The sequence below is a fragment of the Schistocerca serialis genome, chromosome 8 (genome assembly GCF_023864345.2).
Source record: "Schistocerca serialis cubense isolate TAMUIC-IGC-003099 chromosome 8, iqSchSeri2.2, whole genome shotgun sequence".
Classification (NCBI taxonomy): Eukaryota; Metazoa; Arthropoda; class Insecta; order Orthoptera; family Acrididae; genus Schistocerca; species Schistocerca serialis.
This window is the reverse complement of record NC_064645.1, coordinates 285,284,738-285,356,826: the sequence shown is the minus strand read 5'-3', so window position 1 is coordinate 285,356,826 and position 72,089 is coordinate 285,284,738. Positions and strand designations below refer to the sequence as shown.

The following is a 72,089-nucleotide window of genomic DNA, read 5'->3' as shown; positions in this document are numbered from 1 at the left end:
TGGGGGTTCCGTAGGGTGACCTCTATCAAACATATATCTTCAAGGCACCCAAAATTCCCATCATAGCCTCGTAAAGTTTTGCCAAATTTATTGGTAAAATGCAGACTGGAAATCATTGCAAACATGGTACACACCAACATTAAATTCGTTGGTCTCTTCTACTATTTGCCGGAGAGTAAAAATCAATTTTACAGTTGATTTGGTGGTGGCTCCAAAATAATGTGGTCTGTTTCTATGTGGTACGGACTGGATCCTCTGGTCCAGCTGAACAGATTACTGAACACGTTCGTCTACATGGAAACCATTTGAAGCCATTCACGAACTTTATTTTTGCGGATAACGATGCGCCATGTCACTGAGCCACAATTTTTCTCGCCTTTGAACATTCATTTTCTGTAACTTCAAGGAGAGCTGATCTCATTTATTCATATAGAAAACCGATTTCGGCATTTCTCCGTTGGCATCTTCGGATCTGCAAAAGATGGGACCGAAAATTCTAGGCTACAGCAACTAACATAGTAGCACACATAATTATGTGCAAAAATTTGCAACACATGGGATACCAACATTACTACATTTGCATCATTACATAATATCGTCCCTCAATATAATAAGAGGTGCTATGCAATGTATATCCATGACAGAATCATGAGCTATACTAGAAGTTAGTATGTCAGTTTTGAAACAACACTTATGTGGACTCATATCATTACGCCTATTACAAACGCTCCATTCGTCACCACTTTACAGTTGACAGATCTCAGCGTAAACATTCTTAGTAATATGCAAGTACATTAGATGACGCAATGGTAGCACAAACCGATACCATCATCTCTCATTTCATTAAGTCATAGATCTACTGTACGACATAATTACATATGCGTAAATTATTATAATACATAAGTAAATTCGGTATTCTACATTAGTGAAAAACTGTCAGTGTTCACAATACTACAGATCTCCCCCACCCTAACGATGTCAGAAGTGTATATTTCCGTGATTTCTTTGAAGAATATTGTGGAAAATTCGAGGGAAAAACCGAGGAACTTGGCATGAAGATCGCCCGACGTGAATCCCATCAAACATAAACCGGACATAATCGAGAGGTCAGTTCGTACACAGACAGCACAACATTCCGCATTGTCAACAATTCAGAAATTATGGACTGTTATACAGGCCGCATGTCTCAATGTTTATGCAAGGAACTTCCTGCGCCTTCTGGAGGCCATAACACGTCGAATTTCTGCACTATGCCGATACAGAAGAGCGTCCGACACGATATTTGGAGGTATCCCATGACTTTTGTCACCTCGGTGTACATACGAAATAAGTGAAGGATGAGATGAAACCGGCAACGGTGTGAAGTCCTTATATTCTAACAATGATCTTGTATAATGATCGTATCTCATTAAAGTTTAAGTTGTTTTATGGCTTAAAAGATATCTCTGCTACAAAAATTGCTGTAAGAAATATGAAGGAACTGAAGCATTAGTGAGTGAAACTCTTTACCTTTCTAGACAGCTTGTAGGAAACCATTGTCTCGTTTTCTAGAGCACTGGATAGTAGGTCAAGAAGCAGAGGCATGTATATATACTAAAGCCTATCGCTACCCGTTTATTGAGGTCACCGCTCGAGGTAAGGACACAGCAGGTGGCAACACTGATAACGACTCCCGAGGAAAATACTCTGTTTACTGTTAACGACTAATAGTGATGATTACCACATTTGAAAATTTATCAGTTTGTCGTTCCTACTTGCTTCAAAATTGTCTCTATAGCTGAATTTTCATTTGAAGTTTTCCAAGTGAAAAAGAGCAGTAACTTGCAAAAATGTTGTGGCCTCTTGTTTCTCATTTACTTAATTTTCTTTATACTGAGTAAATGTACCATAACTGATAATTCCACGCTGCAAAATTTTAACACAGAGGTAATATTCCAGTATCAAAGATGAAAATGTGAAACTAGACCGCTAACTGCATAATGTACACAATATGTTTAGTGAGGATCCCAATAAATAATTTTATTAGCAGCTAAAATTACGTTCAGACAAAAAACAGTATTCACGTTTTCGATTATCGCACGAGTTCTTCAAATAGTGGTAGGTTTAGCCATCGGAAACTAAATAGTCCGAAGTGGATGACAAAGATTATGCTCGTATACGCCAGTCTCGTGTTGGTTATTCACTGGCCTTTTACGAACAAGACTTTGGAAACAGATTTAGACCTTAAGACATTTCCAGAAGCAGCTGAGGCCTCTGGCCATAATTTAATGCCTGTGAACCAAAGATTAAAACTAATTATATTACAAAAGACAGGAAATTAAGCAGAGGGGATCTGAATAATTTGAAAGAACCGAAATTTGTTGGAAGTTGCAAAGAGAGCATGAGGCAACTATTGATCGAAACAGTGGAAAGGAATAGAGCAGAAGACAAATGACTAGCACTGAGAGATGGAATAATGAAAGGAGGAGAGTTAGGTATGTAGACAAAGCCTTCTCAAAATCCTTGCACATCACTTAAGACATTGAATTTAATTGACGAATGAGGAAAATACAACTATGCAGCAAATAAAGCAGGTGAAAGGGAATGCAGACATCTAAGAAATGACATCGACAGAATGTGCAAAATGGCTAAGCAGGAGTGGCTAAAAAAGAAATTCAAGGCTATGAAAGCACGTATAACTAGGGAAAACATTGATAACACTTTTAGGATAATTAAAAACACCTTTAGAGGAAAGAGAGGCAACTGTATGAATACCAACATTTCTGGTAGGAAACTACCACAAATAAAAGAAGAGACATTTCAAAAGTAGAAGGAATATATAGAGGGCGTTTGAAAAACAAATCAGCCTGAAAGCAGTATTATAGGAAGTAAGAGAAAGTTGATGAAGATGGGATAGGAGGTATGATATTGCACGAATAACTTTATAGAGTGTTAAATGATTCGAATCGAAACGAGGCCCCTGGATTAGGTAACATTCCTTCAGAACAGTTGACATCCTTGGAAGAGCCATTTATGACTAAGCTGTTCCTACTAGTGTGCAAAATGTATGTGACAGGCTAAATACCCTCACATTTCAGGAAGAATGTAAGGATTCCCAGTCTCCGAATGGTATGCATGTTAGTGAACCATCAGTTTAGAAAATCATGCTCGCAAGTTGTTGACATGAATCAGTTTCGAATAATGGAAAAGCTGGTAGAAGCCGATCACGGGGAAGATCAGCTTTGGTACCGCAGAATGCAGGAAAACGAGTGGCAATAGACTTTACAATTTAGCTTACAAGACTGATTAAAGAAACCCAAAACTTACGATTACAGCAGTTTTAGATTTAGAGAAAGTTTCGACAGTATTGACTGAAGCACACTCTGAAATTTTGAAGATACCGACGATAATATACAGCGAGCTAAAAGTCGTAGTATTTTGAACATGTACAAAAACCAGAAGCCAGTGATAATGCTGGAAGGGCTTGAAAAGGAAGCAGTGACTAAGAAGGGAGAGAGAAAAGCGTTTTTTAAGAAGCAGAATTTGTTAACATTGAATATAAACTCAAGTCTTAGGAAGGTATTTGTGTGGAATATAACCTTGGCTCGTACAGATGTGAAAAGTGGTCGAAAAGCAGTTCAGACGACAAGAGTACAGTGTCTTGGAATGTGGTGCTACAAACAGGTGATGAGAAGATCACGTGATGAGTAATGAGGTACTGAATGGAACTGTGTAGAAAAGAAATTTGTGGCACCACCTGACTAAAAGACTGGTCGATTTATATGAAATCTTATGAGGAGTCAATGTAACAGCAGTTTAGTTCTGAAGGGAAGTGTGGGGTAAATATTGTAAAAGACAAATTGGTGAGTACAGTAAGCAGCTCTAAATGGATGTAGGTTGCAGCAGCTATTCGGAGGTACAGACGCTTGCACACAGTAGAGTAGCAGTAGTGAATTGCATCAAACCAGTCTTAGGTCTGAAGACCACAGCGACCAAATACCAGTAATTAATATGATCAAGTGATAAGGACAGCCGGCCGGTGTGGCCGAGCGGTTCTAGGCACTTCAGTCTGGAACCGCGTGACCACTACGGTCGCAGGTTCGAATCCTGCCTCGGGTATGGATTTGCGTGATGTCCTTAGGTTGGTTAGGTTTAAGTAGTTCTAAGTTCTAGGGTACTGATGACCACAGATGTTAAGTCCCATAGTGCTCAGAGCCATTTGGTAAGCACAGCACGGAATGTAAGAAATGATGATACCAACGATAGGTACGTATCTGGGTGAGAGTATAGTACAACTTGCTTCGTTTCTACAATGCGTAATATCGAAATGGATGGGGAAGCCTAGCTTCGGGCTTGAAATCAGTAGTTACATAATATGCGATACCTTCTTACATCTTGCTCCAAATGTATAATTAAAAATACGTATCAGATGCATCATTCGTGTATGTTCTTTTAATAGTGCATTCTCTCTCTCTCTTTCTCTCTCTCTTTCTACGTGTGTGTGTGTGTGTGTGTGTGTGTGTGTGTGTGTGTGTGTGTGTGTGTGTGTGTTTATGGAATTACAGATATATATTGAAATTGCTTTAAAAGGGGAAAAAAGTAGCACAAATGTAACAAGCTTTGTTAAGCCAGAATTATTCCCAAATCTTCTGATAGTTTATATGATGTCGTTAAAATTGTTCTGCTTCATGATGCCTCTTGTCCGTCACAGAAAGTATCCAAAGCTGTAAGATTCTCTTGATAGTCAATTACTATGGTTGTGCATGACAAATAATTTATAAGATAGTAAAATTTTTAATGTGACCTAGGAGTTGTCTCTCACTTCGGAAGTGTAGGAGCTGAAGAAGCGTGTATTGTGAAATCCAGGCACATCTTAATGATATGTAAGCTCGTTGTTTCAAGATTTCTGGATGATGAAATACTTAATTCTTACAATGCGATTCGCTTACGTATTCGATAGCAGTAATGCACATGCGCACACACAGTCTATGTTCTGAAAGATTTCCAAAAAGATACGTGTCCTCGGCGTATAAAAGGACTTTGTTGGATAATTATTTGATACATACATACTGAGTGGGTTTTCTACTTAATTTTATTTCATTACTTCTAAGCTCTCCGTATTTTAACATTCTTCCCTATACATCTCGTGTACATTAGGTAAAGCTTATTAACAATAACTCTTCTACTGAAAACCGATTTATTGGACATCTTTGGCACTGCGAAACTCCCAGAAACCGCATAATGGACCTCAGAACATCTCAAAAAGTATTAACTTACTGCATAAAAAGCACACATCTTTTCCACATCATGGAATATATTAATTATCTTTAAATAGGACACAATAATTTAATTTCTAGGTAGTTCCCTGGTGCTCGAAATTCTTTTAGAGGAAGTAGGAAGCGTCGAGTGAAATTTGACAAATTCATGTGCGTTGACGGTTAGCGGACATAATTAGCGAAGCTTAACGAAGAATGACTTTTCCTCTGGAATCATTATCGACGTAGCCACCCGCTGTGACCAGGACTCTAGTGGTGACTTCATGAGACGCACGCAGATAATGTGCTGTATATACACCTCCACTTCATGTTACGGTGAACAGTGCTACACAAATCGAAGCCATGGGTTGCCAAAAGCTGTACGTCTGACTTCCTTCATATAACAATTGTCTCTGAGACATTTCAGTGATGCGGTGTCTAACGGTTTCTTAAGAAGCAGTGTCCAACTGCATAAAGTGACGAAAGTTTGGACATAAGGTGCTGTCGAGGTGCAGGTCATTAGAGACGGGGTACAAACTCGAAATGAACACGAATAGCGAGGGAACTGGATGGCGGCCGTTCAAGGCAACCATTCTAGAATTGTCCTTTAGCGATTTAGGGAAATTATGGAAAACCTAAATCTGAATGACCGGTGTGGGATTTGGGGCACCCATCCTATCTTAGCCACTGTTCTACCTCACTCGTATTGTAAAACATCATTCTTAGATTGGCAGTGTTTTGCAGAGTTTCTCATTTTCACTTTGGTCATATTTTCAGCTCTCAGCGAGGCAAAGACCGACTAATACCTGAAAGATGTCTCACATTAATCACTATATTAAGTTCTGATGAATGCTGGTATATTGTCACTCATATGGAAGTTTATATGCTCGAATAAGACTTAAAGTTCTTGTCCTTAGATCCATACTCGCCATCAACGATTACAAACCGCGTTATTGGTCTGGGTAACTTCAAGAAGATTTTTCAGAATGCTGTGGACTGACATCTATTGTTGCGAACTAAATATACATAAGAGACAGGTGACTTAAAATATAGTGCCATTCTGTGTACTACATATATTGCCGCGCATATCACATAACACGTAATCACACGAAACATACATGAACAGCCCGTATTACAGCTGTCCCCAGGAGGTGCCAATTCGTTATTAGCAACCTAAATGAGTATTAAAAATATGGGGACGGAAATATATCACGAGGTTCAATTTTAGCCATATTACACATGGAAATATGTAAATTAAAATTTCATCTATTACGAGTGGACAAATAAACGCTTGATAATTTCAGATAATTTGTATATAGCGACAGTAGGACCGAGCGAGGTGGCGCAGTGGTTAGCACACTGGACTCGCATTCGGGAGGACGACGGTTCAATCCCACGTCCGGCAATCGTGATTTAGGTTTTCCGTGATTTCCCTAAATCGCTCCAGGCAAATGCCGGGATGGTTCCTTTGAAAGGGCACGGCCGACTTCCTTCCCCATCCTTCCCTAATCCGATGAGACCGATGACCTCACTGTTTGGTCTCTTCCCCCAAAACAACCTATAGCGACAGTGGTAGGTAACACTGTGTAGCTGTACGACTCGTCCCAAGTTTCGTCATTTCATTTGTGGTGCAAAATTGTAGCAATTCAAGGGAAAAAGGCAATCGGTAACATATTTTTAGACTCTAGCTGGATATTCAGTTGCTCTTAATCGCATATCTCCGTTAAACAGATTACACCTTAGGAAAGAAACTAACAGCGACATATATTACTGCTTACAATCAACACAGCGTCCAATTCTCCATTGTGTTCTGGGGTATTCCGGACCGAATGTGGTTGGTTGTTCCTTGCTCTACTTGGTCGGAGATCAACTGTCTCCCTGTGGAGAACTATGTCAACAGATTATGAACGAGTCATCACTGAAAGCAATAGCAGAACTATAGATCTGAGTAGGGAAATATGAATGACCTTCCTATATATTCGCACATCCTCATTTAATTTTTGCTCTAGAATCAACCCTTCGGAAAATGATATGTATGAGAATTCTTACTAGCGGCTGTCATAGTAAAAGTGATTAGTTGTTTCTCGGACAGAATTATGTCAGGGTGTATTTCGCGTCTGAGGTGCTGCGGTTCACATATTCGTCATTCGCGAGTTACGGCCGTATCAAGCATACCTCTTTTCTGGCTTTTGTGGTGACTGAAAAGTTTGTGCGGGTATTGGTCCTTATGCGTCTATGCTCGACACCACTGTGTCCCAAGTTTCCACTATTCCTCGTAACCAGCTCACCTGGGAAGCGTTCCTGGGAGCCATTGGTAGTACACTATTTACATAAGGAGTGCGACGGAATCAAAGGACGAAGTAACACATGGGAAATGTCTCGTACGGCCTTTCTGCAGTACATTTCCTAGGTAACGGACGGAATGTGCCGTATATTGCGCAAACACGACGTTAATACCATTTACAAACCGACAAATGAGTTCAAAGGGTGCCTTACTTCGACGAAGGAGAGAAGCTATCCACTTACAGTGTCGCTAATATACCGCACACAACGTGTGTAGGAATGACTGAAGAAGCAATCACCACCAGGATCACCGCAAATGAGACGCATTCCAGGCTGAGATAAGTAGAGAAACCGGCCGTCTCAAAGAAGGCAAAATGTGTAGAAGAGCCACTACACCCTTTTGTTCAGTGAAGCCACAAAAATTAACAAAATGACAAAAGCTTCTAAAATAAACGGTAAAGCCCCAACATGAACTGGTCCTGGATTCCCATGGTGCAGTGAACGGCCATTGGAGGCAATGGAAACAGGAAAACCGTCGGACGCTGGTGCGCCGGGTAAATATGATCTGCAGCAGCGAGTTCGACTCCAGTCCACCACCAGCAGTGGAGGGAGAACCTTTGGCAATGCCAGATACTAGTGATGGCAAAATGTCAGAAAAATTATCAAACAATCGCCGCCCGAGGAACATGAGACGACAGCCAACAGGAAATTATATTGACTAGCATTGTTTTAAATATTAGATAATAACAGCTATTGAGTAGTACAGAAGGAGAGGCAGTGGCTTTTATTAAAGCAGTTGCTGTTTTGGTAACACACACACACACACACACACACACACACACACACACACACACACACACATATATATATATATATATATATATATATATATATATATATATATAGAATATACCATATTTATGTGTTTGAGTACATTAGCACTTGTCATAATCTGTTGTTAGCGTACATGACAGACGCGGAAAACACAGGTCGCCCCTGCTTGCTGATGTATGACTATAAGACAAAAGCTAAAATAATGGAATAACAAAACAAGGAAAGTGTCTGGTGATGTTCGAGGGCCGAGCGGAGTGGCCGCGTGGTTTGAGGCGCCATGTCACGGACTGCGCGGCCCCTGCAGTCGGAGGTTCAGGTCTTCCATCGGGCGTGGGTGTGTGTGTTGTTCTTAGCATAAGGTAGTTTAAGTACTGTATAAGTCAAGCAACCAATGACGTCAGCGGTTTGGTACCCTAGGAATTCATGCACATTTTGATCATCGAGAAGGGAATGCATACAAATTAAGAACTACAACGCAAGCAGTTCTATACCCTGTCGCCGATTACTGTTCTCCTGTTCGGAGCAGAAGTAGCCACGTCATCAGAATAGATATCCATGTAAGAGGTGAAATGAGGACGTGACCAGAACTCTTATATCCCGCCAGTGCCACGCCTGTTAGTAATCGCTAATATTGCCCCACCAAATTACCGACGTCAACAACCAGTAAGATATGAATAAAAGAAAGTGAAAAGATTCCCACACTTAACACTTCTTGTAACATTGAAAAATTTACGGGTCACCTGTCAAAAGCCTAGAGCACCAACCTGAGGCCGGCCGCGGTGGTCTCGCGGTTCTAGGCGCTCAGTCCGGAACCGCACGACTGCTACGGTCGCAGGTTCGAATCCTGCCACGGGCATAGATGTGTGTGATGTCCTTAGGTTAGTTAGGTTTAAGTAGTTCTAAGTTCTAGGGGACTGATGACCACAGATGTTAAGTCCCATAGTGCTCAGAGCCGTTTGAACCAACCTGGGTAAACAATAAATAAGTCACCCAGGAAGGCATGATGTATGAGATGAATGGAGATATCATTGGACCTCGTTCCTTGGTGATGAGAAGATAGGTAAAATAGATCCGAAACTTTCCTGGCAGATTAAAACTGTGTGCCGGACTGAGACTCGAAATCAGGATCTTTACCTTTCGCGGGCAAGCTCTCTACCATCTGAGCTACCCAAGCACGACTCACACCCCGTCCTCACAGCTTTACTTCTGCCGGGACCTCGTTTGCTACCTTCCAAACTTTACAGAAGCTCTCCTGGGAAACCTCCTGCAGAGGATCTTATGTGAAGTTTGGAAGGTAGGAGACGAGGTACTGGCAGAAGTAAAGCTTTGAGGACGGGGCGTGAGTCGTGCTTGGGTAGCTCAGATGGTAGAGCACTTTCCGGTGCAAGGCAAAGGTCTCGAGTTCGAGTCTCGGTCTGGCATACAGTTTTAATCTGCCAGGAAAGTTTCATATCATCACACACACCGCTGCAGAGTGAAAATCTCATTCTGAAAATAGGTGGGACCTTCCAAACCTCGGGAGCGAACCAACAGAGAAAATCATGAACCTCAATTTGCCGTGTCAAAAGTGACAACACTGTGACAAAGCAACATAACAGAAATGAGGAATGCCCCATGATGTCCAAAGAGACAGTGGAAAATCGCTGGTGTGCTAAGAAGAAAATTTCTGGTAACTGGAGGGACTTTGGGCACGGGACACCGGCAGCAAACAGCTAGCTAGAGTTTTTAGATATGCAGCTGTGACGAGAAATGTCTGTCACAACGTCATTTAGCTACTGCCGCTTCCCCAGCTTTCGTCATTGCCTATACACAAATATATATTCTTATACTGTTTCATATTATCTTACCATATCTTTTATCAACTTAAGGTATGACGAGGTTGACGGAACAGGAACGTAAGAATAAACGTATGAACAAAGTTCAGCCATTGCAAGTTGGCTACAAGAACGAAATTTAAAGGAGTTATTCATAGGTAATCGTTTTATTACAGAGTGTGGTGATGACCGCACTGGTGCTGACTGCCGTACTGGTGATGGCTGGCGCAGCGGACGCTCAGAGCACCACAACCACGACGCGGAGATCGGCCGCGGTGGACATAGGCCTGGGACACACCGTTGCCAGTCCGGGAGCGCTCTGGGAGGAGGTGTTCTACATATAAGCCGCGCTGGGAAGTCCATATCGACGTCATCGGCACACAGCTGTTCACAGAAGAGTTAGTCGTAAACCCATTAAAAACGTTTTATCTAATTTCATGTTGTTTCTTTGTGTAAATTTTTTATAATGTTGATGTTGTACGTTCAACTGTTAATAAACGACACTAATGCGTTTTTACTGTTTTCTGAGTATGTTTCGCATCGATAAATGGTGAGAAACCAAGTATATATATATGGGTCGACGGGCAAATTTTCGACTGTGCCCACTGATTTATTGCAGCGTCCACTAGCAGTCTTTCCTTCGATTCACTTTCATTCTGATCGCTTTCGCGATTGCTAAATGACCCTGTAACGAAGTCCTCCGTTGGATCTTCTCTATCCCCTCTATCAACCCTATCTGGTATTGATCCCACACTGCTGAGCAGTATTCAAGCAGTGGGCGAACAAGCGTACTGTTACCTACTTCCTTTGTTTTCGGATTGCATCTCCTTGTTTCGTCCTTTCAGAATTCAGTACCTTTCTTTCATCAGGCCTTGGTGTTCCTATCCGTTTCCTAGTTTCCCTCTGACCAACTTTCCAAAGAAATGTCTTTTGCCTGAATGTGAATCTTTTTGTTGTGCCTAGCGCAACTCAGCATCTCCGCTATATGGTGAGTAGCAACTCTTCTTCTCTGGTATTGTTACATTCCATCCTGGATTTTCCATTCTTTGATTTTTGTTTTTTTCTATCTGTTACGTCTTCCTGAGCTATACCGGCTAATTTAAAATCCTCCCAAATTACAGCGAGTATTTAATTGGCTCGGTTTTGGCCTTACTTCTGTTTTCGTAGAATTCTACTATTTGTTTTGTCAATTAAAGAATGCCATTCTTTTAATGTGCCCGAAAAATTTAAATGTTCGTTTTCTCCCTACACCAAGTATATCTGTCTATTCTTATATTTCCTTATTACTTCTCAGCCTGTAAGTTCCTCCATCAGTAATTTTAGGACCTTATATTTCCCTAGTAATCTTTCTGCTTTCTTTTGAATTTCTTCAATATCTCTCTTTCTATTTAAAATTATAGTTTCAGAACACATTCTAATTTGATTACAGTACTATAATGCTTAAGTTTACTGAATTTGGAAAGTGGTTCAGCGAACTTCGTTTGCAGCATTTTCCAGACTGTTTTCTTGAATCATTTCCCACAAGTATTTAAACTGAGAAACCCTTTGATTGTTCCATATTCTGCGCTCAAAAGCTCTGATACTTGTTCCGTGCATGTCATATATACCGTTTTTTCGAATAACATTTGTAGTCCTGCATTTTCCGCAACGTCCTTAAGAATTTCAATGTTCTTTTGAGCCGTGGTAATATCCATGGTTAAACTTGGTAGATCATTTGCAATGACGAGGCAGTCTTCTGCCTACCTCGATGGATCGATCTATATTTTGACTTGACTCTTGCTCTCGCCATTCTGCAATTACCTTATCCAACACACAGTTAAACAGAAATGGGAAGACTCCATACCCCTGTCTGACACCAGTCTTTATATAAAGTGATTCAGAAATTTCACCCATGAGTTTAACTTCAGAGCTAGTGTCAGTCAACGTTTCCTTAATCAGTGTGAGAGTTTCATTAGCTAGCCCTTGATCTTTTTAAATTGGGAAGCGAGATTCACGATCAACAGAGTCGTAGGCATTTTTAAAATCCACAAATGTACATACAACGTTGTTACCAGAAACCTTTTGGTGCCTAGGGATTAGTTTTAAATTAAGGATTCATTCCGGGCAGGATCTGCTTGGTCTAAAGACTGTTTGGTATTCACCAATTTAGGTTATAACTGTTCTTAGGCTCGATCAAGTAAACACTGCGCGAGAATTTAGTATGTGACTGGGAGAAGAGAGATTCCTCGGTAGTTATTAACATTGGTTCTATCCCCCTTTTTATACAGTGGATGAACTAGGTCAACTTTCCTGTCCTCAGGTATTTTCTCAGTTTTCCAGATATGTCCTATTATTTGAGTGATCTCATTTTTTGTGTTAGAGCTGATTTTAGTAGTTCTCCAATTATAATGTCTGCCCCAGATGTTTATTTTTTTAAGTACCTTAATTGGTTTAATTTATTCGATTTCGTCAGGTTCTTTCGAGTTAGGCATGGTGTTATTAGTTTCCTGTGGTTAGAATTTCTTCGCTGGTTCCGGTCAGTTTAATAAATAATAATATAATAATAAAGTAATTAGTAAGTACCTTCACGGCCGGGGAGATGACATGGGAAAGTCGCTGCTACAACCTTTCGACTTGGGCTAAACAATGGGGGTGAAATGCGAATATCTCAACAACAGAGTTCTCTTAGCCTCTCTTACCTCAATTCTCCACAATCCCACCTACACGTGGTGCCCCTGTCAAGCTGAGCAGCCCAGTGGAAGGTTGGGTAACCAACACCAGTTAGAAACTGGGTAAGCGACCCGACAGGATGTGGAGGACAGTGGAAGGCAACGGTAAACCACCAATGGAACTGCTTCCCTAGACACTCATGAGATGGACCTCTTTGTAAAATATTCCGGAGGTAAAGCGTCCCCTCAATCGGATCCCCAGGAGGGGAATACAACGAGGACTCCAGAGATCAGGGCAAATGGAAAAGGAAGGCAGGACAAGAAGAAGGAAGACTTATTGAGGAATGGGAAATTAGAAAACTCCAAACTTGAAATAACAAGAAATAAATTGGATGTACTCGGAATGTGTGAGGTGAGGTGGGGTGGTTGTGGAGAACTAGAAAGTGCCGACTTCCGATTGTACTATTCAGGTGAAGATAAAAATGGAATGTACAGGATTGGAATTTTGAAAGGTAAAAGACTGAAGGACAAGGTTATCAAAGTTGAATATGTTAGTGGAAGAATAATGATGAGGGACTGAAAAGGAGAAAAGAAAGACTTGGTTATCATCCGGGTCTATATGCCAGCAGGTAATCATTCAGATGGAGAGATAGAAGAATGTTATGAGAAGATAGAAAACTTTCCAGTGACAGAGATAAGAAATGAATCTGTCATTGTAATGGGTGATTGGATTGAGGTAGTTGGTGAAGGACCAGAAGGAAAAGCTCTGGGAAAATTTGGACTGGGAGAAAGAAATGAGAGACGGCAAATATTATTGGAATACTGCTATGAGAATTTTGTGGTAGTTGGAAATACTGTATTTGATAACTACAAAAGACGACGGTATACTTGGATATCTCGTTTTGAGAACAAAACATATTAACTGCATTACATAATGATACAACAAAGATACCGAAATTGCCTAAAGAGTGACGAAAGTTATCCACGGCCAGATATTTATTCAGATCATATGTTAGCAGTAGCTGAGGTTCGAGTAAAATTGAAAAGAACCTGGAAAACACAGAAGAGAGAGCACACTAACATTGAGAAACTGAAAGACAAAGGCAATTGTGAAAAATTAGAGTATGCATATTGTGTATTCATGACGCAAGGACGGGAAACGGAATGCACAGAACAAAAATTGGATCGTATTAATAATGTGATAAAAAAGACCGCTAAGGAAACGCTTGGAGTCCAGGAGAGTGAAGAGTAAAGAAAGAATGGGTAACACCAGATATGACAACCAAGGTGGATGGCCACATGAAATGGAAAACTGTAAACACAGAGGAAGGGAAGCGCAACTACAGGAGGTTAAATAATGAATTAAGAAGGGAGATGGCTGACAGATAAGTGTGACAAATAGAGAAATTAGAGAAAGAAGGAAATTATGATCTGATGTATAAAGAATCAATGGATTTGACATTCAGGCAACAGAGAAACAACAATGGACTAAAAGAAGTAAATTCAGCAGACGGCAAAATGGTGAGGAAACCCCAATAAATAATGAGAAGATGGGAAGAATATATGGAATGGCTACACGCTGCAGAGAGGCGACCAAGTGAAGAAGAGCTTGGGATAGAAGAAAAAGATAAAGTTGCACATGATGACAGAGGAAATGCAGTACTAACTAATGAGACTGAAGCATTTATGAAGGAGATGAAAAATGGAAAGGAAATGGGAATTGATGAGATTACTGCAGAACTGTTAAAGTCATTGGAGAAAGAAGGGAAAAGGGAGTTGATTGAATTGCGGAATCAAATCTACATGACAGGAATAGGGCCAAGGATTTTACAGAAAGTATCTTAATACCTATTGAAGTGAAAAAGAACAGCAAAAACTGTGAGGAACATAGACCAGCATGCCTCACATCGCATGCAGCCAAAGTCTTGCTGAGGCTGTATGGAAAGCTGAACTGCGTAATAGGAGATGAACAATTTGGTTTCAGTCGAGGCGTGTGAACTAGAGATGCCATTGGGCTACTGAGAGTGATAGGGGAGAGGTACATGGAGACGAAAATTAAGGTATATGTTGTGTTCATGTTGAGAAGGCTTTTGACTGTGTCAGATGAGACAAACTGATGGAAATCCTAAGAAAATATGGAGCTGACTGGAGGGATAGACGGATAATTAGGAATTTACATTTGAGCCAGAGAGCAATAGTCAGAAAAGGAGGTGTGATGAGTGAATAAATTGAACTGGGAGGAGGTGTAAGACAAGTTTGTTTTTTATCACTAACACTGTTCAATATCTATCTGGAGGAAATTATTAATGAAAGTCTTGATGGAAAGAGAGGAGTTTGTATAGGGGGGCCGGAGAGTGGAGTGTATAAGATTTGCAGACGGCATGGTTGTGATGGCAGAGAGTGCAAGAGAGATAGACCAAATGTTAGATTATCTAAACACAAGAAGAATATGGAATGAATATTAACAAGAAGGAAACGAAAAGCATGGTAACTGGAAGAAAAAGGAGAAAAGGCCGTATGAAAATAGGGGGAGAGGAAATAGAGAAAGGGAATAACTTCAATTACTTGTGAAGTGTAATAATGGATGATTTGTATAGGTCAACAGAAATTAGAAAAGGAATTGCAATGGCAAAAGAAGGATTGAAGAGGAAACAGAAATTACTTGGCAGACCACTAAACAAAGATCTGAGGGAAAGACTTGCCAATTGTTACATCTGCAGCGTTGCAATGTATGATGCGGAGACCTGAACGTTAAGGAAGGAAGATGAAAGAAGGTTGGAGGCACTAGGGATGTGGACGTGGAGAATAACGGAAAAAGTGAAATAGGAAGACCGAGTAAGGAATGAAGAAGCATTAAGAGGAGCTGGAGAAGTCATTAGACACAGAAAATGGAACTGGATTGGACATTGTTTGAGGAAGGACTGTTTATTGAAGGAAGGACTAGAAGGAATGGTGGAGGGAAAAAGGAGAAGAGGAAAAAGAAGATACCAAATTCTGGGCAATATCCAAGGAAACAAATGTTCAGAAATGAAAAGACTGGCTAGGGACAGACAAAAGTGGAAGAGGCTTAACCCATGACATGACCTGCTATAAGGCAGAATACAGACAACTACTACTACTACTACTACTACTGCCACTACTTTCCAGTCTCCTGGCTGTTAAGAGTCAAACAACCATTTTCATTTTTGAAGCATATACTTAGAGGTTGGGAATCTTTTAGTTTTGTTTTGAATGTCTTATAAAAGCTTTTGTCCATTTATGTACAGGAAATATAACCACAGTTATCTTACATTTTTATTCTTTACCTAATTGAGCATTACAATTACATATTAAAACATTAACATGGTTTGAGGGAATTTTCGAGATGATGCTTTCTAACGTTTGCGGATACTGCGCGCATTTAAATATCGAATCATTTCGCTCGTTGTTCCTCAGTCACTAATGGTGAAACAAGTGCTGATAATGTGCTTCTGTGTGTTACAATAAATACTGTTTATTGTGACTAAAGTAGCATTTAGCATTACATCTTACGGTACTTCGACACGGCAGGAGAAACATTAAACCACAGCATGTAAAATACACCATCTGATCAAAATTACTCATACTCCTATTAGTGGGCATTGACATGGGGTGCATCGATCGGTCGCTTTTTCTTCATCTTGAACACAGCTGGGGACACTTTTGGGAGGAATGGAAGCCGATTCTTGCTCAAGAGTTGAGACCAGAGAATTCTGGATAAGTGACACTGGACGCCGGAGTCTAGCGAGAAATCCACGTTCTAACTCATCTTAAAGGTGTCATTGGGTACAGAAAGGAGGTCTGAACAGGCCAGACGATTTTAGTAAAGTTACTGTCCTCAAACCGATACCACACAGATGCCACTTCACGACAAGAGACATTGTCATGCTGATACAAGCAATCACAGTGTCCAAACTGTCCCTCTACTACACGCAGTACTCAGTACTGTAAAACCAATTCATATCCTCGCGCATTTCCTTAAGCGCAGTGAGGGAACCACAACCCAACCACGGAAAGCAACCCCATATCATGTAACCACCTCTTTCGCGGTTCACTGTTGGCGCTGCGCATGGTGGCAGCTAACGTACTCCAGGCATTCGCAAATACACTTCCATTAGATTGCCACAGGTTACAGTGTGAATCGTCACTCAAAATAACTGGTTTCCAGTCATCTACTGTTCAGTGGCGTCGATTTTTTTACCACCTAAAGTGGCGCTTAGCACTGAGTGTAGAAATGTGTGTCTTAGGAGGACCTACTCGACCATTGCACCCCATTCTTTTTTTAACTCCACATGAACAGTCATTATGGCAGCTGGTCTCGAGGTACCACTTTGGAACTCACGAGTGTTTCCTTCCACTGATTTCATGGGATTTTTTAAACCAGCGTCGGCAGTGCTTGACAATTCCTGTCCGTTCATACATGACGTCTACCTAGTCTTTGTCAGACTGTGGTTGTTCCTTCACATGTCCACTTCACCATAACGTCATCGACAGTTGAGCTGGACAGCTTTAGAAGGGTTTAAGTGTCCTTGACAGCTCTGTTTCTCAGATAACATCCAATGATTAGCCCACATTCGAAGTGGCTCTCCTGGCAGACATATGCTGCTGTTACTGCCTCCTTATTCACAATGCAATACACCCCGCCTCCATTAATGCTGTTGGTCTGAACCATGAAATCTAGTGGAGAATTCCGCTTTGCACAACGGTGTCCAGATACCTTTGTTCAGAGTATACAGTACCTTTCTTCTCTATAACTTCCGCCACCTACACTACAGCGTCAGATTTACCAATTAATCTAACCTCATTCAGTAATACAGGGCTATTACAAGTGATTGAAGCGATTTCATAAATTCACTGTAGCTCCATTCATTGACATATGGTCACGACACACTACAGATACGTAGGAAAACTCATGAAGTTTTGTTCGGCTGAAGCCGCACTTCAGGTTTCTGCCGCCAGAGCGCTCGAGAGCGCAGTGAGACAAAATGGCGACAGAGCCGAGAAAGCGTATGTCGTGCTTGAAATGCACTCACATCACTCAGTCATAACAGTGCAACGACACTTCAGGACGAAGTTCAACAAAGATCCACCAACTGCTAACTCCATTCGGCGATGGTATGCGCAGTTTAAAGCTTCTGGATGCCTCTGTAAGGGGAAATCAACGGGTCGGCCTGCAGTGAGCGAAGAAACGGTTGAACGCGTACGGGCAAGTTTCACGCGTAGCCCGCGGAAGTCGACGAATAAAGCAAGCAGGGAGCTAAACGTACCACAGCCGACGGTTTGGAAAATCTTACGGAAAAGGCTAAAGCAGAAGCCTTACCGTTTACAATTGCTACAAGCCCTCACACCCGATAACAAACTCAAACGCTTTTAATTTTCGGCGCAGTTGCAACAGCTCATGGAAGAGGATGCGTTCAGTGCGAAACTTGTTTTCAGTGATGAAGCAACATTTTTTCTTAATGGTGAAGTGAACAGACACAATGTGCGAACCTGGGCGGTAGAGAATCCTCACGCATTCGTGCAGCAAATTCGCAATTCGCCAAAAGTTTACGTGTTTTGTGCAATCTCACGGCCCCTTTTTCTTCTGCGAAAGAAAACGTTACAGGACACGTGTATCTGGACATGCTGGAAAATTGGCTCAGGCCACAACTGGAGACCGACAGCGCCGACTTCATCTTTCAACAGGATGGTGCTCCACCGCACTTCCATCATGATGTTCGGCATTTCTTAAACAGGAGATTGGAAAACCGATGGATCGGTCGTGGTGGAGATCATGATCAGCAATTCATGTCACGGCCTCCACGCTCTCCCGACTTAACCCCATGCGATTTCTTTCTGTGGGGTTATGTGAAAGATTCAGTGTTTAAACCTCCTCTACCAAGAAACGTGCCAGAACTGCGAGCTCACATCAACGATGCTTTCGAACTCATTGATGGGGACATGCTGCGCCGAGTGTGGGAGGAACTTGATTATCGACTTGATGTCTGCCGAATCACTAAAGGGGCACGTATCGAACATTTGTGAATGCCTAAAAAACTTTTTGAGTTTTTATATGTGTGTGCAAAGCATTGTGAAAATATCTCAAATAATAAAGTTATTGTAGAGCTGTGAAATCGCTTCAATCATTTGTAATAACCCTGTAGTTTTATATTCAACACAAGATTAATATAGGTTTCCAACAACAGAGTCGAGTAGAAACTTTTGTTTGTGTCTTGTATAACAAAACTATCGAGGCCACGAGAGTTGTTTGGAGCATATTTGTCAGTAAAGGAAGGCTACGCTGAAGGAAACTTGTTTCTGTTTTCCTAACCACAGAAAATCTCAGACATTGTATCAGTGCATCATACACCTAGTGGTGCTTAATTTATCGTCTTCGAACAAAAACGGCCATAGGTTGCAAGCTTGTGAATAGGAAAAGCGAACTGCTGATAGTTTAATCTTTGCTGTCCGTTTGAAATTTCCTTGTCGTTAAAAACCACCATTATTTTCCGCTAGCATCGCTAGTCGAGCAGAAGTTATCTAATGCCAACAATGTTAACTTGATCACCATAGTTGTTTGTGTTAAAGAGGCCTTTGAAATGACACAGAAAACACTCTCTGTCATTCGATACTCTTTGGCATTTATAACTAATTTCCAATCACATGCCAATACAAATCTGGTAATTACTGCAAGTGCTTAGATATTCATGTGAACAGTTTTAGCAAATACTTGACTTTGTGAGTGTTCGATTGTACTATTCAGAGTGGAACATCTTCTGGCTTTGTATTCATGCATCAGAAGTTATGCTTTTGAAACAAAGACGATCACTCATCGAAAAGTAGGAGCCCTGAGTTGTCGAAAGGCAGACACAAAAAGAAACTGTTATGATGACGACGAATGAATCGTCGTCAATGTTGACTGGTGGCCAATGCTAAAGAGAAACATATAAATCACAGCAGGTTTGTCACTGACGTGGATAAGGTGCCGGCTATATGGTCTGGATCTGCAACGACTAAAATAATTAGAAGTCGTTGGTAATATATATATATATATATATATATATATATATATATATGTTGTACTTAACTGATTGTACAATATTCTTCTTTGCTGCATTCATACAATTATAAACAGATAGCTATTGAGGCCTCACTTAGGCCATAAGTAACCAAGCGCCTAGTTAGAGGTTGCTTCCCATTAGCTGAAGGTCACGCTGCCTTACTACTTGACGTCTCAAGCAAGAGTGGACGAGAACTCGCTAGAAACTTGAGACAAGCCGCGGCGCTGGTCGCGACTCGCGGGTCCAACGATACTAATACGGACCGCGGTCGATAACTGGAACCCCTAGCAAGTGTGGTATCGAACGTTGATGCCATAGAAACAGAGCTCGCTCACGTTCAGACTAATCCTTTTTTGGGGCAGAGTAAAATACGTGGAGGAAATACACACACACACGTACTCACACGCACCCACACACACACACACACACACACACACAGCCACCCACCCACCCACCCACACACAAACATATATATATATATATATATATATATATATATATATATATATATATATATATATATATGGTGTTACAAAAAGGTACGGCCAAACTCTCAGGAAACATTCCTCACACACAAAGAAAGAAAAGATGTTATGTGGACATGTGTCCGGAAACGCTTCATTTCCATGTTAGAGCTTATTTTAGTTTCGTCCACCTACGCTCAATGGAGCATGTTATCACGATTTCATACGGGATACTCTACCTGTGCTGCTAGAACATGTACCTTTACATGTACGACACAACATGTGGTTCATGCACGATGGCGCTCCTGCACATTTCAGTCGAAGTGTTCGTACGCTTCTCAACAACAGATTCGGTGACCGATGGATTGGTAGAGGCGGACCAATTCCATGGCCTCCACGCTCTCCTGACCTCAACCCTCTTGACTTTCATTTATGGGGGCATTTGAAAGCTCTTGTCTACGCAACCCCGGTACCAAATGTAGACCGAGCGAGGTGGCGCAGTGGTTAGCACACTGGACTCGCATTCGGGAGGACGACGGTTCAATCCCGTCTCCAGCCATCCTGATTTAGGTTTTCCGTGATTTCCCTAAATCGTTTCAGGCAAATGCCGGGATGGTTCCTTTGAAAGGGCACGGCCGATTTCCTTCCCAATCCTTCCCTAACCCGAGCTTGCGCTCCGTCTCTAATGACCTCGTTGTCGACGGGACGTTAAACACTAACCACCACCACCACCACCAAATGTAGGGGGTCTTGGTGCTCGTATTGTGGGCAGCTGTGATACAATACGCCATTCTCCAGGGCTGCATCAGCGCATCAGGGATTCCATGTGACGGAGGGTGGATGCATTTCCTGTAACAAAGTGTTTGAAGTCACGCTGTACGTTGTATTGTTGTGTGTTTCCATTCCATGATTAATGTGATTTGAAGAGAACTAATAAAATGAACTCTAACATGCAAAGTAAGCGTTTCCGGACACATGTCCACATAACATATTTTCTTTCTTTGTGTGTGAGGAAGGTTTCCTGAAAGTTTGGCCGTACCTTTTTGTAACACCCTGTATATATGCACCCACAAAGATACATACGCATTCATATAAGCATGAATACACAAGCCTATGCGCAAAGGTGGTGCTGAGTGGATAAAGAATACCATTGCTACATTTTGCTATGTGGACTAGACTGTGATGTGGGATTTGTCAGCCGGCCGATGTGACCGAGCGGTACTAGGCGCTACAGTCTGGAACCGCGCGAACGCTACGGTCGCAGGTTCGAATCCTGCCTCGGGCACGAATGTGTGTGATGTCCTTAGGTTAGTTAGGTTTAAGTAGTTCTAAGTTCTAGGGGACTGATGACCTCAGAAGTTAAGTCCCATAGTGCTCAGAGCCATTTGAAGAATATTTTTTTTTTCGGTCTTGTCAGGTGGGCTTGGTAGAGGGAAAGAGGAACAGGAACCAGGAAGGAGGACTCTGGATGGATGGCTTGCAGCTTGGAAGGACGCAGCCTGTTTGCCAGCTGAGAATGCAAGGAGGGAAGGTTGGCTGATATGCAGGCTAGTCATGTGATGCACTGTTGTCAGTGTGAGTCACACAAACTGGGAGCGATGTGGAGACACGAATTAGAAGAGGGTGGCATGGCGAGGAAGTGGTAACTGTTCGGTGCATGGTGTGGGGACAGTAAGTTGGTGCCTTTCCAGTGTACATGGCAGCCCTGTCTCTCATCATTTCTAGTCAGCAAACGAGCTGTCTCCCTGTAAGCAGCTAGTTGCTCACTCCCAGGTCTTCTCCCTGTCTCCATCCCTCTCTCCTTGTATCCACCCCAACTGATCAAATCCCACTACAACGTAGTCCACTTGTTGAAATGCACACTGGCAGGGTTGTCCACCTGGCTACATGTAGGAGCATAGGGATGTTCATGCAGGCCTGTGTACGCACACATCTGTGTGTGGACTAGTATGTGTGTGTGGGAGGTGGGGTGGGGGAGGGGGCGAGGTAGGTGGGTGTATTTTTGTGTGTTTATTTGTGTGTGTGTGTGTGTGTGTGTGTGTGTGTGTGTGTGTGTGTGTGAGTGTGTGTTTGGTGTATCTGTTTCTGTGTCTCCTACGTGTATTTATCCCTACCTAAAAAGAAAGCATTAGAAAGTTCTCTTCCTTTTTGTGTGTGTCTGTCGACGACTAAATGCTTTTTCTTCTCAGTTTGACTCATGAAGATATCGGTCCGTATGCGTGGGCTTACGATAAAAACTATGTTCTAATGACCCATCATTCCTTCTGTAGACCAAGACGTCTAAAAACGAAAGTTTTCCGTCATTTTCAACTTTCATCGTGAATTTAGTATTGGGACGTAGACAATTAAAATGATCTAGGAAACTATTCAGAGCAGCCGTCCAATGTGGCCGTAACATAAACGTATCATCGGCGTATCTCCAAAAACAAGTTGTTTTTAAGAACGACGTCTTCATTGGTAAAAAGATCTTATGCCATCTCGGATGCAGATAGTTTGACACAAGAACTGGATCATCTAAAATCAGTGTTCAGGCAAAATGGTTACATTAACAATCAGATCCATCGTGCTCTACAGATTGGACCTTCGCGTGAACCAACAGGAGATGCAAACAAATCAGTGGAATTCCTCCCTTTTGCGGGGAACACATATTCAAATGTAGGAAGAATTTTACACAAATTTGATGTTAAAATTGTATTCCGTACGCCAGCTAAGACCAAAGCTCTGCTGGGCTCAGTGATTGATGATTTGGGTTTGAGAAAGGCGGCGACTGCAATATTCCTTGCCATTTCGGGAAAGTCTGTATTGACAAAATCTTCGTATGGTTCAGGATCGTTCCGTGGAGCATCATCACCACGCGCGCTTATTTCACCCAGAAAAATCTGCAGTGGCGGAACATTGGTCTTAATAAACGACATAAAATGTTGTACGATGAGACACAAGTGGTAGTTATTGCGTCACAGTATAAGGACTGTGTAGTGAAGGAAACCATTGAAGACCGGCAGTCTGACAATATTATAAACAGAGATAAGGGGATCCCTTTAAGTACACTACTGGCCATTAAAATTGCTACACCAGGAACAAAGGCAGATGATAAATGGGTATTCATTCGACAAATATATTATACTACAACTGACGATTACATTTTCACGCAGTTTGGGTGCATAGATCCTGAGAAATCAGTACCCAGAACAACCACCTCTGGCCGTAATAACGGCCTTGATAAGCCTGGGCATAGAGTCAAGCAGAGCTTGGATGGCGTTAACAGGTACAGCTGCCCATGCAGCTTCAATACGATACCACAATTCATCAAGAGTAGTGACTGGCGTATTGTGACGAGCCAGTTGCTCGGCCACCGTTGACCAGACGTTTTCAGTTGCTGAGAGATCTGGAGAATGTGCTGGCCAGGGCAGCAGTCGAACATTTCCTGTATCCAGAAAGGCCCGTACAGGACCTGCAACATGTGGTCGTGCATTATCCTGCTGAAATGTAGAGTTTCGCCGGGATCGAATGAAGGGTAGAGCCATGGGTCGTAACACATATGAAATGTAACGTCCACTGTTCAAAGTGCCGTCAATGCGAACAAGAGGTGACCGGGAAGTGTAACCAATGGCACCCCATACCATCATGCCGGGTGATACGCCAGTATGGCGATGACGAATACACGCTTCCAATGTGCGATCACCACGATGTCGCCAAACACGGATGCGACCGTCATGATGCTGTAAACAGAACCTGAATTCATCCGAAAAAATGACGTTTTGCCATTCGTGCACCCAGGTTCGTCGTAAAGTACAACACCGCAGGCGCTCTTGTCTGTGATGCAGCGTCAAGGGTAACCGAAGCCATGGTCTCCGTGCTGATAGTCCATGCTGCTGCAAACGTCGTCGAACTGTTCGTGCAGATGGTTGTTGTCCTGCAAACGTCTCCATCTGTTGACTCAGGGATTGAGACGTGGCTGCACGATCCGTTACAGCCATTCGGATAAGATGCCTGTCATCTCGACTGCTAGTGATACGAGGTCGTTGGGATCCAGCACACCGTTCCGTATTGCCCTCCTGAACCCACCGATTCCATAGTCTGCTAACAGTCATTGTATCTCGACCAAGCAATGTCGCGATACGATAAACCGCAATCGCGATAGGCTATAATCCGACCTTTATCAATGTCGAAACGTGATGGTACGCATTTCTCCTCCTTACACGAGGCATCACAACAACGTTTCACGAAGCAACGCCGGTCAACTGCTGTTTGTGTATGAGAAATTGGTTGGAAAGTTTCCCCATGTCAGCACGTTGTAGCCACCGGCGCCAACCTTGTGTGAATGCTTTGAAAAGCTAATCATTTGCATATCACAGCATCTTCTTCCATGCGGTTAAATTTCGCGTCTGTAGCACGTCATCTTCTTGGAGTAGCAATTTTAATGGCCAGTAGTGTAACAGTTGGAACCCTGTTCTGTTTTACATTAAGAGACAACGGTCCTTGACTCGGTCATCAAAAACTGTCAATAGTATTTGATATCGAATTATCGTTTCCGCGAGCTTTCATCAGCGGTGTGCTGTTGCGCCTTACGGTAGAGGGCAGTTATTTTTGCGCACTCGCGGTGGACCCACGGTCGGTGTATAACAGAGACGCCGAGGCGTGTTTGATATCAATTACGGCGAGATAGTGAGACGACCTATTCACCTGAAGATCTCGGCCAGGTGGACCGCCGAAATATTGTTTCCAGATGACGATATGCTCGGACTGGAGACCTGACATAAATACAACCAAGTATTACAGGGGGAAAGCTTACGGAGCAACATCAAGACTGTTTGGTTGTCATTTGCTCTTCTCTGGTGCATAGTTCAGTTTCCAACATTTGTTATCTTCTTGTATTGTAACTGAAAATAACTTCTCCACTGAATTTTACTTACATTTATTACCTGAAGGTGGACGTTAATGTACTTCTTTTGCTTTTAGCGCATCCACCATTCTTTCTTATGTGCTACATATAGGTCTCGTTCCATTGCTTTTGTATATCGTTCCCAATAACCGTCTTTTACTTTTCGAATATTTATCACGACTTATCTTCCACTCCGATTAATTGTCTTGACTTTGGCTGGCTTTGTATTTTGGGAATGGTTTGTTCCTCTGAATCATTCTGTACCTCTGTCACATTTACTCTTTTGGTACGTGAAGCATTTCGTGTTGTAGCTTGTACAATTCATGAAGAATAGTTCATCTAGCTTCTACATCTTGTTCGTATCCACGCGGGTTTCTATTTTCTGCTGTAATATATTTAGATAGTGTATCTTAGTACTCGTCTACAACTTTCATTTCAATCCTTCCTTCAGTGAGCCTACTTTTCTTTTTTTTCCCGCTATGATCTTCAGGATCCATTTACTCATAAACAACTCATAATTCGATCCTACAGTAGTCGACACTAATGTTCTCGTATCGAATATTTGACTTGAATCACCGGCTCTGCAGGTTGTGATATAATCAATAACAGAACAAAAATGTGTGTGAAATCTTATGGGACTTAACTGCTAAGGTCATCAGTCCCTAAGCTGACACACTACTTAACCTAAATTATCCTAAGGACAAACACACACACCCATGCTGGAGGGAGGACTCGAACCTCCGCCTGGACCAGCCAACAACAGAACAGTAGCCTCTTGTATTACTCCAGATATGTTTTTGCTGCGGTGGTCAAGTATACCTTATAAATACGTAGTTAGTTCATTGTGCACAAATAAATTATGTTTCCTTCACGTTCATTAAATCGTATTTCCTAAATATTTTTATAACGCCTGGATTAATGGAATCGCCACTAGATCATACGAGGAAGATTTTGCTCGTTTTACAGAAAGAGCCAATTACGGCTTGGATGAAGATTATTATAAAACCCATTTCTCTCTTTTGCAGGTATTCCCACATCAGGTGTGTTCACAGAAGTTATGTAAAGTATAAATTCGTCTTCCTCTATTAATATCTCGATTATCCTTTCGTTGACATAGTTAATTTCAGTAACGTTATTAGCAAATTTTCTGCATGTGTTCGTAAATGCTTATCAACGTCACAGATGAGTAGTGTGTAATTTTCTCTTACAACTGTACCTGTCCCTTTCGTTTTTATCTCATTCCTGCACATAAGCTTCATTTATGCTCTTCCATTTCCACAATAATTTCCTGGTATTTTTTATTCCATGTGTGGCAGCTCTTAATTACATTAGGATGTTTGATTGTTATCTTATGAAGCAACAACGCCGGCATGATCTAAGTCTAAAACGAGAAAACTATCGGTGTATGATGTGTTGTTTCTGTAGCTAAGTCTTACTCTATGTTCCGTCCTAGGGTTGTTAGAATCGCTATAACTGGCTGGGACTGTGGTATATGTGACACACAATAACGTGGGATGTAATAAGGAGGGAGGTTGTACCAGATAAAACTATATGTGAGACAGTTAATTAGAACACCTGTATCTATATTTTTTAATTGATACAATCTCTGAATACTCAAAGTATGACAAAGGAATGTGTTGAAACTCGGGTACCGTCGTGGAACGAGGAAAATACTCCCTAAGTGCTAATGCAACTGTATCAATGACGCAAGGATATATGTCGCTCTGTAGTAGGGCTGCAGAGACTCGTTAGCACCGCTGGCCGCAAACTGCTCATGGGACCACGTAAGCACCGCATGAAGTGGAATAAAAGCATTAATTAATTACTTCTCATAATTTGTTTCACAAGAATTCACTTTATTTAGGAAATGTAGTTGCAGAAATGTATTCTCAGAGGAAATAATTCCTACAAGGGCCCGACCTGTTCTTTTTTGGGAATGAATTAAAGATCAGTAAAAAGATTCTATAAAAACGGAGCCGAGGGGTGGGACGCATGCGACGTACACGTCAAAAATGTAAATGCCATCGACAACTGTACCACGTTATTGATGTGCCTATACGATAACAGATAAGAAACACAAATTCTTGCTATATAGAACCGTGACAACTAAGCAATAATGGAGGCATGAGTATGAGTATGTTAGTATCAGTAGTAGCATACATCGAAAAAGTTGGATTTCAGTAATAACATTAGAACTGGAAGTAGCCATAGCTGTAGTTTATAACTGATAATACAGTACAATCAACAAATCTATTTTTTAAATATGTTTTAACTGTAATAGCTGGTCAGAGCCTCGGTCTACCTATTTGTATAGTGAAATTATAATTATATTAATACCTTTCTGCTGCTATCGGGCGTTGATATACATCAACGGGGACAGGTGAAAATGTGTGCCTCGACCGGGACTCGAACCCGGGATCTCCTGCTTACATGGCACACGCTCTATTTACCTGAGCCACCGAGGGCACAGAGGATAGCGCGACTGCAGGGACTATCTCGCGCACGCCTCCCGCGAAACCCACATCCTCACCTTGAATGTCCACACACTACATTCGTTGTGTCCCACCCCAACATATTGCTCGTGGAAAACATTCTTACCAAGTCCCGTAAGAGTTCGGGGAATATGTGTGCATCCGCACTGAAGAAGAAGATTATGGCCGGTGTTGACAGAGCTATATACTTATATGGATATGGTGTCTGCTCTTTCGGTCATGTCCGAAACATTAATCACCTTCCCTTAACCGAGCATGAAAACCGCCTGCAGATTTACCCAACGTTCCAGTCCTAGCAAACTAAACTCCTCATGATGCCGATTCTCTTTCCTCCATTCTTCCCTCACAAACAACTTGACTGGGGGTCCTCTTCCTCACTATTACTATTCTTCCGGGGCCGCGGGCAGCGGCCGCGCGGTTCGAGGCGCTATGTCACGAATCGGGCGGCCACTCCTGCCGGAGGCTCGAGTCCTCCCTCGGGCAAGGGTGTGTGTGTGTGTGTGTGTTGTCTTTAGCGTACGTTAGTTTAACTAGTGCGTAAGTCTAGGGACCGATGATCTCAGCAGTTTGATCCCATAGCAATTCACACAGATTTGAACTATTCTTCCCAAACTCTCTCCATCAAAATCCGAAGCATTATAGAAAGGAAAAAACTATACCTCCTTCATACGCTGAATTTATAGTTCAAAGTACAATAGTTATAACCTCGACCTTTATTCTGCCTGAAAACGTACAGATAGCTGATTATGAATTCCTGCTTCTGGTTTGACACTTCATGCTTAGGCCGCTGTTAACTTCAGCCTTGAGCGCCCGTAAGCACATTCTTGTTTAGGCTGAGAAGCGATACATTTGACCGGGTCTTACCAGGTGGCATGTTTGTGAATTGCATTCTCCATCTCCCATCAATAGGTCGTTTTCCAGGTCTGTTTCTATAAGACTTTGAAACCCCGCAACATGTTTTATCACTTTTACGTCTTAAATATTAAATATGACTAAACGACATTTCTGTTGTCCGACTCTGAGTAGCATATTTTATTCCTGATGACAGTGCACCTCAAGCCCACAGACCATCGAATCAGCTGTATGTGAAGTGGATCCAAAGGGCGCCCAAGTGATACAGCAAGCTAGGAAATCAGGGCGCCTCATGAGAATCCCTGGCATACGTACTGTACCCCACTGACACTGTGCACGGAGTAGTGTAAGGTCATGTGAACATGAAAACAGTAACATAAGATTAGAATATTCTTCAGGTGGATCGCAATAGCATGGTCACGTGTTTCAAAAACACAGTTGCAGAATTTTCTTTAACTCTTCTGTCTATGACGTGGTTCGGTAAAAAATCATAATGGTGCCGTAAAATGATGAAATTTCAGTTTGAAATTTTCGTAGTAAAAGAGTGATAATCAAAGTGGAAAATCACATATCTGCAGTTCTTCAGGAAACGTAAATCGAATAGGCTCATGTAACAAATCGAAATGTTAATCGTCATCAGAAGTACACACTAAGCACGTTGAAGTACAAAAAATAATGGTGAAAATAAAGGCGTAACCATGAACACTAAAAGTGGAAAAGGGGATCTACTGTTAAACAAGTACGAGAGATTGCTTGGATGAAAATGGCACACTGGGAGTCAGTACGTGTTGGACAATCTATTGCGGTGAATGTACAAGAAATAATGTTTGAGTTGAAGGACATAGCGCATCCAGTATTCGAGTTCACCAGATCGATGAATACGTGTGATCGAAGAAGGTAGAATAGATAACATTCCTTCATAAAATCTGAAACCATTAGCGAAAATCATAATTAAACACTTATTCATGTTACTTTTTATAACGTATAGCACTAGAGATACATCATCAGACTTCTGGAAGATTTTAATTCACATTGTTCCGTAGACAGCAACGGCAGAGAAATTCGAACGCTCATGCATCCAATTTACACGCAAGAATAATATATAGTGTTGAGGAACATATGATGATGTTGGATCTAAGTGCCACTTAGAAATAAAGACAATGGCGTAAGAGGTGAAGTCGGGGGGGGGGGGGGGGGAGGGGAGGGGAGGGGGACGCATCAAATGAGTATAAAGTCTGAAAAATCTGTATGTGTATGTGTGTGTGTCTGTGTGTGTGTGTGTGTGTGTGTGTGTGTGTGTGAGGAGAGAGAGAGAGAGAGAGAGAGAGAGAGAGAGAGAGAGAGTCAGCTAGTTCTAGCACATCACATACTTGGATGTGCCTGGATTAATAAGTCGGTAAGATCATCCTTCACGATAGTCACATTTTTGGTTCGAGTCCTGGCCCTGAACGTAGCTTCACTCTGCCTGGACCTTGCAAAAGAGCGCAGATGCAGCTATAGGGTGAAACGTTCATTATGAAAACATATCTTTATCCTGCTATTGAATCCTTTCCATTCCTGAAATATTCTACAGAATTATTGTGGGAACGTATTTAGGGCGACATTCAAATGTTGATGAACCACACCCAAAACTGTTGTCAGCCTTTATCATTGGCCTGCCAAAGTGGATTTCGCACGCAGTACACAGCTAATCTGCCTACATGAAGTGTTGCTGACACTTTTTGGGGTTAGACCTTGCTACTTTATACGATCAAAGGTATCTGGAGACGTATTAGTGGACATTAATAAGGATTATAGCTATTATTCGCCTTCATGATGGCTTGATCTCGGGTGGAGATACATTTAATGGTATGACTGAATTTCGGTGAGGGATGGTAATCCACTCTTCCTAATGGGGCAAAACTTGAGACGGTACAGATGCGATGTTCGACAATGGGGTCTGGACCGAAGTGGGGGATATTCTACATCATCGAATAACTTTTCCATTGTGCTGCAGGTCGGATCTCAGGGCGGGTGAGTACATTGCAGGAATTTTATTGTCCACAAACCGTTGCCTCACACATGCTTTTTTACGGCTGAGTGCGTTGACATACTGCTATAATCATCATCTCTGTACTGTTCCTCTGGTGTAAGGAGAAGAGTACAGTGGGGTAAGTTTGTGCGGCGGATTAGACTGTGTAACGCTTATATCTCAGTGTTGATAATACAGCAGTCGGCTACTCTGGAGGGTACAGAATAGTCTCTGCGGTTGACCCGTTGTTTCCGCAGTTTGGTGTTGTCCTGGAATTAACGTCTGCGCGGAAGATAAGAAAAGTTTTACATTATTTTCAAATAAAATTTTATGTTAAGGAAATAAGCTGTAACTCAGGCAGTGAAGGAGTAACGAATGAATTAACACATCGACACCCCTACATGCATTCTATGTGCAGATATAAGCTGCAGTCGTGTAGAACAGGACAAGTGTCGCTGGTGGGGTAAAACTTCACAGACCGTAATCTTACCCCATCCGATATAAATGGCAACGTTTTCGTTGATATGAAGCTAGAAATGTTTATGAACGTTACAGGTGGATATTATATACCTTTAGTAATCTTCGAAGATAATTGTTTTTCTATTTTAACGTTTAAAAAAGTAAAATTGAACGGGAGTCATGCGCTCCAGAATGACGGAAGCTCAAAAGAGGGCTTGAAAAATTGGAAGTCTAAACGACAAGTAGCGAGAATAAGTGAAACTGTCCTCAGGAATTGCCTTAAAGAGGTATGAGACCATTTCAAGTGTCCTCTGATATTTTTTCTTTTTTCTTTTTTTGGGGACGGGGGGAAGAATTATTACGCATGTAAAGATGAAATTAGTATTCCTTGAAAGTTTCGGAAGATTTTTTAATGATAAGCAGAAACTGAAACTCGCCGAACACTGCAAACGCTTGGACAGATGTTATTGTGGTGTGACATTGAAAGTTTTCAGAATATTGGTTCTTGACTACTAGGAATAATATAAAAACAAAATGTGACGAAATTATATGGTCTAGCCGGCCGAAGTGGCCGTGCGGTTAAAGGCGCTGTAGTCTGGAACCGCGAGACCGCTACGGTCGCAGGTTCGAATCCTGCCTCGGGCATGGATGTTTGTGATGTCCTTAGGTTAGTTAGGTTTAACTAGTTCTAAGTTGTAGGGGACTAATGACCTCAGCAGTTGAGTCCCATAGTGCTCAGAGCCATTTGAACCATTTTTTATATGGTCTAAAAGACTGAGCTTCTTGGAAATTACTTCTGTTCCATTCCTTGGAAGAAACATTTTATTACGTGGATGGAAAGGTCTGTGATTTGGTAATTTCTGTTTGTTATTCCAGAATATATTTATTGTTCGTTAACATAAAATAACTGAATTTTTTTAATGGTCATATATGTGCAAAGCATCTTTCCTCCGAGGTATTGCCACTTTCAGTGTAGCAGATGTTTGTGAATTGTTAATTGTTGATGGTAAGAATTTTATTTCAGGTACAAAAGGACGCAGGCAGCTGCGTATGCTAAACAACGGCGCTGCTCACTTTCTTTTACAATTTTCAGATACTTGTAAATGATTTCTGGGTCATCAGCATCCGTACATGCAGAAAGCACATTTACCCAGAAAATAAGATATCTCTTGTTCCGCTATTTAATCTTCTGATTAAGAGATTTGTCGTCGTCACGTTCTTATGAAACTAGCCACATCTTTAAGCAAACAGTAATTATCGTGAGACGTTCGACTTTAATTGCGGGTACTACTACGTGAAATGGACATCATTCTCCTAACAGTGCTGTATAATCCAACTTTTATAAACCTCGTGTGAAACTTAAAGAACTTTCAAAGTAAAGTTTTAAAGAATAATAATAACCAGTCTCCCTTTATATTTTTCCTGGAACACTTTCTCCCTTTATTCACCACATACATTTTTAAAGAGTTAGGAAATATTATAGTGGCGCCCGCCGTGGGGCCCGAGAACTACAGGGTGATTCAAAAAGAATACCACAACTTTAGGAATTTAAAACTCTGCGACGACAAAAGGCAGAGCTAAGCACTATCTGTCAGCGAATTAAGGGAGCTATAAAGTTTCATTTAGTTGTACATTTGTTCGCTTGAGGCGCTGTTGACTAGGCGTCAGCGTCAGTTGATGCTAAGATGGTGCTACTGTAACTGGACTACAGTATCTGGAGATGTTAGGGAATTGGCTGTTCCCTCAGCTCGAACAAGAAGCACAACAATTCATATTTCAGCAGGATGGAGCGCCACCACATTGGCACTTATCTGTCCGTAACTACCTGAACGTCAGCTACCCGAGGCGATGGATCTCCCGCCAGGCAGCCCGTGACAGAGCACTTCATCACTGGCCTCCAAGAAGCCCTGATCTTACCCCCTGCGATTTTTTCTTATGGGGGTATGTTAAGGATATGGTGTTTCGGCCACCTCTCCCAGCCACCATCGATGATTTGAAACGAGAAATAACAGCAGCTATCCAAACTGTTACGCCTGATATGCTACAGAGAGTGTGGAACGAGTTGGAGTATCGGGTTGATATTGCTCGAGTGTCTGGAGGGGGCCATATTGAACATCTCTGAACTTGTTTTTGAGTGAAAAAAACCTTTCTAAATACTCTTCGTAATGATGTGTAACAGAAGGTTATATTATGTTTCTTTCATTAAATACACATTTTTAAAGTTGTGGTATTCTTTTTGAATGACCCTGTATAATCTTTATGTTTACAACAATTAACATTTTACGATATTCGTAGATAAAAGAACTTTTGTACATGTATATGCCTTTTTCTGTGTGATAATGGGATTGCAATTTCTCTTTCATGTACGATTGTCGAGTATTTTGAACGTGAAAGACAAAACTAGTAACCATTCAAGAAAGTAGACTAGTAAAATTGAACGACATAAACAGAGTCAGGAGTCTAAATAAGGTAAAGAGGGTTGAGCATGTTTTTGCAATTTACAGGTCACGTATCAGTGAGACTGCAGGGCACGCAGCTAAGCACATTTGCGTAGACAGTTCTTAAATAACTTGTATAGCATCAGTTGTTTAAATGTTAACTAACGTCAAGAGTAATTCTCTCATACCAGTGAAAGAATATTGTGTATGCATTTGTGGGCAGTTAGTTAGTTGTGGGCAGTTAGTGCAATATTGTGTGTTCGTGTGTATTGGGCTGTCATTGCATTATTATGATTAGACTAAAGAGGAAATACAGGACTGCCGTGGAAGAAATCCCCAGTGCGGAACTCCACGACAGTTTAGCAGATTTAGACAGTAATCTTAACATGGACAGAATGATTTCTGTAGCCCAAATATGCTGAACAGAGGGCCCTGGCGAAGGTTTTGAAATAGTAAGTCCCAGGCGCGGGGACGTGTCTAGTAAAAATATACGTGATGTATTAAGTAACAATAACGTTTACGATGTTACGAGGCGGGGGGCAGCCACAACTAGTCCTTTGCCTGTAACAGGACAGAAAGGGAATCTAATTTCTGTATTGCTAGGGAAGTAAGAATTCCGTGAAAAGGGAAGAGAACGGGTACGAAAAGAGCAACAAAGAATCTTAAAACAGGAGCGCGAAGAAGAACAGAAGCAACTTCTAACTGACTTTGAAAGACATGTAGAAGAAAAACAAATCCTTAGAGAGAAAGAAATGGTAAGAAAGCTTAACGAAGCCATAGCTAAGCGTGACGAAGAGACTGTAATAAGGTTAAATGAAGTGTTTGACGCTCGCAACAAGGCTCTCGCGGATAGTATCAAGGAAGATTTGTCACGTAAATCTTGTGACATTAGCGTTCTGCAAACAAGTTGCAAAGACCTACCACAAACTGTGAAACACAGGTAGAAATTTTATATCTGAATCACGATCAGTTAGAAGAAAAGATGGAAAAGCTGGGCACATCCATTCACTGCAAGTTTAAACGCAGCCTAAACCTCTCAGACAAACAGAACTAAGCGATGTCAAAGTTAGCTTAAAGAGGGCTATGCGTGAAGCGTTCAGTGAATTAGAAAGTAAAATCCTATTTACCGACTTGACAGAAAATCCTAGGAAGTTCTGGTCTTACGTTAAATCAGTAAGGGCTCGAAACAGCATATCCAGACACTCTGGGATGATGATGGCATAGAAAAGAGGATGACAGGCGTAAAGCTGAAATACTAAACACCTTTTTCCAAAGCTGTTTCACAGAGGAAGACCGCACTGCAGTTCCTTCTCTAAATTCTCGCACAAACGAAAAAATGACTGACATCGAAATAAGTGTCCAAGGAATAGAAAAGCAACTGAAATCACTCAACAGAGGAAAGTCCACTGGACCTGACGGGATACCAGTTTGATTCTACACAGAGTACGCGAAAGAACTTCCCCCTTCTAACAGCCGTGTACCGCAAGTCTCTAGAGGAACGGAAGGTTCTAAATGATTGGAAAACAGCACAGGTAGTCCCAGTCTTGAAGAAGGGTCGTCGAGCAGATGCGCAAGACTATACACTAATACCTCTGACATCGATCTGTTGTAGAATTTTAGAACATGTTTTTTGCTCGAGTATCATGTTGTTTTTGGAAACCCAGAATCTACTCTGTAGGAATCATCATGGATTCCGGAAACAGCGAACGTGTGAGACCCAACTCATTTTATTTGTTCATGAGACCCAGAAAATATTAGATACAGGCTTCCAGGTCGATGCCATTTTCCTTCACTTCCGGAAGGCGTTCGATACAGTTCCGCACTGATAAAGAAAGTAAGCGCCTACGGAATATCAGATCAGCTGTGTGGCTGGATTCAAGAGATTTTAGCAAACAGAACGCAGCATGTTGTTCCCAATGGAGAGATGTCTGCCGACGTTAAAGTAACCTCTGTTGTGCCCCAGGGAAGTGTTATGGGACTACTGCTTTTCACGATATATATAAATGACCTAGTAGATAGTGTCGGAACTTCCATGCGGCTTTTCGTGGATGATGCTGTAATATACAGAGAAGTTGTAGCATTAGAAAATTGCAGCGAAATGCAGGAAGATCTGCAGCGGATAGGCCCTTGGTGCAGCGAGTGGCAACTGACCCTTAACATTGACAGATGTAATGTATTGCGAATACACAGAAAGAAGGATCCTATATTGTATGATTATATGATAGCGGAACAACACTGGTAGTAGTTACTTTCGTAAAATATCTGGGAGTATGCGTGAGGAACGATTTGAAGTGGAATGATCATATAAAATTAATTATTGGTAAGTCGGGTGCCAGGCTGAGATTCATTGGGAGGGTCCTTAGAAAATGTAGTCCATCAACAAAGGAGGTGGCTTACAACACACTCGTTCTACCTATACTTGAGTATTTCTCATCAGTGTGGGATCGGTACCAGGTCGGGTTGACAGAGGAGATAGAGAAGATCCAAAGAAGAGCGGTGCGTTTCGTTGCAGCGTTATTTTGTAAGCGTGATGGGGTTACGGAGATGTTTAGCAAACTCAAGTGGCAGACTCTGCAAGAGAGGCGCTCTGCATCGCGGTGTAGCTTGCTGTCCAGGTTTCGAGATGGTGCGTTTCTGGATGAGGTATCGAATATATTGCTTCCCCCTACTTATACCTTCCGAGGAGATCACGAATGTGATTCTAGCGCGCACGGAGGCTTTTCGGCAGTCGTTCTTCCCACGAACCATACGCGACTGGGAGAGTGTAACTTTAAAGATAATAAGTTGCCGTCTCTTCATCTAAGAATAGATGATGAATGCAGCTAGCCGCTAACTTTGCGTAATGTCTTGTCTGTATAGACGTGTGTCTGTTGCCTTTAAGATCCCTTCACCTTCACACAAAAATCTATACACTAAAGTAAGGGCCTCCCATTTCTTGGCTGATCCGTGATAAGACAGGCGAAAAGTTAGACTAATGGAGGATTATTAGTATTATCTCTATTTTCATTCGCTCTCTCTCCTTCTCTCCTTTATCTATGTACAGTTTTTAATATAATATTTCATTACGTGAAATCAGCCAAATAGAATCTTTGGTGGAGTCCTTCGTCTTGGTAATCAGCGGCTGGCTTGCTGTAAGAGATCTTTACATTTACTATTACTGTTAAACACTGCATTCAGTTGGGAGAATCAATCGTGTGGACAATTTGTTCCTTTTACGAAAGATTGCGAATTCCAGATGTGTACGAAGCCATTTTGGACGATTTAACACAGACTCAGAGATTGCAGGCTCTCTTCGACACAGCTGAAACTTCCCCACTAATTACAGGGCCAACGTGATCGTATGAAGGAAATTGTGTATTAAATCCATCTCTATTACATGCCCAGATCTTCGGTGATTCCACGTCTTAATTATTTCCCGTTTACAGTCTCTTTCTCTTCAAACAAACCGCTAGCGGCACAAATGTTAATTGGCTCGCTTTAGCGAGAAGCATAGCAGAATATGTATCTCTCAGAAACACGTCAATCCCTCAACAGATACTCCAGAAGCTGTCCTAGTTACCACTCCAACAACCATGGAGAATGCATATACGCATCTCTGTTATTTCAAAGAATAAACGCACTAGAAAATACTTTGGCGTCGTCGAGCTGTCGCCGCATATGTTACGAGAAAATCATATCAGATACTTTTCCAAAGTGAATGAATGTGGATGGTTTGATTGACAATGATTAATTGGTGCGTGGTAGAGGGTATTTTCTGTGGGGACATTACAATGCCCCTCGCAGAGAGCGAAGTTTGTGAGCCTAATTTTGATTTACCGAACACACTTCGCGAGCTATCTATTGGTGTGGGTAACCCGGAAGTGATGAGTGTCACTCCTCCGACTGAAAAAAAAAATTATGTTTAAGACAGACGAAGAAAAGAAACATTGAAAACAGAAGAAATTAAGAGACAGGTGCCGCGGCTGTATTGCTTTTACGTGCATCAAGGTGTTATATTTGCTGTGCTCAACCAAGGAAGATGATCTTTCATGAAACTGTTATTAGGGTCTACCCATTCGGGAACTTTCTTAAGCAGAGACACCTTGGAGAACCTCTTAAGCCTAGACCCCAAGCCTACGGTACATAGAAGATAGGAAAGCCTACAGAAGAGAAAAACTAATTTTGAAATTGATCTCTAAGGGAAAGATAGGGATCGATTTATATAACGATTTGGAGAAGAGTGATTTGTGCCTCTAGCAAAAAAATTTTACAATAAATAACTCGAGTTTTTTTTTTTTTACAATCTTGTTCCCAGGACAATATCTTGCGGTGCTGAAACTTCCCCGGATCTTGTATGTCCCCGACGTCTACATTTGTAGTCGGTCTTCTACGCGGCCCACAATGGGAAGAGTAGAAGGGACAGGGATACCAGATTTCACATGCAACATTCATTCCAAAAGAATTAGCAATGACCGAAAGGAAAACTCTTCCTGTAAAAGAACTGGTTAGGTTGCACCGTCCAAGATTCTCCTTTTTGAAAACAAAATCCCTATGGCTTCATGCATCCTTTTTCTTACGATGTACAGCAAGGAATTTAGCCATTGATTTAAAGTTTCCATTTATCTATTGACTAATGCTGTTGCCGAAAACATCATAATATTTACTCTAGTTTGAATTTTCTTTTGGACTTCGCATCACCACTTGTGCTTGTAAGTCCAAAAATTCTGACACATTTTCTGTCAATGATTTATTCTTCGTAATTTAAAGGATTCATGCAACTTGCAGTAGATTTTGGATTCAAATCATCGAATAATGGAAAGTGTGGTTCATTTTATACAAAGACATAATCCATCATTTCCTTGAAAAGTCATATCATTTATCTATACTCATAAAATTTTTATCCTAAATACATATATTTCGCCGCTTGATTGCTGTAATGTAAAAGTTATTAGTATTGAGGAATGTGGATTCACTTCTTTTATTTATTCTCTGATTCATCCGGCATTCGTACATGCACATATATGGAAATGGATTTTCAATCAAAATTCCAAAGTGAACAAGACCCATTAAATAACTACTAATTCTATGAATCTTAGTTTCTTTTGACATTCAACAATAAATCAAGAACTCTTAGCGTCTAATTATGACACTTTTTTTAAGTTCAACATCAATCAGTTTCCCCTCGCGTTTGATGCGAGTCTCTTACAAAGCATATCTGTGTCGTCTATATCGATTCTAACTCTCGCGCCGACGTCAATTGTTTTGCGCGGGAAATTATCTTTGCGGCGTTAACCGTCACTCATGATTCACTGCCTAAACGCATCACTTCACACGTTTACACATCTAAGCGTGCACTTGAAATTATATATGAACATTCACTGGGAACCTCTTTTGATTATGCAGCGTCATTTTCGGAAAACATTTCTTTCTTCTTGAAGGTCATTCCGATCCTTTATAAATCTTGATGACATTAGCAATGCTAAAGTTCCATGTTTACCCAAACACAGTGGAAGTCTATCTCCACTATCTTCTTTGCAGCACTCGATTGTAATAGTTAGTCACCATTTCTACAATCTGTGTCACTCATTAATTATTTCAGTTTAAAGTTTTCTAACACTAAACACACACAGTTTATTGTTATGTTTTTACGAACTTCCATCTCTGTCACTCGCAATGGGGAGCAGTATGGGCTTGCAGAGGGTTCGATCAAACCCCATTTCAACATGCGATCTATTTCCTTTTGAACTTGAGCCTTTAACCTCCACGGAACAGGATAGAAAGTTCTACAATACGTTTCGTGTGGCAAACGTAGAGATGGCATATGTATCCCTTAATAACTCCCGGCCTTTCATCAAAAACGTTTTCGTACGTTAATAATAATTCATTGAGCTGCTTTTTCTGATCTTCGATAATGCAGTCGAATTAATTTAACATTTCAAACACTAATTGAACGAAATTTTCTTTGACTTGGAACTAATTAATTACGTGCTCTTTCGAATTTTGGGCCGTTCTGATTACTTGCACACTGATCCCACAATTATATTTTCTCGTAAGGCTTTTTTTTCAACAACTCCAACTCAAAATCTTGTTTATTAACATTCAACCAAATTTTTTCTGTTTTAAAATCTATTCTGCATCCGTATTGACGTAGGCTGTCGACTCCGATAATGCAATCTACCACCAAATTTTTCACAACAAGGAATGTGCTTAATATTGCTACATTTCCGAATTCCACACCAAGTAGTGACTGCACCTTTACATTAGCCGATCGAGCCCCAACGGCGCCTATTATTCTGCAGTTTCGAACTGGAAATACTTGTAGTCGACTTATATTCCTGATCCTGTTGAATAGTGCCTCCGAAATAACATTTGTGGTTGCAGCTGTGTCTAAAACCGCCACTATAGGTACGGTCTCCATAACGACTTGCACTTCGGCTACTGCCACCTGTTCCTTATCCTCATCTTGTGGTTGTAAGTCCTCGGTCAGTTCATCTGCCAGCAATCGTCCATCATTATACGTTAGCATGGGTACACATATCCTGTTGCCCCTCAACCAATTGTTGACCGCTCCTCCGGCGCACGAGTGGGTCCTTACAAGTTTGTTGGATTTTGATTTGTCTGCTGGTCACTTCGGTAATTACCGGCTGATTCGTAATGTCCGTCTCCACTGATGTTGGCTATTTGAATTCATTTCTCCCGGTTGATTCCACTTTCTGTTATTGTTATTATTCCAGGCTTGGGGTCTGAAATTTCTTTCGTTCCCCCACACGGGGTTGTATCTTTTCCCGTTCCTGTTGTTCCTTGAATAGCCCCTCGCAAGACCATTGCCGGGATTACTATTGAGATTTTGAGGGTTTATCCATTATTTAACGATCTCTGTTCATTCCTTTTAAGTGTCGATTGATCGCCATTCGTATAACACATACTTCCACCTTCCTACCGTTTGGCGGAGGTTCTATCTCCCTATATTAGAATCTGTTATTACGGGCTTTCTGGTTGTTCTCTTCGATAATATCTAGATGGTCTAACGTCGTGAGGAACGACTCCAAGTCTTTGTCGTTGCCGTAAATCAATTGATTCCGGATGCTAGTTGGTAGTCTTGCTTTAAGTATGTTTATTACGTCTGGCAAGGGCATAGGTCTGTCCCAGTATCTCGTTTTATTTATATATTTTTCGAAATACTTTCTAAAGCTTCCTTTCGAAAAGGAGAAAGGCTTGGGTAAAGCACCTCCTGCCTTAGGCGTTCCTGTACCCCTTCTGACCAGAACTTTGCTAAAAACGCCTTCTCAAAATCGTCATATGTCGAGCAAACAGAAGTCATGTCCGAGGCCCAGATCGCCCCCGAACCTTGTATATATCCTGTAACAAAACTGATCTCCTGCCACTCCGACCAATTTATGGGTAGCACTCCTCCGAAACTTCGAATAAAAACAATTGGATGGACCCCCCTTTTGTCAGGGTTAAAAATCTGGAATTGCCAATGTTTTATCATTTTTTTCAATGTTTTCACACATTACCCTTTTGTTTTGTAATGTGATTTCGGTTAATTTACCCGTTAATACGTTAATTTGGTGGTCTATAACGTCTTGACGCTCTGTCAGATGTTCAACGCTTTCCTTTAGGTTAGCCTGTGTACTTGCCAATTCAGGAAATTGCGCAATTGCACATGACATGGCGTCTTGCTTTTGTACTAATTGCGGAGCCATTTCCACTTCTTCCCATACGGTATCTGTCTTAATAGCCACATACTCCTTCATTTCGACACGTACGCGGTGAGTAGATTCCTCACATTGTGCTTTCACCAATTCTATTTGTGCAGTTAATTTTCGTTCCGTCTCTTCGGCCTGATCTTTGAGTTCCTTGATCTTCGCCTCTATCCGCTGCTCTAATTCGGAAAAACTGTCTTGTAACTGCTGCTTAATCTCAGTCTGGACTAATTTCATTTCTTCTTGAGTTTGAGTGACTGTCACTAATTGTGCTGTAATATCGGTTTTCAGATTTTCCTGCCCTTCAGTAACTGAGGCTAATTTCGCGTTAATGTCGGTTTTCAGATTTTCGTGCCCTTCAGTAACTGAGGCTAGTTTCGTATTCAAATCATTTTGCCCTTCAGTAACTGAGGCTAATTTCGCGTTAATGTCGGTTTTCTAAGTATTCATGCTCTCGGTTATCATCTGCATCTGTCTCATGATAATTACCAATGGATCTAATCCATGCTGCGTACTTGCTGTTACACCTCCAGCCGTGTCTACAGTGCGTTCTATTGCGCTATCTGTAGCCATCGGTACTACAACACTTCTTACTGCATTATTATTATCAGTGCTAACAGCTGAAGGCTGTTGCGTGCTGCTTTGCTCTGCTTGACTCATCCTAAACATTGCCCTAGATAAAACCATATAAATGTTCTACTGTCACTATATATAACTCCCTTCTACTGTCACTATATGTAATTCCGTTCACACAAGAGTACTTCTGTGTCTACTTTCTTAATGTACATATACAGATAAATGCTACTGGGACAGCTTAATCAAAAGACATCTAACATGAACACAATTAATCAATGTTCAAATATCAAATAACACTAAACAGAAAAGCGTATACTTCAACTATACTAGCAAGCTTTAATAATAAAAATATAAATCTGGCCTTTTCTCTGCGCCCAGCGTGCTGTCTTTCGGATTTATTTGTATATCACCTGCGAGTCTTTCCTCTCTTTTCCAAGCGTCAGTTAAGTTACCTCGTCGTAGTTGACATGAAACAGAGAACAAAATTATTTTAGCAACGTCCAAAAACGTGTCCTGTCACGGATTGGCCATTTTAACATTTTTTAAATGTTAAAGATAATAAGTTGCCGTCTCTTCATCTAAGAATAGATGATGGATGCAGCTAGCCGCTAACTTTGTGTAATGTCTTGTCTGTATAGACGTGTATCTGTTGCCTTTAAGATCCCTTCACCTTCACACATAAATCTATACAGTAAAGTAAGAGCCTCCCATTTCTTGGCTGATCCGTGATAAGACAGGCAAAAAGTTAGACTAATGGAGGATTATTAGTATTATCTCTATTTTCATTCGCTCTCTCTCCTTCTCTCCTTTATCTATGTACAGTTTTTAATATAATATTTCATTATGTGAAATCAGCCAAATAGAATCTTTGGTGGAGTCCTTCGTCTTGGTAATCAGCGGCTGGCTTGCTGTAAGAGATCTTTACATTTATTATTGCTGTTTAACACTGCATTCAGTCGGGAGAATCAATCGTGTGGACAATTTGTTCCTTTTACGAAAGATTGCGAATTCCAGATGTGTACGAAGCCATTTTGGACGATTTAACACAGACTCAGAGATTGCAGGCTCTCTTCGACACAGCTGAAACTTCCCCACTAATTACAGGGCCAACGTGATCATCAAATGATTCAGAAAACTCATTCGTTCATTCACTTCAGAACAAAAAAGTCACAAACCTTATTTATGAAGGAAATTGTGTATTAAATCCATCTCTATTACATGTCCAGATCTCCGGTGATTCCACGTCTTAATTATTTCCCGTTTACAGTCTCTTTCTCTTCAAACAAACCGCTAGCGGCACAAATGTTAATTGGCTCGCTTTAGCGAGAAGAAAAGCAGAATATGTATCTCTCAGAAACACGTCAATCCCTCAACAGATACTCCAGAAGCTGTCCTAGTTCCCACTCCATTAACCATGGAGAATGCATATATGCATCTCTGTTATTTCAAAGAATAAACGCACTAGAAAATACTTTGGCGTCGTCGAGCTGTCGCCGCATATGTTACGAGAAAATCATATCAGATACTTTTCCAAAGTGAATGAATGTGGATGGTTTGATTGACAATGATTAATTGGTGCGTGGTAGAGGGTATTTTCTGTGGGGACATTACAAGAGGAAGGGGAGGTAATGACAATGGCACGTAAAGTGCCCTCCGCCACACACCGTTGGGTGCCTTGCGGACTATAAATGTAGATGTAGATGTAGACGAATTAAAGAAAGACATGAAAGAGATAATTAAAGATGAGGTTAAGTTAGACGTGGTGAATGGTTCAGAGGAATTGGAACTGCGAGGCTCTGCGCACTATACGGCTTAACTTCTGAGGTCATCAGTCGCCTAGAACTTAGAACTAGTTGAACCTAGCTAACCTAAGGACATCACACACACCCATGCCCGAGGGAGGATTCGAACCTGCGACCGTAGCGGTCGCTCGGTTCAAGACTGTAGCGCCTTGAACCGCACGGCCACTCTGGCCGGCGGAACTGCGAGAGGAATTGGATAGTCTTAAGAATTTAGTTCAGTCGACGTCTGTTGCGCAGCAGAATCGAAATGGAAAGCAGGTCAGAGAACTTGTACGAGAAAGAAGAGGTGAAAGACATTACGAACAAAGGAATGTGTCTCGCTCTTCATCTGAGTACGGGTATACACCATAAGATACATAACCATTTGAAACTGTGTTTCATGGAGATGCAGGCTGTGTGAGTTCATACTCCCCAGATGTAAACAGAATGGCTACTATCTTAGACCCAGCAATACCAACATTGACCGGTCTGATGCAGGAGGAAAGGTTGGTTAACCCTAGGATGCATATACAGGGCCTCCGAGGTCCTTGTATGTCTTCATTTCTAAAAAAAAATTCTGTAATTTTTTGTTTGATTTCAAACTGCTTTCCAGTACTCTTTCACTAACACAGTGAAATTCCTCCTATCAAGTCTGAACGAGATACCTTTTTAAGTTTTTTGTATAATTCAATACGTTTACCCATACACCGTGAATGCATAAGCAGGGCTTCAGAAGCCCTCACACATTTATAAATGTTCTTTAGCCTATACTGTCTTCAACATTTGTTTGGGGGCAGTAATTAATTCAACAATAACTGTAGTGGTATTTCCAGCAACAGGAGTGCCAACAGCAGCAGTGGCTGTAGTAGTAATAGTATAACTAAAAACTAATACACACTACTTTCACATATTGGCGAAGTCGGTGTATTATTGATCTTTTTACTATCAAATGTTTTATTATTGCATGGCATTGTTCTCCTGTGCTGCTCTTGTCAGCCTCATTGTAACTGTAGTTTGTTTGTTGCTGCAAGACCCATATTGTTACGAGTATGACTCGTTTAGTGCTGCACAAGCTGCTGTTCGAGAGACACGCCTTTTGCTATTGCTTCGACACGCAAAGCAAGAGAGTCAGTACGTGCAAATGCAGCTAATTTTGAAAGTGTTGTGGCTCAGTAGTTTGAAGAAGATGATTCTTGCGAGGAAGGAAATATTTTTGAAGATGCAAGTAGTGAAGAATCAGCCAATGAACCTGCAGATGTGAATATTGAGGCAGGTGACAGTCCTTCCGATAATATTACCTCATCAGAGTCTGAAAATGAGGAACCACCACAAAAGGTATACAAGACCACACATACATTAGTCGGAATGGAATGATTTGGAAATTAGATCCTCCTGCAACTTTTCGAACACCTGTCCATAATATCGTAAAGAAGGCACCTGGTCCAGCCCGTGGTTTGAAAACCTGTAAACGTAAGGATGCCTGGGACTATTTCATCTCCAAGGAAATACTAGAGGAAATCATCAACTGCACAAATATTGAAGGCAGAAGAGTGGCTGCTTTACGTGGTAAAACGTGGAAAAACGTTTCGCTTGCCGAAATGGAGGGTTTTCTTGGTCTTTTACTGCTTTCTGGTGTTGAGAAAAGTTGGGATGTCCCTATTAGAGAATTATTCTTGGATGAAAAGGCAAATCCTACATATAAGGCCACCATGTCAGTAAATAGATTCGAGGATATAAGGAGAATGATTAGATTTGATGACAGGCGTACCCGTCAAGCTCGATCTGCAGATGACAAACTTGCAGCTGTTCGCTATGTATGGGAACTAATTCTTGACAAGTGTAGGAATAGAATGATTCCCAATGATTCGCTCACAGTTGACGAACAGCTAGTCCCATTCCGTGGAAGATGCAGCTTCAGCCAGTATATGCCCTCTAAACCAGCCAAGTATGGCATAAAAACATTTTGGTTATGTGATGCTACATCTGCATATGCTTTAGACGGAATTGTTTACACGGGAAGGAAGCCCGATGAACCTATTCAGAAAAATCTTGGATTGAATGTGGTGAAAGATCTTGCTAAAAGCATTGAAGGATCATCAAAAGATATTACTGTTGACAACTTCTTTACTAGTGTGCAGCTGGCAGAAGAGGTGCTTCAGAAGCAAATTGCAGTGGTGGGAACAATCAAACAAAATAAACCAGAAATTCCTTATGAGATGAAACAATCTGCCTCAAGAGCGATTCATTCCTCTTTGTTTGCATTTAGAGGTGTCATTACAATGGTGAGTTATGTTCTCAAAAAGAAAAAGTCTGTAGTTCTCATTAGCACAATGCATCACGACAGAAACATTGATGAAACTCATGCAAAAGAGAAACCAGATATAATAAAGTTCTATAACTCTACGAAGAGTGGAGTAGATCAAATGGACCAGAAAATTCGTTATTACACTTGCAAGAGACAAACAAGAAGATCGCCATTTGCATTATGGATGAATATGATGGACGTCGCTGCAATGAATAGTGAAATTTTATTTTCCGCCCAACATCTGACATATCATAGTGGAAGAAGTGATAAAAGGCGTTTGTTCCTAAGAGATTTAGCAGAGGAAATGGTAAGGCCACTAATGGAACTTCGCATTCAGATCCTTAATCTTCCAAAGAAAATCGTTGATGCCATGCAAAGATGTGGTGTTCAAAAAGATGTCATATTGCTGAACCAACTACCTGTTGGAAAAGTGCTATGACATGCATTAAGTGTAAAACCAACATTTGTAAGGAACATAGTGGCGTTCTTTGTGCTTCTCGTTTGTCACATATTGATAACTAAGAAAAATGCAATTTTATGTGAACAATGATTAATAACCTTTTGTCAAAATATGGCCTTTTTACATAATATTGTGAATAATGAGTATGTTTTAATTGAAGAAATTGGTTGTAATAAATGTTATAAAATGTAAACTGCAACTTTTAAGTGAATTAATAAAATTATTTGTATATGTTGTATGTAAATGTATGTACCTAATAAAAATTCACTCTTAGAGTTCTTTTTAAAATATTAATAAAAAGTTAATCAGGCCCACCAGATCCTTTTACTGTATCTTAGGAATTCTTCAATATGACAATAAATTTGACAGAAATAAATTTAACTCCAAAGAATGATTATATGAAAAGAGGAAAATTTTAAATTAGGGCAGGGCCTTGGAGGCCCTGCATATGCATTCATGTGCGTTTTCGGCACCATGCATCCTAGGGTTAAGCACTGGCAATTCCAGACATTCAATAAAGACAAAAAGATAATCCAACCTATTGCATTTATAAAGACCTTCAGTAGTATATTGCCACGGCCGTGGATCGAGCAGCAGATAATACAGTTTGAAATAACGTACATACCGGGAGAAGCCTTCTTATGGACACTATAAGTCGTGGAAAGTAACCACACTTTCTCAGAGTAAGAAAAATGTTTCCTAGGACGATTTTGTTCAAGTTCTGCACAAGAACGATCACGTAGACTGGTATATAGTCCGGAAGTATATAACTTAAACAGGGCAGTCTCAGGAAAAAAATTGAGTCGTAAATATGACAAGATATTGGGATGAGCTAATATCGCTCAGAGATGTGTTGCGAATATAAAAGACACGGACGCCTATCTCGATTAGAGAAAATTAGTGCATGTGCCAGAGACAGATCTCGAAAAATTACTTCGTGTGATGGACTCGTTAGATGTCATACTAGAGGAAGCTAAGAGGGCTAATGAAAATAACTGATCGAACCACAGTAATGGGAAACGGGTCGGAAACCACAATAACCATTGGAGTTATGGTAACCATAAACGAGGTGGTTTCAAGCCTTACAGCAACAAAAGCAATGTGAACAACGGTTACTATAACCAAGATTTGAACAGTAAGCCGCAGTGTGGTAATGCCGATAATGGTAAGTACCAAAACAACTACAACAATCCAAATCACAAAAGGTGAGGTGAGAATGGATTTAATTCTAACTGTAATAAGGATATGAGCACTGCAAAGAGGTCTTGGCAGAATCCCAGACTCGGTGGCTGGAACCCTGAATCAGGACAACCACAACAACAACGAAGTGTACCGCTAAGACATGTTACCGCGAACCAGTGCCTGAGACATCTTACCAGTCGCACTGGTAGCATTCGCAATGTAGCGATCAAAATCAAATACTGCCGCATAGCGTACGTATTGCAGAGGTAACTGAAAACAGTCATAATCAACCTTCATAAACGTGAAAGTGTGCGCAGCTCCTAGGCCTTCGGCGGGAGGTCGCGGCACAAAGTGAAGGCTAAGTGTAATCTCGTAAACATAGATATAATGATGGTGAAGACCTCAAGCAAGAGTTGTCCAAGGAGAACCGCAAATGCAAAAGGAATGTTTCGCAAAGGAACAAGCTGCGATAGTCGGCAGCACAAATGGTATTTAAATGCAGTTAACAATCGATGGCAGCAAAACGGTTTCGGTTGTGGATAGTTCAAAATGGCTCTGAGCACTATGGGACTTAACATCTATGGTCATCAGTCCCCTAGAACTTAAGACTACTTAAAACTAAGGACATCATACAACACCCAGTCTTCACGAGGCAGAGAAAATCCCTGACCCCGCCGGGAATCGAACCCAAGAACCCGGACGCAGGAAGCGAGAACACTACCGCACGACCACGAGCTGCGGACGGTTATGGATAGTAATTGCTTTTATCATAATTTGTATGTATAGCACCTGTTGTAAAAATACTGCCAGCATTTACTTTATTAGGTCACTTGAGTAACCTAATTTTCTTATTTAAGCTATTATCATGATGTAACTCTGATGTGTGAAATGCTGCATGTGTGTAACACTGGTCCGATGTAAGTGAGGGCCTGTTAGCCCTAATCTGTATCAGGTTAAATAAACAAATAAAATAAATAAATAATTTCTACAGACGTGTGTACCAAGTTAAGATACTATGCTCCCTGCCGGTACAGTATTATAAAACAGTGGCTGCCATTGGGGTGAAGAGTGAAGTGTATAGGCACCAGGGGCAGTATTGTGCAATTATCTTTTATTGAATTTTGTCAGGACCTGTCATCCTAGGTTGGGATATTATACGAGAGAGGAACACACAAATTGACCTCTCCTATGTACTCATTAGGTTCAGGAACCATGATGCCCATTTGGAGCTAGAGATGGTAAAATCCGTAGAAGGCCATGACAAGTTTTGTCAGGCAGTTCGTGCCTGGTATATCTGAACGAATATATTGTGGGTAGACGATAATCAGACACAAGAGGACTATTGTCAGACTGGGAATGATCACACGCCAGAAGCACAGGAAATATCTGACTTAATAAAAATTAAACTTAGGATTCGCAGCACGTAAGCCTGGCACAACAGGATGAATTGTCACACCGTTTCAAACAAAATGAATCCGAATTCCCGGCAATACCAGGCGTCCTTCGGGAAAACGTGTATGAGATGCGAGTTTACAAGCATCAGATGTGTGTCGAAGTGCCTACTCGGTACCGGGGACCGAAAATAAGCTGTCATCGAGGAGATAAGAAAGATGCTGGCTTCGGATATAATAGAACCGTCATTTTCCGCATGTAGTAGCTCATTACTGGCTGTTTTGAAGTAAGATGATAGAATTCGCTTGGTACTCGACACTCGGGATATAAGTAAAATAATAATCCCCATGCGGACTAGGTACCAGAGTTTATAGGAACAGCTATAAAAGTTTTTAGTATGAAATTTCTCATCTCGATTGTCAAGCGGTCATCGTACTTGCAAATAGCCTTGTCTGAGTCACCTAGACTAATTTAAGGTATTAGCGTTTGGTCTTAATGTCAGTGCAAGCGTGTTTATTGCTGCACTTGTCACTGAGTTAGGGCCTGAGCCCCTATACCAAGCTATTGTCTACGTTGATGACCTACTTGTTTCCACCAGTAATCGGCAAGAGCATACAGAATTAGTGGAGAGTGTGCTCAATAAATTTGCTAATGCTGGAGTAGCAATCAAGGTAAAAAAATATAAATTCGGTTCACAACAAATAAAGTTCGTTGGAGATATTATACCACTTAAAGTGATTGTACATGAGCCTGAATAGATGAATGCGATTGTGAACTGTCCGCACCCTATGAACAAAAGACAATTAAAAGCGTCCACAGACCTTGCTTCATTATTTCGCCGTTTTGTACTGGCCCAATTGCTGAATAATGATGCCTCAATGTGACTCTTGACAACAGTGGCACTAGACAGAAGAATAAGATGGCGGTAGTAAATTCGAAGATGCTACATCATCCAGATATGGCTTCTTCCTGGCGACAGACACTCCGAGCTATGGCTTGGGGGCTTGCCTTTTCCAGACAGATGCAGCTTCTGGGGAGAAGAATATTCTAATAATTGGATTCGCAAATAGGGTCCTATCAGCGTGTGAACGATCATACTCAGCGACAGAGCTTGAGGCATTATCGGTTGTGAGGGTCTTAAAGAAATACCGTTATTGCACTTATAGAAAACGTGTAAAAGTATTCTGCGACCACCAGGCACTCAGTTTTCTGTTGTCATGCAAGTTAGTGACTCGATGGACACTAGCCCTGCAAGAATATGACTTTCAGATAAAGAGACAGGATAGCATCGTGGCCAATGCTTTATCCAGGTTGCCCCAAGATCTCTCAGCATTTACCGACATAGTAGAAAAATCCACCGAGTACAAAGTACTTCTGATAAAAGACCTTATTTACAGGCAGAGCTATCTGCTTCCCCTTTATTCATCACATTCATTTTTAATAAGTTCGGAAATATTACATGATGCATCCGCAGTTGAAGCTGGATCTCTCCAGAGACGAAGTTCACTGATATCTACAAATGAAACAGAACCAGGGCCAAGTACCTACGGCCGGCCGTGGTGGTATCGCGGTTCTAGGCGCGCAGTCCGGAACCGCGTGACTGCTACGGTCGCAGGTTCGAATCCTGCCTCGGGCATGGATGGATGTGATATCCTTAGGTTAGTTAGGTTTAAGTAGTTCTAAGTTCTAGGGGACTGATGACCACAGCAGTTAAGTCCCATAGTGCTCAGAGCCATTTGAACCATTTTTGAAGTACCTACGTTTCCCGAAAAGAAATATTTCTTTTGCTGAGAAGAAAAGATTGCCCAAAAAAGACAGAAGAAAGGGAAGGAGTCAGATACAGTATCTGGTCCCCCTTTAAGAAGCAACTGGAAACCCAATCCACAGAAATGAAATAAAGGAACCAAAGAGCCAACCGTTTGATTCCGATTCAAAAAAAAAAAAAATTGAAGTTCAATACTGTAACCGAAAATGCCCAAACGTTTCACTGTCCATCCTGTACTGAAAAGTGCACAACTCGCCAACAGAAGACAGACGTGCTAGAGAGGGTGGGATGAATCCTGTCCTTGTTGTGAAGGTTCTGGACAATTCATATGTGATCTCTGCTAAACAGCTTCTCCTCCGATTGGAATATTTTTTTCACATTTTTGCTCACAGGCCGATGGATTGTTCTTTAAATCTGATCTTGTATAAACAATAAATGTTATATTATGCTGAGAAACACTGCATATTATTTTTATGTACGCTATTAAATAAATAAAGAAGAAAAACTGAATGTCACATATGTTTTCTCATTTGATAATAATGAACAAATTTGACCCACTACAAACGCACTCTTGCCCCACAAACGGATAATAATGCGCATTTTCATTACATTTTTATTCAGTTCTAATTATATTTTATATTGTAGATACCACTTTCTAACTCTGTTATATAATAGGCACAATTCAGATGAAAATCCAATTGAAATATAATTGTAATTTGTGAGGTTCCCTTCAGTATATCGCTAATTGCACCCTAAGTGAGGAAGCCCCAATTTATACGATACTGTGAAATATATTCATATTCATGCCTTACGCATTCACCATTTTATTAAGGGGGGTAGGACGTCTAACGGGCCGACTTGGAACAGGAGAGGCATCTCAGGACATTTTAATTTCCAGTGTCTATACTTTTACAAATAAATTGATAAAACTTTGTCAGCATCACCAGGAAGGATTCGGGATTCACATCCATTGCAGTGGAAGTTGGAAAACATAACAAAATAATTTTTTTCACGTGTGAAATTTCATCATTTTTTCACTTACTAATGGCTTCATTTGTTGCTATAGGTACACTTTTCTTCATAAATTAGAGAGATTCTTCGATGAATTTTACACAGCATACAAACCGTACTTACAGGTGTATGAAACTCTAGAATTTATTTTATTTATGAAAAAACGAATGAGCTGTTAAATTTTAAACTTCATGTTTAGAAAAAACACAAATTTTCTAGTTAATTACCTCTATTTTTACCACAGTTTTTAATAGATTTGTAAGATTCTAGAGTTTTCTATACCTTAGAGTATGGTTTGTATGCTGTGAAAAATTCATTGAAGAATCTCTCTTACTTATGAAGAAAAGTGTACCTATAGCAACAAATGCTGCCATTAGTAAGTGAAAAAAACGATGAAATTTCACACTTAAAAAAAATTATTTTGTTATGTTTTCGTACTTCCACTACTTTTAATGTAAATTCTGATTCCTTCCTGGTCATGTTGACAAAGTTTTATGAATTTATTTGTGAAAGTATAGACATTGGAAATTAAAATGCCCTGTGATATCTCTCCTGCTCCAAGTCGGCCCGTTTGACGTCCTACCCCCCTTAATAAAATGGTGAATTTTCGGCACTACACGTGATGGCAAGTAATTGTCTCCGGCATTCGCAAAGCCGAAACCGTAACATCGTATTGTCACCGGGTACAGTGTGACCCGTTTCTCCAAATCTCTTGTTTCCCGCCTTCCACTATTCGGTTGCGTCGCTCTTTGCGCCACCTCGTGGGTCTTTTAGCGATGGCTACAGAAGCGTGTGGCTCACGAGGAGCTGCTCCACCACTGTACGTCTTTCTTAGCTTCCTACGAACAGGCACTGTGCTAGCCGCACTGGTGGCAGCTCTTTGCAACTCGCGAGTGATTCCTTTCGCTGGTTTCATGCGATTGTCTACCACCTCCTCTCTTCAATGCTCGGCAATTCCCGTCAGTCAGTACATGAGATCTCGGTGCTGGCACAGCTTTGGTGGTTTCTTAGTGTCTCATCTTCACAATCAGATCACCAAACGTCGACTTGTGCTGCCTTAAGATTGAAATTGCCTTTATGGATATTTTACTCAGGTGAAAATGAAGTCATTGATCCCTTCTGAACAGTCCAGTCTTCTCTCGTAACAACATAGTGCTCTCTACCTGCTTTTACAGTGGGGGACGCGCCTCTCGTGACAACAAGTAGTCATTTGCACGTTGTATTGGCATCACCGGATGCATTTCATCAGATAGTGCATATAGATAGAATGCGATGTACTCCAAACGTTTATGTTTTGTCTCCCTACAGGTTAGCTCGCACATTGGTCACATGTGGCTTTTTTCTCATGAATTTCGAATATTGATTTCTTTCATAGAATGTATGAGGGTAAAACGAATTCATAGTAATGATGTCGACGTATACGGTTCCAAAGAGAGTCTTGTGGTGGTTTATAATCGTAGTGGACAAACGGGAGTTATTCAAGAAAAAAATTATTATAATAATACTGCCATATAACAATTTATTCTGGGTGAAAGTGAGACGGGGAACAGTAATTTAGCCGCACATTTGTGAAATATTAAGCAGACGTGACCACAATCGCGATCATTAGGGTGCTGATCATTATGATTCTGTAGGTATTGATCATAGTTGATTACCTGCGTAATGAGTTATAGCTACAATCAAAGCGTGTATGAAATTACACGTTGTGTGCCAGTATACTGTCCTACATCGTATCAGCTGCTCTTTCCATTACAAAAATAATGAAAACAGGACGCCAAAAGACAGATCCCACAGATTATTTTCCGTACCGCCCACCTATGAGCTGTCATGTGCTTTTACAGCACTTTGCACGGTACAGAAATTATCTTCCTCACGTGTATATTAACTTTTTATGCTGATAATACTCGTACAATCTGTGGAATCAGGTTAAATTGGAATTTCCCTTTATGCTGCTATTCTAATTACATGACACTTCCGAACTGGGAAACTTAGTAAGAATTGGCGACGAACGGCCCTCTTCTTCTGGTTCGAATAAACAACAACGACCCGTTTAGGATTTGCATGTACCGAGCTAGGCGGCACATTGGTTACCGCAGTGTACTCGTAATCAACGATTCAAACCTGTGTCCGACCATTGATATTTAGGTTTTCCTGATTTCTCTAAATCGCTCGAGGCAAGTGCCTGAATGGTTCCTTTGAAAAGGGCACGGCAGATTTTCTTTCCAATAATAGACACAATCCGAGGAGCTTGTGCTCCATCTCTAATGATCTCGTCGTCAACGGAACGTTAAACCCAATTTTCTAGCCTTACTTAGATCTGAATGTGGACTGGCGTGCTTGCAAGCTGCTCCTGCCCCCGGATAGGCGCATCGCTTACGTGTAAATTTCTACGGAATAGTTCCTGATATTAGCCATCATTTTCTGGTGCAATTAACTTTGATCTATTTTTATTCTCTATTTTTTGTGTGCTTCCTAGATAGTCTCCTGCGCCGCTTAATTTTGTCGCCATCCGAAGTGTTGTTGATATCAATATCTGTCATACTTCATTGAAATCCATCTGTCTGATCTTGTAGATATGCGTTTTGAAACTGTTTGATCTGCTTGTGACATCCGTTTTGCTACTAACACTATCGAAGTGTTTCACCAAGTGCGTTTCGTCACAACGGAACCCACTCTTCCAAACCCCATCCTAAGAAGCTGGCCTGTTAATTACCTGTTAACGATTGTGGTAACCAATAGGCGTGTTACGGTGAGCTTCATCTATGCTCCTCTTTCCATTCACGGCAATATGGAATCCATCACCTGGAAAACTGATTGATCGGCGAGAAGACAACCAGAGTGCTCTCTAACAACATTCGAAGCCGTGACAATTAATGTCGTCCGCCGAGTGATTGGAGTGTCGAGAGAAGGGGAAAGAGAAACTCACGACAAGCTATTTGCAGAGTGGGACTCCTTTTATTGTGGAGGTGTTGTATTACCCCCCCCCCCCCCCTCCCACTCAATTATCTCCTGAGCTTCAGTCTCTTCTCGACATTCTGCTTGTAAGTAAAATATGCTCGAGCGTGATATCCAGTCCCCCTACTTGTCAAGCTCGCAGACATTAAATTCAGTTCTTTAAATTAGGAGTGACGCCGTGTGTGAAAGTTCGCTGCCATCCAGTCGGTTACTAGGTTTTAGATCACCTGCCACTTCCGCATCTTTCGAATAGGTCCGTATATGGACAACCTCACACTACCTAAACATTAAAATTTCGAGAACCAGCAGGTTCACACGCCATCTATGAGTAGGAGAATATTTCGCCACATAGGGCTAGGAATGGGCCAGCATTCATAGAATAATGACAGATAGCACACCTATCAGGGTCCATATTGAAAACACCTGCGTTAGGGATGACTATTTTACGTAGTTGTTGTTACTTCAGGTTTGATTGTACACCGAACATCTCTTCTGTCATCATCGTGACAAGTTAACAATTGTTCTCATTGCGACTTTGTCCTACCAACTGGTCGTGTCATATTTTAGCATGCAGCTGCCCTGAACTGGATTCGTTACGCAGTCACGGGACTTCCATATGCTACGAGATATTATGTATATTTCTACAATCGAGGAAAATTTGTATTCTTGCTCGTTCCGTCACATGTTGGATAATTCAGGTTGTTTGTCTGTTGTATTTCAGTATCAGCTATCCCAAAAAGCACCTTCTCACACCTGGGGCGCGGTTGGGCTGTAGATTTCCCGTAACAGGTCTACAGTAGCAACTTTTTATTCCCTGAAAATCATACTAAACATCAAAATTCCTAAATGTTTCTCTTCTTGATTCAACTTACGGGACACGAACGACTAAATGAACAGTGTGACATGCCTTCACTTCATCATACACTATGGAGAGCTTTGGAATGTAACCCCAGAACCTGTTTCAAAGTCTGTTAGTCAAGAATATTACACCACCGCCCATTCCCCCTTTGCTGACCAAAGATTGATGAAAGGTTCTTTCACGACTAGGATGCAAGTTGAGCAGTAATGCACTGGCATGTGTTAGCGACCATGACAACGAAAGTGTGCAAACGTAGAGTAACGAAAGCTTTTCGGAAATCCAGGAGTTTCACAGGTATGTGTAAGAAAACATACAAGTGTGTCTTTCGGGAATAGTGTTTATAATTGCGTAATAGTTGATTGGCACAAATTACTTTCACTCCAGAAAGGTCACAGTGTATCAGTGAAGAAAGTGACTAAGACCTAACTACAGACAGCAGTTAGAGACACATCCACTGTAATTGTTGGTCTCACCTGTGTTGCTCTCTCAACACCTACCACATTTTGTGATCAACTCTCTTTTCCTGTCACGTTGGCCTTCCGATGCTTGAGGAAGACAGGAGAAAGATGACCTTGCAAACGGAAAAATCCCTTGATGTACTCGGTGTAGAATGTAATAGGGCCTCAAGGCCTGGTGATTGTGTCTTTTTCAGTAATTTTTTATTTACTTTTAAGTGCGGAGGATGGAAGCTTAACACTCTAATTTGTGATTGTGTGTGACGGGGAAGTGACATTCTGGACAATGGAGAAAAGAACAGCAACCGATTACTACAACAGCTCTAGTATCTCACCTGTCGTCGGATGGTAGCGTCATTGAATGGTAATCAAAATGTCATCCTGTAACGCTGGAAATAAATATCCACCTATTTCCATCTATTGTATTATAAAGTTTTTTCCTTATTTTGTTACCTGGAGATACGATATTTCTGTGTCTTTATATATATATATATATATATATATATATATATATATATATATATATATATATATATGCATTTATGTCGATGTATAAGTCGATGTATAATTGGTTTGTTTCGTAAATATTATTTGTATTTTTACGCTGGGTCTGGCCTAGGGAAAACTATGCTATCGAACGATTACATCGATAGGTCGTGTGGAGAACCAAAGTGTTAAGGATCTTCGGTAGTGTTAACTCTGCCGCATGGAGCGTCGGCAGAGGGAGTCTGGCTGGAGTAGGGCGATGAAGCAGGTGTGTTGAGTGACGCTCCCGCGAGTTGCCGCGCTTTCGGGATTTGGCAGCATGTAATTGCGCTCGATTTGCTATGATAGTTTCTGACACGGTGTCGCGGACGGGAAGCATTAGCTGGTACACATCAAGAGCCCGTTTCGCCTGGTGACAGTGTCGAGAAGAAGGCGCGCCAACATCCAGCTTCTGCAACAGCGACGGCCAACAATGAGTGACTGTCGCCACCTCCTCGACCGACGACTTCAAACCTTCAATCAACCAACACGGAAGACTAGAAGTACCTAAAGTTCTAGAACTGTATGGCAGACCTCAGCTTTTAAAATTGTCCCATTTACCTCACCAAATTACAGCAACTTAGCATGAATCTTTGTTGCTCATTGTCCCAATTGCATTACCAAGAAGGGTCCCTTCCTTTACCGGAATGAACCCGAGTGTCGTTGAAATTCAAACGCCAGCATTAAAGTAATATCATTCCATTTCACTGCTTTAATTTCAAAGTTCAGTTAAAGTATTCATAGCTGGCTACAATATTTAGATTACACAAGCACAAATTAAGAGTGCGAGGTTTGTTACCATATTTTAGCTTACCTATGACTGCAGCTCAGTTTGGTATGTACTAAATTTTACTATTGTTAATTGTTCAGAGTTATTTAATTCAAGTTCAAAGTTAAGTCTCTTATTTCTAAATTGCATAGATTCAAGTAGCTTTTGAAATGATTGTTGAGGTAGCCCAAGACTAACCTTATATTATTGAATTTCGTAATGCTTCAGAAACAAAGTTCACTATTAATGGTTCAAATGGCTCTGAGCACTATGGGACTCAACTGCTGCGGTCATTAGTCCCCTAGAACTTAGAACTAGTTAAACCTAACTAACCTAAGGACATCACAAACATCCATGCCCGAGGCAGGATTCGAACCTGCGACCGTAGCGGTCTTGCGGTTCCAGACTGCAGCGCCTTTAACCGCACGGCCACTTCGGCCGCCACACTATTAATTTCAGTCACTAAATTAACTTTCAGTTTCCCAGTTTTATTAATTCTTTTGCTAAATTAAGTCAGAGTGTAGCCAAATTTATTACTTCTGACTAACTTTCAGATGCCACGCTCTTAGTGCTAAATATATGTGCATTAATCTTTCATTTTCAGTTATTATTGTAGTTGTCCATGAGACTGGCGACCGTAATTTTCCCCAAATCTCAAATATCTAATTAACGCCAATTAATTGCTAATGTAACGACTGCACATTTACTATCTTTATTAATTTTACCTTTTTCTCATAATTAATTTCCACCAATTTCATTTGCATTTTTTCTTTCATTTAGATGTAAACCTTTCCTCCCTCTTCCCCGACAAATTAACTTCGGTGACGATTGCTTTTACCAAATTTCCATTAGCTGCACGCGGTTAAATTTTTCACTGTCATTAAGGTCGATAAGTGAGGGGGGGATTACAATCGGTCCCGGGTTTTAAACTCGCCACCGCTTAAACTTCCATTAATAATTAGCATTGGCGGCCGAATGCTTCCGGCATAAGAAGTCACCCTCATTCTGCCAACGGCCTTGCCATAGAAGGCAGAGGAGTAGACAGAGGTTCAGGGCACTTTCTTGTCTTTGGAGTGGGAAACTGCCCCTAAAGGTGGAAGAAACAGCAATGATCAATGGCATGACGCAGCAGAAGGCAATGGAAACCACAGCATTAAAGACATATAACGTGTCTGCACAAGGCATGTGGCCGGTAATATAAAAAAGTGTCATGGTGATGTTGCCATTGGCAAAAGATTCCGGAGTAGTGCCCCGTTCGGACCTCCGGGAGGGGACCGCCAACGTGGAGGAAAAGATTGAATAACCAACAAAACGAGAACGTTCTACTGGTCGGAGCGTGAAATGTCAGAAGCTTGAATGTAGTAAGGTATCTAGAAAATCTGAAAAGGGAAATGCAAAGGCTCAATCTAGATGTAGTAGGGGTCATTGAAGTTAAATGGAAAGAAGACGAGGATTTCTGGTCAGATGAGTATAATGTAATATCGACAGCAACACAACTGGAGTAGGATTGGTTACGAATAGGAAGGTGGGCCAGAGAGTGTGTTACCGTGACCAGTTCAGTGATAGAGCTGTTCTTATCAGAATCGACAGCAAACCAACACCGAGAGCGATAGTTCAGGTACACATGCCGACGTCGCAGGCTGAGGATGATAGAGAAAGAGTATGAGGATATTGAAAGGGTGATACGGTACGTAAAGGTACATGAAAATCTAATAGCCATGGGGTACAGGAACGCAATTGAAGGGGTAGGAGCAGAAGTTAATATTAAGGGAGACTATGGACCTGGGACAAGGAATGCCAGAGGAGAAAGACTAACTGTGTTCTGTAATAAATTTCACCCAGTAATAGTGAATCCTCTGTTGAAGAACCAAAAGAGAAGGAGGTATACGAGGAAAAGGCAGGGTGATACGGGAAGATTTCGGTTAGAATACATCATGGTCACACACAGATTCCGAAACCAGATATTGAATTCCAAGGCGCACCCAGGGCAGATTTACAATCAGAACACAATGTAGAAGTGACGGAGACTAGGCTGAGGTTTAAGAGAGTCAGGAAGAATCAGTACGAAACAAACTGAGACACGGAAGTACTAAGGAAAGACGAGATACGCTAAGGCTACTGGTACAGCAATAAGAAATGGCTCAGTAGGCAATACGGTTGACGAGGAATGGGCATCTCTGAAAAGAGGAATCACAGAAGTTGGAAAGAAAAACATAGTTACATAGGAGGTAACTGCGAAGAAAACAGAAAATATACTTGAGTTGGATGATGAAAGAAGGAAGTACAATAATGTTCAGGGAAATTTAATAATACAGAAATACAAACTGCTGTGGAGCAAAACAGATAGGACGTGAAGGGAGGTAACAGGAAATGGCTACATCAAGAATTCGGAAGGAATCGGAGAAGAAGTGATTGTCGGAAGGACTGACTGTCAAAATAGCATTCAGTGGAATCCAATCAAGGTTCATGTCATTAACAGTGCAATGGGAATTCCACTGTTAAACGCAGAAGAGAGAGCGGATTCGCGGAAAGGGTACATCGAAAGCCTCTATGAAGGGGAAGATTTGTCTGATGTTATAGAGGAAGAAACAGGAGTTGATTTAGAAGAGATAGAGGATCTAGTACTACAGTCAGAATTCAAGAGTGCTTGAGAGGACTTACCATGAAATAAGGCAGAAGGGATAGATAGCATTACACATAACATTCCATCAGAATGTCTGAAATCATTGAGGGAAGTGGCAACAAAACAACTATTCACGTTGGTACATAGAATGTATGAGTCTGGAAATATACCACCTGACTTGGGAAAAAATGACATCTAACAAGTGCGAGAATTATCGCACAGTCAGCTTAACAGGTCATGCATCCAAATTGCAGAAAACAATAATATACAGAAGGAAAGAGATTGAGGATGTGTTAGATGACGACCACTGTCGGTTTAAGATAGATAAAGGCACAAGAGATGCAGTTATGATGTTTCGGTTGATAGTGGAAGCAAGACTAAAGAAAAATCAGGATACGTTCACAGGATTTGTCGACACGGAAAAAGCGTTAGACAATGTAAAATGCTGCAAGATGTTAGAAATTTTAAGAAAAAATGGGGTAAGCTGTAGGGAGAGACGTGTGATATACAATAGGTGCAAGAGTCAATAGGGAATATTAAGAGTGGACGATCGAGAATGAAGTGCTGCGATTAAAAATAATGTAAGAGAGGGATGTAGTCTTTCGCCCCTACTATTCACTCTGTACATCGAAGAAGCAATAATGGAAATAAAAGAAAGGTTCAGGAGTGGAATAAATATTCAAGGTGAATGGATATAAATGGTAGCATTCGCTGGTGACATTGCTGCCCTGATTACAAGCGAAAAAGAATTACATGATCTGTTGAACGGAATAAACAGTCTAATGAATACAGAATATGGATTGAGAGTAAATTGAAAACACGAAAATGATGAAAAGTAGTGGAAATGAGAACAACGAGAAACTTAACATCGTGATGGATGGTCAAGAAGTAGATGAAGTTAAGGAATTCTAGTACCTATGCAGCAATATTACCATTGATGGACGGAGCATGGAGGACATCAAAACAGACTAGCACTGGCCAAAAGGGCATTCTTGACCAAGAGAAGTCTGCTTGTATCAAACATTAAGGCCTTAATAGGAGGAAGAAATTTCTGAGAATGTACGTTTGGAGCACAGCATTTTATGGTAGTAAAACAGTGACTGTGGAGAAACCGGAACAGAAGGGAATCGAAGCATTTGTGACGTAGTACTGCGCACGGATGTATAAAATTTGTTGGACTGATAAGGTGAGGAATTTGGAAGTTCTGCGCAGAATCGGAGAAGAAAGGAATATGTGGAAAACACAGGTAGAAGTGACTGGATGAAAGGAGATCTGTTAAGGCATCTAGCAATGACTTTCACGGTATTAGAGGGAGTGGTAGAGAGCAAAAGCTGTAGATGCAGACAGAGATTGGAATACATCCATCAAATAACTGAGGACGTAGGTTGCAAGTACTACTCTGAGATTAAGAGGTTGGCACAAGAGATGAATTCGTAGCGGGCCGTATCAAACTAGTCAGGAAATTGATAGCTCAAAGAAAAAAATAGTCGTCTTTCTTGTATATAACAGGTGACATTAGTCCAAAAATGTTACGAGTTCATGATATATTCCTCTATGCTCTACACCAATATAGTTTACTACGTGATATTCTGGATTAATGTCATGTGTATGTGAAATGTATTCGCAGTTGCGAACAGGATAACATTCAGCTGCATACCGAAATGACGACAATGAAGATCTGTGCCGGATCGGGACTCTAGCCTGCGTTTCTCGCTTATCGCGGGCAGTCGCGTTACTACATCGCCACACTGCCAGATCCAAACCTCTATCTGACGTCAACCATGTGCCTGATACCGTACAAGGGAAACATTTTACTTGAATGTCGCTTGCCCCGTGTCGGCAGATAAATACGGTGTTGCATTGCCTGTGTTATCGCGAATTACACGCAAGTAACATTGCACCATCGTTCGCAATAACACAATCACTGCACTAACGTAATGTTATCTGTTGATATATGCACTGAATATGACCATATAATAGTTGAAATCTAGCTCTACTGAAGTAAAAGAGCATATTTCGCTGTCGATTGCTGCTCTTTACTCCGTTGTCTGTATCCAACGATCGCTGCACACAACTGGATCACAGGGGGTCCAGTCTGATTAAAATGTTAATCTGGTTGTATTCTCACTCGTGTATAGATTGACAAATGGGGTATTTAGTCTTCTCTCCAGGAGATTAGATAGATCGCTTTGATCTATTAACAGACCACACGTATGTCCAGGTTAACTAGAATATTTTGGTAGACGTGACTGTACGGTATAGCTAAGGAAATTATTTTAATCCTAAGATATAGTCGTTACATCCATGTAAAGATTGCCATAAAGATGATTTCTTAGAGCTTAAAGACCAAATCTGCGTTTCATATGAGTTAAATGTTCTCAGTACTTCTTCAAGGATCTTGATTAGTGACCGGTTATTCCTACGACACTATAAAAATACTTTATCATTTTTTGATGACTCTTTTTACCTTCACTGATCACTGCCCCTGTAAAAGCAAACGAGCTCGCTAAACCCTCTCTCAGTCATAATGATCTCAGAAAGATCGAGTCTGCACGTAACCAGGACGTCTCCAACAAAGTGAGTGGGCGAAATTGAAGAGAAGAATGGTCAGATTTTAAGAAATGTCGTGTGTAACGTCAGCATGTTGTTACTAAATGGAGGGTATGGTACAAGAGTGGACACGATGTCTGATCCATCTATTACAGACAGGTGACAGCATGTCGCAAGTTAACCGACTTCGGTGGAGGGACGATAACGGATGTAAGGTGAGTAGCTCATTGGCTAATTCACCACGCGCGAAGCCACCGCACAAGACGTCCACAGGAGATGTCCACAAAGTTTTACAAACGGACTACACAATTCCCCCGAAGAGGCGTGCGATGCGCTCGACCGTCTATCGTGATTCAACTCGCCGCCGAATTGCACGTGAGGCTTTATCATCGCATTTATAAACAGACTTTATGGAAATGCACCCCATACGTTCTACCAACCGTCGACCGAATTTCATAACCATTGTCTAGGCTACCCTGTGTAGTGGAACTTGGTGCCCGACTGGCACTCGAGCTCATATATCCCGCTTTATATGAGCGGTAGCCTCAACCACATCGGCTCTCTGTGCACGAATCACGGCCACCCGCAAACTTCCACTTGTTGTCTTCCATGTGCATGACCTGCGTTCGTACATCACGTATACTCCCGACCAGGAATGACGTATTTATTGAGAGCCGGGGACCTGGTACTGACGAATAAATAGGTAACAGCTGAAAGGAAGAAGACGCCTGTTGTAAATTGCTGCACCACTGTCGATAAATGCAGCAGCTATCTTGAAGAAATTTATAACAGTGTAACGCAGTAATGAAAATAAAAATATACGCACAGATACACCACAGCCAAATACGTGGTTTCACTGCTATAGTGTGAAATATTTTGTGTGATGGTAATACATTAATAATGGTGATTACTTTTCGTTCTGGTAACAGTCGTGTAGGAACTAAAAACAATTGGAACATAAAAAATAAAGTTACCCGTTGTTACTGCTTGATTTTATTAACAATGAGAACACAACCTTAACATTCCATTTATGGTCTCACTGAGCTCCGTCCTTGATTAGCCGAGTTGAGTAAAATAGCTACCATGTTGGAAGCCCACATGCGCAGGAAGCTGAAAGAAATAGAATTAAATAGTGGTAAGCACGGCTCAGCATCAGACATTCAAGAAAGTGGCATTTGAACAATAATGAGCTCATCTGCCACTTCTTCCCTCGTGTATGCATATGTCTGCTATATTTTACAAATATATACGGGGTAGCACAGACTAACGAGAGAGTCTGAAATTGATAGAAAAAGTTAATTAAACAATTTTATTTAATTCTCAAATGTGTGTTCCACAGGAGTTGACTTTTCATTGTGCATCACTTCTTCTAAAGTACATTTAAGTGCTGTCCATATCGCCGTCATGATGACAAAGTTACTCGGTCATTTTTAGAAATTCTGCAGTCCCCAAAGAAACATTTCACTGCAGTCATAGAAAATCAGACATTGTGTAAGGTGGCTCCGTCCTATTAAAACCAGGTGTGCTGAATGCCAAGATTTGGAAGACAATGGATCCTTGGAGCAATAAGTTCATCTATCATGTTGACATAACTTTCAGGTGCCACACTGACAGCGGAACGTCTATCCCCTTAAAAGTAAAGCTCCATAACTCAACGTCACAACACTTCCCTCCAGACAGTAACTTAAGACTGTGTAATGGACGCTGGTGAAGCACAGCGTAATTACTTTGAGCCCACTAGTGCATCTTCTAATCATCCACGTATCATTTTAAGTCAAGACTGGGGGGTCATTACTGCTGCAGCTTGCACGGCATCGTTTCCTGGGCTACGTACAAGCAATACATGCACGCAGTATTTTTTTCCCTTCCACTATCTTCAAAACTATGAACCTACGTTTTGATTCGGTGTGAAGCAGGAGGCTCACCGCAGGCGGCGTGCCATAGCGACACCACAATCTCTCCATACGTCAGCGACACAGTTGTTATGGCGGTAAGTCATACTCACAGCGAATACACGATCTGCAACGCTACACCGCTCCATTGCTACTGTGCTTCAAGGGCTACTCGACAGTTTAGTGTTCTCCCCCGACCTATGATACTTTTGCTGGACTGACAAAATTAACTTCAAATGTACCCCTTTTTTTGCGACACCCTGTGTATTTCACATACATCTCAGATGTTTCGCACATCGGTATTGGCATAATATTCGCTGCTATGCTTTATGCAACTAGGTTGGCACCACTCTGAGCCTGAGAGTCGCTGGGCAGAGATGGGCGACATGTTTATTGCTGCAGCTTGTTCCAGTGTCGGTGGAGTTCGCTGTGATCCGAACTCCCGGTAGTGTGAAGGCGACGGGCGCCAGCATCGTGGCAGTCCATTGTCTTGTCGTGCAGAGAACTCACTTGGCGTTTTGGAACTTGTGGCTCACCCATGGTGAGCGGCCGGTTGTGGCTGAGGTTCCTGACAGTTCGGCCAGACTACGTTGTTGCGTGCACTGCAAGGAAACGTCATTACTATGTGCCTAGAAAGGTAGGAATTTCATCAGGCTATATCAGCTGTTGCCTTTGTTATTCCTGGCCTTGCTTACAACGAATGTCTGAACGATTTGTTATCTGGAAACACTCGCAACTTGCCTGTCAGGTGATCTGCCTTCAGTAAACAGATGCAGTGAATGAAGTTCTTATTGCATGTTGATGGGTGCAGCTATGCAGAACCCGTCATAGTTTAAACTGATTTTCGGAACTGTTCAGTCTCCATGATGCGGTATCTGAACGTATTAAGTGCAGTTATAATCTCTGTCATAGGTTCCTGAAAGTGACACAGGAAATCAGTTGGAAATTTCTTCTGTATTTCAGCTCGTGTTTGTAAGTCTCAGGCCGGTACCTGAAATATTTAAAAAACTTATTTTGATTTCTAAATGTGTAAATCTCAGTCCAGGTTAAGAAAATTATATGAAAATTTTATTTTGAACAGAGATATGTGGAGGTCACGCTACATGATGCGGAATCCAGACTAGCCGTTATTTCAAACAATTCGACTACGAAAAGCAATCCGTTTTCAATGAAATTAGCATATGCTATTTGACTGCAAAATAAATGACTCAGATTAAAATGGCGAGCCTGAATACAGATAATCTTTATCTCAGGATTGTAGGCAATCAGAACTGTTACTGTAATCACAGAGCTAAAGAACGTGAAAAGTGGTACATCTGTTTTTCTAATAAAACTGCTGAAAATTGACAAGACAACATTTTACTGAAATCGTTTAATACTATTTAGCCTCATTTTTCACAAAAACACTCTGACAATGTACATGAACTTTGATGGTAATTAAATTTATTGGCCTGCCTGTGCGCACGGGACGCTTTTCTGCTCTACAACCTGTTGTTATTGGGAATATTGATGAAAGTGTCAAAAATCAAATTTCCTTGGCCGGAATTGCTATGTGCAGCGCAAGACGATATCGCACCAATTTTCATAAAAATGCTTCTCAGTACACAACCCGCTATATGCAATGTGAATACTCAAACAAAGTCATGAAAATGAATGAAAATGGGGAACTGACCTTGACGAATGATAAAGGAGAACAAAATCTCCAAGTGTAACTACACTTTATTAAACCATGAAAACAATACACCCTTTACATAAAGTTCTCATACATACACAATTTAGCTAAATTATTTCTTAATAAATCTCTCGTGAACAGTTGTCTTCCGTGAAACTTCTCTGACCTATCAGACAAGTCAATGTGCTTCAGCGTAACATTTCTACGGTACACTTTAAACATACACAGTGTTATAACAATAAGAAACTACACAGTTACAAATATATAAAACAAAACTGGACTGCCTTAAAGATTAGAATTCGACATGATTCCGGTAATATAATCCCATTTTCTTTCCTGAAAAAATGGTATATCGAAATCTCTTTTAAATAGCTCTTTTAAATAACTTCACGCCAGGCCAGATTCCATCCTTTCCAAACCAAGTACATTTCCAGAGTTTCCAACAGACACTGCTAACCTGTTCAAAAGAAATAACCCCTCTGACCAAAGAGTATAATATTAAAGAGGTTGAGTACATTTATCAGATTCGCAACTTCATTCACATTTGTGGCGAAAACTACCTGAAAATAGTCACGGAAATTAGGACAGTCACGTTTCAGCATTACACTGATGTAGTTACATGTCATCTTGTCTTCGATCTAACACTGATACTTTTCAGCTAGACTTCTGCGCAATGGTTAATTTGATTTGAGCTCCACACAGGGTTGATAATCTGTTGCTCAGTCAATATTATTATGCAACCAGCCCAACTGTGTAACGGAAGCACTTGGATTTTTAATAGCAGTCAGGTTGGAACAAGGTTGTCTTGTATCCGAACGCAGAACCATCAAACTTCATTATTACTTTCTTAAATTTTTGATTTTTAAGTTTGAGTGAAATAATTGTCAGCTTCTGTGATCTTTCTTAAGTTATGTTTGAAATATTGGTTTTATTACATTTTATTGCAATCTAATTTTAAGGTATGAATAACATAAATGTTGCCCCAATACCTACACTCTATCTACATGGAAATTAATCTGTGGATCTAAATGATTTGTCGAGATGAATCGATTTCAACTGCTTTTTAAAACTTTCATTATTTGCCAGAGACTTTAACTCAAAAGTGAAGTGATCGAGTATGTATAGAGCTGCAAACTTTCTCCTTTTTCTGCAATATAAATTTAAGTTGTGAATACAGAAGCCATAATTGCTCCAGGAGTTATATTTATCAATGCATAATTGTTCAAAATAACTTCATAACATTGTATGTCCATCATGAGCACTTGTTAGTTAGGTTCATTCTTAAAGCAATAGTCTACATAAAGCTCAAGGGTGGATGTATGATATTGTTCTCAAAACACGTTTCTGTGCAAAGAAAAATTTGTGTCTAAGTGTGGAAAATGCCTGGAAATTATTCCATGTGACATCAATAAATTTATGTGTGCAAAGAAAGCTACAATTTTTTCATCACAAAAATCAGTAATTACATGATTAGTAAATAACATTTGAGAGGATTTACATTTTGTGGTTTCCTGTTCAAACTGTGATGAATATACACACATAAAAATTTTGAGCAAAACATTTCGGATCTTTCGTTCCTACTACCATATTGCTATTGTACGTAATAAATAAACTGAGTTTTATTTAAGTTATGTGATACACCATTTACCGAGAACAAATCAGTAATTTCAAAGCTTATTTTTTCTCCTGTCGTTGTAGCTTTCATGGATTCCATTATGATTCTTGCATTATTAGCAAAGAGAGCTTCTCTCTTATCAGCGCAATATGGAAGGTTAGTTATGTAAAACAGGAAGAGGTGTTATATGAAGGTGGAAATCTGTCCAAACTCAGAGCTGCATGAGCTATGTAAAACACGCTTAGGGTTCTACCAGTTCAGTATGACATTGCTCATTATAAAAACGTATTGGAAAAGATAATTTCATTTGCATAGTGAAATTCTATGGACAGGTTAGAAACACATCTGAGTAGGTGAAACCTTGCCAATCCGATGTATTATTTTCGAAAATATGAACAGTCAAACAATAGACAGTATGTTAAATGGATAGATCATGCTAGAAACCAGATTGTGACTGATTAAGAACCTTATACTTGCAGATAGGCTCACCGTTGCTAGATATATTATTTTCTCCAAGTTATCCAGGAATAAAATTAATACTGAAAAAAGTCACTATCGGCCCTACTACCTTTAGCAAAGAGGATTATACTAATGATGCTCTATAGTGTGTCTAGAAGTATAAGACTAGAAAATGGTGCATTCTTTCAAGAAGGATTCTGTAAGGCAGTACCACGTCAAAGACAACATTGTTGTGTGTGGGAACATAAGAACATAACAATACTACTGTCCCTCCGACATGAAATTTATTATAACATTACTATGTTCACAGAGCACTGATACTGTGTATTGTATTGTAACCATGAATCAAATGTTAAGTAGAACGGTTAATGAGTTGACACGTGAAACCTTTAGAAGGTATCTGCAAAGCATCAGCTGGAATGAGATATGCAAAGCAATGGAAGTTAATTGTAAATTTAATGCTTTTGTAAGTGCATTTCTCTCCTCTCCTACCTGTTATCCAGCGAAAACTATGTAACGTTGTATCAGTGTCTTGTGTGTTCTGGCCTTCAGTCTAAAGTCTGGTTTGATGCAGCTGTCGATGCTACTCAATCCTGCGCAAGCCTCTTCACGTCCGAGTAACTACTGAAACCTACATCCTTCTGAATCTGCTTCCTGTATTCATCTCTTGGCCATCTTCTACTATTTTTATCCTCCACGCTTTCCTCCAGTACAAAATTGGTGATCCTGTAATGCCTCAGAGCAATTACTACGAACCGATCCCTTCTTCTAATCAAGTTGTGCCGCAAATTTCTCTTCGCCCAATTCTATTCAGAACCTCCTCATTTTTTAATGATTTCTTGAAGCCTTCAGCTGCCATTTTATTTATTTCCCGCACGATTGTACAATTTCGGCCTTAGGCCATTTTCCAGTATCTAAAACGGAAGTGTCATACTTTGGGTACATTAGTGACACTTGTGATTTTGATGTAGCAACAAGTCATATCTGTAGATATACAAGGCACATTCTAACTTACTTTAAGGGTGATGTTTTGGTAACAGATTATGTCATAAACGTCATTTCTCCTATGACATCATGTTATGCTCATAAATTAGTTCGAGGTGTTGACGCAATTTTAGCAGCACTTTACTTTCGAGCAATTTTAGTAAAGCTCTTATATACAACGTACTTAACAGTAGGAAGATTATTATTATTTTACAGAATTTTGCTAGTTAACCTGCATATGCTTTTGTTTTCAGTTGTATTTAATTATCGTTCATCGACACTTAAATCTATGCTTGCTGTTAACAAATTTCTCTTTTTCAGAAATACATTTCTTGCCATTGCCAGTCTTCATTTTATATCCTCCCTACTTCCACCATCATCGGTAATTTTGCTTCCCAAAGAGCAAAACTCCTATACTACGTTAAGTGTCTCATTTCCTAATCTACTTCCCTCAGCATAACCTGATTTAATTCAACTACATATCAGTATCCTCGTTTTGGTTTTGTTGATGTTCATCTTATATCCTCCTTCCACGACACTGTTTATTCCGTTCAATTGCTCTTCCAAGTCCTTTGCTGCGTCTGACAGAATTACAATGTCATCGGCAAATCTCAGAGTTTTTATTTCTTCTCCATGAACATTAATTCCCACTCCTAAGTTTTCTTTTGTTTCATTTACAGCTTACTCAATTTACAAATTGAATAATATCGTTTCTCAACCACTGCTTCCCTTTCGTGCTTGTCAACTCATATACCTGTCGTCTTGTTTCTGTACAAATTGTAAACAGCCTGTCGCACTCTGTTTCTTCTCGCTGCAACCGTTAGAATTTGAAAGAGAGTATTCAAGTAAACATTGTCAAAAGCCTTCCCTAAGTCTACAAATGCTATAAACTTACGTTTGCCTTTCCTTAACCTATCTTCTATGAAAAGTCGTGGGGTCAGTACTGCTTTGCGTGCTCCTACATTTCTCTGGAATCCAAACTGGTCTTCCCCAAGGTCGGCTTCTGTCAGGTTTTCCATTCTTCTATGAAGGATTCGTGTTAGTATTTTGCAACCAATTTGTGTTAAAGGAATACTGGATGATAAAAAAACACTTAATTGTCACTTAGCAGAAAGGAATAACTGTGCATAGTCATCAGCGTAAATACTGCTTTCAAATAACAAAAGGTATATAAGATATATAAGACAGTCAAAAATCTGAAATACCACGTCAGGGACTGATAACTCTTAAAGACAAAATCAAAATAATGAGGAGAGCCAGTAGGAGGGATATGAGAAAGTGTGTCAGGAAACAAGATATCTGTTGAAGATAATGACCATACAGTCCATAACGATAAATATTTAGCAAGCCTGTTTAACAACGCGGACTTAGTATGAAGGAGCACGGCACCAGAAGAATGAAATTCCCCAGTCCTAAATTTCTTTGAGTATATCGTAGGCTCAAGGACTAACTTCTTAACAGAAAAGTAAGAATAATAGTAGGAGGCCAAATCTAATATATTGTTGGTTAGGGCCTGAGTAAAATTAATAGAGATTGTTTAATTACTGTTATTGACAGTTTTCCAGCACGTCTCTAGGTGTCTCAGTTATGAAAGACTTAAATGCAGAACTTTTAACTAAACTCTTGCATAAGAAACTGAGAAGTATAGGTAATGCCAACTGCACGTGGTAAAATGACGTGGTGACATCAGTACGCTGTAAGTCAATCACCAACGGACTTCCAGAAATAGATTCCACTCCAAACCCATACGAAATTTTGCACCGAGAAATCGCACTGACAAAGCTACGCTCCTCAAAAACTGAAGATTTATTTAGGATATTGTAAGCGCATAAGCATATGATCTCCAGAGTCATTAATTAAGTTCTACTAGACCACGAGTTATCCACTGTCGCCCGGAGGGAGCTTTTGAGTTTACGGTCGACGGCCGCTTTTCCTGGTGATAATTCGGTCACTAATAGCGACAAGCACCCCACAGTTAGAAAGAAACTGGGTAACGAGTATGAAATTCAGCTGTTGGTCATACCTTTTCCGAGGGAAAGAATTTCCTGTTGCGATTTCAGAACCGAGAACTGGACCAGCTTCATTGCTGGATGGGGTCTACCCTGAGGCGGAGTGGTTGGTAAACCCACTTGTGGATAGGCAAGGTAGCGAAGATCTGAATTACAGTTCAGGCAGTTATGAAAAAAAAAAGAAACAGTAATTGATAAAGACCAAGTGCTTCCGAAAAGTTACGTCGTCAGAGATTCAAAAAATATATGTGTTCAGTTTTCAGATACCTCATCTCCGAAATACGCTATTGATATTATGATTACAGTGTAAGCGTCTGCGGTGGCCTCGCACCTACGAGACATGCCGTTTAGAAATGAGGTGTACAGGAAATCCTTCATTTATGTGGAGAACGCAAAAGATGGTAATGACAGACTGCACCCCTGAGTCAATGTGTGAATCACCGTTCTGGAACCCCAAGATATTCTATTGGTGATCTTCAAGATTTGTGCAATGGACGCGTCGTTGCGTTGCATGGCTGTCTCGGTACTGGTTAGTCTGTGAAAAATACATTTTGGTATATGCTACGTATGGTATATGCTATTACAGGAAGTAACGAAAGTAACAAGGGTTTCTCCGACTGTGGCGACTGAACGCATGGAAGACCCTAACAGACACTAAAAGCACTGTGTATGTGTGCAGATGTTTTCGTACGGCTATGAGCACGTCTAGAATTCAAAATATTTCCCCGTATCAAAGCATGAGTAACATGATCTGTTTGAATGAAAAAAAAATGTAGGCAGAAAAATTCTACTTACTACAATTTTATAAAAACTTCATGTACTTGCGGTAATCGCCCCTTAACATAAGTAAATATAATTTAATGAAACTAGAACATTATTCAGTCCACGCTCGGCCTTTATATGAGAGTATTTTCAATTGAACCCAAAAATTATACTGAAGAGAAGCAACTCCCAATATGGCCCAGTTTTAGGATCCACTCGCAAATGACCTATTGTAAAGGTTGAAACCGGTCGTGGACTTAACAGATTTCTTAATAGCAGCTGGAGCGACTTACCATTAATTGAGCAGACAGAAGCAGAAATAGCACTCCCCGAT

The 72,089-nt window shown here is 40.9% G+C and overlaps 1 long non-coding RNA gene across 1 annotated transcript in view; it reads right to left on the bottom strand.

Moving 5' to 3' along the window:
• The window catches only part of LOC126416678 (uncharacterized), a 9,392-nt gene extending 7,839 nt beyond the window's left edge, over positions 1 to 1,553 (bottom strand). Inside the window, exon 1 of the long non-coding RNA XR_007575493.1 lies at positions 1,510 to 1,553. This is a non-coding gene — a long non-coding RNA (uncharacterized LOC126416678). The remainder of the gene's footprint in view (positions 1 to 1,509) is intronic.
• Between the last annotated feature and the right edge of the window lie 70,536 nt (positions 1,554 to 72,089).